Source organism: Pelodiscus sinensis, chromosome 11 (genome assembly GCF_052426305.1).
Source record: "Pelodiscus sinensis isolate ZL-2025 chromosome 11, ASM5242630v1, whole genome shotgun sequence".
Taxonomy (NCBI): domain Eukaryota; kingdom Metazoa; phylum Chordata; order Testudines; family Trionychidae; genus Pelodiscus; species Pelodiscus sinensis.
Window position 1 is genome coordinate 33162932 of NC_143062.1, and position 72089 is coordinate 33235020.

The following is a 72089-nucleotide window of genomic DNA, read 5'->3' on the forward strand; positions in this document are numbered from 1 at the left end:
GCCTGAGTCACGATGAAGCTTAAATATTAACAACAGACTTTGAACCTCTGAGTATGCCAATTAACATCCATTGTAGGGACTGTTTGAGATTTGAACAGCTGTCCATTGAGAATTGGACTAAGGCCCATTAAATCTGATTCTCATTAAAGAAAATGCCATAAGTGTAAGGCGCCAACGAATCTTTTCCAGCCTTCACAGTCCTAAGAAAGCTGGCTGACTTCTTCCCTGGTCGTGCCCTTCCTTTTCATGTCCTCCTCCACAGTCCTCCTCCAGGTGCCCAACGGCCTCCCTCTTTTATGCTTTCCAGGTGGAGTCCATCTGAGTGCCATATGAGGGAGTCTTGTTTTGCTCATCCGAAGGACATGCCCCAGCCATCTCCAGCGTCTCTGCTTGATCTCGTCCACAACGTTGTTGGTGCTAGTGTGTTGGCTTATCTCCTTGTTGGTAACATGCTGTTCCCAACGGACTCTAAGGATATGATGAAGGCACCATCCTTCAAAGCCTCTGAGTTTGCTCTCAATCTTCTTGTTAGTCCTCCAAGTCTCTACGGCATACAGCAGGACTGAGCGCACATTTGACCTATAGATCTTCAGTTTAGTCCTGGTCTGGAACAGTGACGACTTCCAAATGTTGTTAAGCTTTTGGAAGGCTTGCGCTGCCAGGGCAATTCTAGCGGAGATCTCTTTGTCGATGTTGCTGTCTGCCGAGATGTAACTGCCAAGATTCCTGAAGTCATTTACTTCCTCTCACTCTTCATCCATGACGGTGGTTTTATCGGTGTTAGTTTTCCTCAGTTTCATCACTTTGGACTTGCCGGGGTGAATTTTGAGCCCAACACTTCTGGCTGTCTGGTCAACAATGTTGGCCTTTTCTTGGATGTCCTGCTGATCATGCGCGAGAAGTGCCAGGTCATCTGCAAAGTCGCAGTCCTCAAGCCGAGCAGTCGGTCCCCATAGCACTCCCCTTGATCTGCCCTCAGTGGCTCTGCACATCACCGAGTTGATGACCACAAGGAAGATAACAGGTGAGATTACACAGCCCTGTCTGACCCGTCTTCACGTGAAACCAGTCACTCTGCTGTCCTTCATGTCGCACACAGCATTGATTCTCAGAGTACAGGTCCTTCAGGATGTTAATGACCTTCTCAGGGAACCCGTACGCTTGTAGAATCCTCCAGAGTGAGGGGTGGTGGATGCTATCAAATGCCTTCTCAAAATCAATGAAGTTAATGTAGAGCGAAGAGTTCCACTCTATTGACTGCTCCACTACGGTGTGTAGGATGAAGATCTGGTCCATGCACGACCTTCCACTTCTGAAGCCAGCCTGTTCTTTCCTGAGGATTTTCTCAATGCCCTTTCACATTCTCTGTAGCAGGACTTTACAGAAAATCTTTCCTGGCACAGACAGAAGATTAATGCCTCTCCAATTCCCACAGATGGACAGATCGCCTTTTTTCGGTAACTTCACAATGATGCCCTTCTTCCAGGCCTCCGGTACCCTCTCTTCTTCCCAGACCCTGTTGAAGAGACCCTTCAGATCTTGTGGTCTGCCTTTAGCATTTCAGCAGTGATCTGGTCTTCCCCGGGCACTCTGTTGCCCTTCATCTGTTTGATAGCATCTGCTATCTCCAGCTCACTGATGTCCCCACATTCCATGTCTACTTGGAGGTTCATACTTCTAATGTCAGCCTCTTCCTCTGGGTCTGGTCTATTGAGAGTCTCCCTGAAGTGTTCCGTCCACCTGCTGAGCTGTTCTTTTGCTGTCACCAGCATTTTCCCGTTCTTGTCTCTTACTACAGTAGACTTGTTGGTAAAGTCTCCTATAAGAGTCTTGGTGATCTTGTACACTGTCCTAGTATCACCTCTCTTTACTGCTGTCTGGGCCTCCGTGGCAATATTGTCCACATACGCTCTCTTATCTCTTCGTACACTTCTTTTCACTGCAACTTTTAGGTCTCTGTAGACCTGTACAGCTATTATTTTATCTTTGTCACTGCCTGCAAGTGTGCACTGTTTAACCGCCTTTCTGTTCTCAGTGAGCTGCCATGTAGCATCTGAAATCCACTCCCTTCTCTGTTTCTTCTTGTACCCCAGTACAATCTTGCTGGTTTCCAGGTATACCTTCTGGATCTCCTCACAGTGGATATTAATATCATCTGCTATCAGGTCTTCGAGCAGGCTGAATCTGTTGGACAGCTCTAGAGTGAACTGGATCTTCACTGTTGAATGTTTTAGTCTACTGGAGTCAAAGAGCTGGCCACCAGTCTTTCTGTCTGTCCTTTTCAGCCGTTTCAGTTTGAGCTGCAGCTTGCAAAGAAGAAGATGATGATCGCTGTTGGCATCTGCTCCTCTCAGCGCTCGGACATCTCTCATGGATCTTCTCCACTTCTGGTTGATAGCAATGTGATCAATTTGGTTACAAGTCCTTCTTTCTGGAGATATCCAGGTCAACTTATGTATTGTCTTATGTTGAAAGACAGTTTTGCCTCCTATCACCAGACCATTCTCCAGGCACAAATCTACAAAATGCTGTCCATTATCGTTTCTTTCGCTGACATCCTCTGGGCCCATGCAGGATTTGTAGCCTTCATTATCCAACCCGACTTTTGCATTCAGATCCCCCATTACGATCAAAACATCGTGGTGAGGTGTCTTGTCTATCTGCTCTTGTAGGTTGCTATAGAATAAGTCCTTCTCCTCCTCTGTAGCTTGTTCGGTGAGTGCATAGCATTGAATAATGGTGGTTTTGGCATAGCTGGAAAAGAATCTTGCTCTGATGATACAGGAGTGGACTGGTTCCCATCCCAGAAGGCTTTTCTTATCCTGAATATCCATGATGATGCCAACCCCTTCTTGATGTTGTCCATCTGACCTTCCAGAGTAACAGTCTCCCCTGAACCAAGTGTTAGCATCCCTGAGTCAGTCCATCCCATTTCACTAATGCCCAAAATATTGATCTTGTACCTGGACATTTCTCTCACCACCTGTGCTGTTTTCCCGGTCTTGTACATGGTTCTTATGTTCCATGCTTCCACTCTCACTTGTTGCTTGGGTCTCGCATGGGGCCTGTATCAGAGCAGAAACTTCCTTTGGCTTTCATCTCTGCTCATCATGCTAGGTGTTGCTGCCTCGATCCTCAGCTGATCATCCCTTTGATGGCTTTTTAAAGTTTTCGTTGACGTTTCTGTAGCAAGAGTTTTTTATGTAGTGGGTTGCTAGCCCGACGTACAACCCTCCTCCTTTCACATCCTGGACTTGGGACCAGGCAACGGTGGAGTTGTATGTGTATAAGTGGATCCGTAATCTGAAATGTTAATCAAGCTGCCTTAAAATGTTAAAAGCACAATCCCTCACTGGCTGGCAGCGGGGAACCAACACTCTCTCCCAGTTGGTGACATTCCAACGTTTGATTTTTCAAGCCTATTTGTGTGCTGTGAGAAGTAGGTTCTTTGAACATGAAGGAAACCATCTGGATCCACCCAGGAATGTTAGAGATTTAATCATACAGGACCTGATTCTTGCTTGCCTTATACCTCATGGAGTTGTTCCATCTCTACAAAATGGGTGTAAATTGTTATTAAATCATATGGTTGGATTTTCTGTCCATTTTGCTCTCACACTACACAGGTTTTAGTGACTACCCAAGGTGTAGTGGAGAATTAAATCCTAGAGCCATAGCACACAGAGTCTATTTTTCCATTGATAACACTTGGATTTTCCTTCAGCATCACTGAGAGTTAGGTAACACTTCATCATTCCTGACTGATTTCCATGGTATCTTAGGCACAAGTACAGACCATTTATAGGGTGACATTTAGGCTACATCTACACTGCAGGCATCTTGTGCAAGAAGCTTTTTTTGGAAGCGATCTTCCACAAAAACTACTTGTGCAGGAGTACGTCCACACTGCAAAAGCGATGCGCTTTTGCACAAAAAGCATCCAGACTGCCTGGATGCTCTCCCACAAGTAAGCAATGATTGCTATGGACAGAATGGCCACCAGGGAACCTGTGCTTTTTCCTCTTCCCTCTTCTTGTGCAAAAAACCCTTCTTACGCATCCACACATGCCTTTTTGCACAAGTACTCTTGCGCAAAAAGGCATTCTTCCTCGTAGAATGAGGATTATCAATTGCGCAAAAACCCTTCTGATCTTTCAATTTACTTGTGCAAAAATGCACTTGAGGTGTGGATGCTCTGCAAGTTTTTGCGGAAAAATGGCTGTTTTTCTGCAAAAAACTCTGTAGTGTAGACATAGCCTTAATGCTGTGTGATATGGGTCTTTCTTCTATGTTCTACTACAGCAACAACCAGGAATGTCAATAAAATGGCTGCTTGTTTTAAGGTCCAGAGAGGGATATCGGTTGGGATTTTCTCCATTCATAGTTTAGGAATCAGTAATTCTCTGACACAAATTATTCACTGGAATAATGGCGTCGTTCTGACCACATCTGAAGATTTTTTTTAAATATCCATTCCAGGGAGTGTTGATGTTGTATTGGTATATTATAGAGGGCAGTTTGTCTATTTCAGCACCAATTTGCTGCTTTTCTGGTCATTTTCATTATTTTGGAAACTAGTGGAAAAATAATGTTGCAGAGTACCTGTTTTCCACCATGTGCAGGAATGGCTGAAATAAAGATTTTTATTTCTGTATAGCTTCCACTAATTAGAAGGGAAACAACTTACAAGAAGTTTTACTGCTCTTGGAATAGAAGTAAAGCCAAATGCACCGTATTTACTCTCGTTTTACTGCTTAGAGTTTTTCCTTTGAAATGCCTTTGCCACAGTAATCTTTGTGCTTTATCATTTAACAGAAAGATTCTTTAATGGTGAAATTCACCACCACGCAAAAGATCCACAGTATGCTGATTCACCTCTCACGTTTATTGTTGATTTTAGTGATCACTGCTAAACCAAATAGTTTTATGAGGATTTACACTTTGTCTGTGTAATCTGACTGTATAGGAGTTAATTTCACCCTAAAAGCACAACCAGCATTTTGTGTCTAGATTTCATCCAGCTGAAATCAGAGGCAAAACTCCCATTGACTTCAATGAGAGCAGCATCTGGCCCTTGATCTTTATGGTAGATATTTGGTAAGTTTGAAATAACTTATTCCAAGTCATCTGATAAATAAATCACAGTTACAGATTGCTCTTATTTCTATTTTTGGTAGCTTACCACCTGGTGGTAGTTGTGACTCATTACGATTTGATGCTAGAAATGGGTAATAAAGAATTCATAACATTCTAATTAATTTGTTTACTGCCATTTTAATCTGTTTTGCTAAATTCTTTTTTTTTTTCTGTTTCTGACTTTGTTGTATATTCTAACCCTCTGAGATGCCTGCCTAGTCCATCTCCTGAAATCCTAGTGGTAGATTGTTGGAAATGATATTGACAAAATGGAAACATTACAGAATTGAGGTACATTAGCTGTAAGAAATTAGAGCTTTCAAGTAATGGATCTGATTTGGGAACCCAGGCATACCCCAGTGAGAAATGCTGTCATGGTAGCTAGTAAGAGATGAGGTTATCTCTGGAATTCAGATGAACAGACTAGATTCTTAGTTGATCTAAACTCACTCCACTGACATCAGTGGAACTATGCTGCTTTACACCAGCTAATGATCTGACCTAATATGATTGAAATGAGTGGATGGTTCAGTAACCACATCTGCACTAATTTAACTTTGGGAAAACGTTGGAAAGTTTATTCACTGAGGAGGGATATTGGAGTAATAAAAAACAGTGATATTTCTCAGAATAAATGTTTCCATTTCTTAGTGCCAACCCCACTGCATATGATGATCTATTACATAGAAAAATATGAAATGTGATATTTTCTCTCCCTATCTACTCTGGGGAATTATATGCCAAAAAAAAAAAAAATTATGCACACAATATTTTCAAATTTTGCAAAATTCTACATGTTTAATTTGTTAAAATTATGCAATATAATCACACCAGTTTCAATTAGTTTTGGTCATTTATTTCAAAATACCTGTCAGCAAGAATGTCTGTAACAATACAGACAATAGAAAATATTCAGAATGTGTTTTTTGATAAATAGATCCCTTATTAGGCATATTAATACAGAACTCTAAGTAATAATTCATTTAAACAGCAATATACAACTGTATTTCCTGCACCCCTCAGCAGCAGTGCAAAGGCTAGAAGGAGCCAGAGGTAATGAAGAAGCTGAAGGAGAGGGGGAAGCCATATCTGGGAAGGAGCCTAGGTGTGAACATGGAGTGTTGGTGGGAAAAATATGGAACAGATTGGGGTGGGGTCATGCATGCCCTGGCTAACCCTAGCTTCTCCCATTCAATTAGGTACATAGCTATATAAAGACATCTGCTCTTGTCCCCATGTGCCCCTGCACCCCCATATGTTCTTGCACACCCTGTCCATATGTGTCCCTCCACCTCCACTCACACACCTATTCCCCCATCCCCATGTCACCCTGCACCCCGCCCTCTGTCACCATGTTTCTCTGTGCTTACACTCAGCTACTTCCTTTCCCTCTGTAGCTCTGCATCTCCCTCTCCCCTGTGCCTCCACTCCCAGTCAGCCCCTACCCCAGTCTGTCCTCCCGCACTAACCATATGGAGCCCAGTTCTGACCCTCCAGCAACTCTACACTATCTCCTCATAGCCCTTGTTCCCTGACCTGGCCCAACAGGCCCAGTGAAGAAGGCTCTGTAGGCTCTTTCTCTTCCCTAGCTAGCTGGGGGCAGCTGCTCTGTTCTGGCACCACAGCACCCTCTGGTGGGAAAAAGGCAGAACTGCAGCAACATGCCATCTGAGTTTTCTGCACAAAAACTTAAAAAATACACGAGGCTCGTTACTTATGTGCACACACAGTGTCACAGAATTTCCCAGGAGTACCTATGCCACCTCACTAATAAATACCCTGTTTTTAAAGGAAAGTTTTTGGGGCTCTGTGATGGGGTGTTTTAGGCCCACAGGTTCCCTTGCTGGAAGTCTTGTTATCTTACCACACCCCATTCCAGAAAGAGCAGAAAAGGAGAGTCCTACAACCTGCCAAAAGTGGCTGCATGGTGTGCATCCAGTCAGAAAGAGGCTGCATGGGAAGCAGCCAATCAGGGCCCAGAAGGCATAAATAAAAGGATCTGCAGGGTAGTTCATTTTGCTGACAGAGACCAGGAAAACAAGAAAGGGGCTCCTGGCTGACTGCTGGGACTAGGCAAATAGTTATGGGCAGAGAAAGGTTCTCCTGGCTGGTTGCTGAGATTTGAAAATAAGGGCTGCAGGGAAATGGACCAGGGAAATGCAGCTAGTTAGAAGGATGTGGCACAAGGCTGCTACTTGAAGAGTCCCTGGGCTGGGGCCCAGGATAGTGGGTGAGTACATGTCCCCTTCTCCCCCCCCCAACTACTAGGGAAATTAAGCTTTAAGAAAAGACATTGAAACAGGCCCAAGGAAGGAACTGATTGTTGGACTTGAATAAAACCCTGAAAGAGGATTGGACTGAGACTGACTCATTGAGTGAGCTGAGGACTATAAACTGAGTTCAGGGGGAGTGGCTTAGCTGGAGAACTGGGGTCACTGAGGACTCAAGGGAAGGCAAAGAGTCTCCAGTGAAGAAACACTAGGTTCAGTGTTTTACAGAGCAGGAATGTAGCAAGCTAGCCTGACCCCAACTAAGGGTTCTATGATGGTCCCTGATGTACATACTGGCTAATGACCGGGCCTAGGAAGGACTATAGCAGTATTGCCAACTGAAGGGGACTATGATGGGACCTGCTGGACCATTAAAGGACTGAGCCTGTGTTGGGGTATAGGAGAATATTGAGGGCTTTGAGATAGACCTGATTGCACTGTATATGCTGGAAGGGATTTGTTTTGTTTTGCACATGAATTGTGTGTGAGTTGGCCAAAGGGCAGAGTCACAGAAGACCCACCAGGCAAGCATAGCAGCCAACAGGGGGCACCACAAGAGGAAAAACAGCAGGCATGCACTCACTCCACCAGAGGGTGCTCGTGTGAGGTGAGTGCTCTGTTACAAGTTTCAACAACAGCCGTATATCTTGAAAAAAGCGATTGGGTTTGAATTTTAATTATTGTTTAGAAGATCTCCTTGTATGCAAATCAAAGTGAGCCTGCTTTGAATGGCTATGACAGGCTTAACAGAAGTCTAAACGTGCCATTTCTGCTAGAAAAATGCCTCTTGACATGTTTAACATTATGGGCTAATCACACCTTTTGGGATTATAAAATAATAATTGATAAATAAGTATTATCATATATGAAAGGGGCACTGTCAAGACAACTTTAGCCAGATGTTATAAAAGTTAAACTTTTATTGCAATAGGCTGTCTATGGACATAAAGAATTCCTCAGAGCAGGGGTGTGGTATGTGCCCTGGAAGCAGCCTGTCTCCTGAAAAAAATGCAATGAAAAGGAAAATAAAAAGTGATTTAATAATAATCTTAGCTTGTTATGCAATCTTTCATCACAAAGAGTGGTACAAATCTAGGGTCACGTTTGGCTGTTGCATAAGCAGCACAACTCCTTTTGACTGAATGGAATGCAGCCACTTCTTGGGTCAAATTGGCAGCTATTCCATAGCTCGCATCATTGCTAAGATACAGTTTGATGGGAAGTGTTGATGAACCCTATAGAATCAAAACTACACACAGAGTGTAGTTTGGCAGAATGCAGTTACCCAAGCTGGAATTTGGCAAGGACACCAGGATTAACTCTGGCATGAAGTGCTGTGGGAGAGTCAAAGATAACTACAATAAATCAGGACCTCTTTTTACATCTCATCCAGAAACACAGATAGCTAACACAGTGAAATGGAAAATAGGGAATATAAAGTAAATAAAGGCACCTCTACTTCCTGCACCTAAGAACTGCTTCTGTGCTGCTGTAGCATATACTCTGCCTACTGTGACAGATGGGTTTTTCTGGTGATGTCGTGTGATCCATCTTCTGCAGCAGGGGTTCCCAAACTTTTTGACACGGGGACCAGTAAATCCATTCACGAACTTTTGGAGGACCAGTAATGTTCATTTGCATATTCATTAATCAAATGATGAATATTCAAATAAGTTGGTTTGGGTCCTCCCAAAAACCCCAGTGCCAGCTTTAGCAAAGGTTTTGATATGATCACCCACAATATTCTTGCCAGCAAGTTAAGGAATATGGATTGGATAAATGGACTGTAAGACTGGTTAGACCAGGGTTTCCCAAACATTTTACTTTAGTTGGAACCCTTTTTTTTCAATACTGCTTTTTGCAGCCCAAAAATATAAACGCATACAAAACAAACTGAGAAAATACCAGATGTATAACATGTCTGGTATTTTCTCATTAGGTAAGTTGTATTATTACTAGATGTATCAGTTTGTAGTTTCGAATTGCCTGGCTGGTAAATGTGCTCAGGCTGCATGAGTGTGTCTACCAGCCAAACTGTTCGCAACTACTCGAGGGGTGTGCGTGTGGGGGGGGGGGGAGCGGGGGGACAATAGAATCCCCAGGCCAGACTAACTCATGCTTTGTGCTTTGCGGGGGGGAAATGGGGGCAGCGCCCCAAGATCTACATATGGCCAGGTCAGTCCCACTCCCCTCAGGCCTATTCATTCTTCCCCCTTGCTCCCCCCGCTGCGCCTCTGGCCAGCCCCACTTCCCCCAACTCTCTCCTGGGCAGCCAGTTCTCCCCCGCTTCTCCCAATCTCCCTTGGCCAGCCCCGCTGCCCGCGTCCAGCCCTCCTTCCGGCGGCTGCTTATCTCCCCCCCCCCCATCTTCCCCAGCCAGCTCCCTGCCCCCAACCTTGCACTCCCTGGCAGCCCTGCTTCCACCGGCCTCCCAATCTCCCCAGCCTGCCCCGATTCCCCCATCCAGTGCTGCTTCCAGTGGCCAGCTCTCCCCACCTCCTCACCCCAGAATCCCCTGGCACCTGCACCTTCCCTTAGCCCTGCACCCTCCTGGTGCCTCCCCCTTCCCTTACTGCCCCTGCTCCCTTTTCCCTCTTTTTCCCTAATACCCACCCCCTCACCACTCTCTGCCCCATTCTCCTCCTGCCCCCTGTGCCCTCACACATGACTTGCTCCATCCTGGCCTTCCTCATGCCCACCCCTTCTTTCAAGCCTTCTCCCAACACCTCCTCCTCCAGCCTCCAATGCCCTTCCCCTCTCCTTTCCTCTCCCAGCATCACCCTGTTCTCCTCCCACTGACACCTCCCCTCCTGCCCTTTCCCTCATTGTCTGCACTTGGCTCCCTGGCATTTGTCTCTCTCTCCTGCACCCTGTCCCTTGGTGCCTCCCCCCCCTGCTGCCGCTGCCGCCTCCGCCCAAGCCCGTTCCCTACCTTCTGCCTTCTACATTGCGGGGCCGGAGGCCGCGCTCAGGCCCCGGAGGCTGAACCCGAAGGCAGCGTGGCCCCGGCACGTGCCTCCGAAGAGTTTTAAAATCCCGGGCCATGATGTCACATCATGCCCGGGCGTCCTCCCCACCCACATGCAACGCCGCACATGGGCAGCAGCAGACGGTGAGGAGGAGCCGTGCACGGTGGGGACGCTCTGGGGGCAGGGTGGGAGGACGCGTGTGGGGGCCGGGGCCTGGGCCCGCCCCAGGCAGAGCCGGGGGAGAGACCCAGCTCCACATAGTGGTGGAGCAGAGCCCCCAGCTCTGTAACTCGCCGGCACTTCTGGGTTCAGGGGCGCGGGGCCGAATCGGCCGAAGGCCGGCTATGCTGGCAGCCACCAGCCATGCTGAGGCCCGGTATTTTTTTCCCGGGCCGCGGCCCATAGTTTGGGAAATGCTGTTCCACGGCCCTGACAGATACAGTCTGGTCAATCTAGCTTTAAAGAGTAGACTGATCTGGGGCTGTGCAGACCTATTTCGTAAGAAGTGTGCTTTCAAATAACAGTGGAGCAGTTCCTTAGCTGATGTCAGTGTTGCTCTGGTAACTTCAATGGGGCTATGTTGATTATCACCAAGTGAAGATCAGGATTGCTTTGACAGATTCATTATTTCTTTCCACTTCAGACTCTCAGTGACTGTAAAAGCGACGAGGAGCCCTGTGGCACCGTATAGACAGTTACTTAAGTAGGGTTTTAAATCTGATACATCATACACAAATTGTATGCAAAATCCCCTGCAAAAGTTATCTGCTGAGTTCACAATTGTTTGCACATGTGGGGTGAGAGAAGAAAGGGACATTTTAAAAAACAGTTCTAGGTATGTTGTAACCCTTTTCTCAGGCATTGGTGTGTACGAACAGTACATATCCCCTTCTTCTATTGCCACTTGTGAATTACTAGTGTAGGGTTCCAAAGTGTACAGGAGCCCAAGTGCCACTTCTCTCTTTAATTCTTAATGCATTGTGAGTGAGCATAATTAAAGCCCCAGAAAGTTTGGTTTTTTAGACGTTCTCCATCTTGTGCTACATTTCAGCTAGAATAAACAAACAAAACTTGGACACATACAGCAGAGCCTCATTAGGCCCATGGCTTGCTATTTCTTGTCTGGGAAGTAGCTGGCATCTTGGCAGTCTGAAGAGACTAAGAGAAGGATTAGCGTGGGAATCGGCTCATAAAAATGACCATACATTTTTGCTCTCAGTCCCTAAGTAAGTATTGCACTTTGTGAACCTAATCCTGCAAGGTTCTGAGTATTCCTAAATGTACTCTCAGCACCCATGGATGTTCTGAGAGGGACTCGGCAGCTTGCAGCATTACACCATCAATTTGATATTTGTTCTGATTTTTCCCCCTCTCCAGAAACCAGAAGTGTCAGTCCAGATGTTATGGAGTCTGCATACAAGAGGAGCTGTAGTAAATGCAAGCTTCCCTCTGCTGCCCTCTGTCAATGTTTCTCAGCACTGACCAGTTAGCTCAGGGCCATCCTTACCCGTGCCCAGAATATGGAGTGATGTAGGCCACCTGAAAATTTGGGGTACCACTGGGTTTTACTGGCCTCTTCCTATCCCTGGTTTGTGGCTCCAGAGAGGATCTAGTTAACTTAAAAGTGAAAAAGCCTGCCAGACCTATTAGCAGGTCACCGAGTCTATAAAAGAGTCATTCAAGTGGCAATGGAAGCCATTTAATAGGCATTTTCTTATCCCAGAAACCTACTGTCAGTTTCTGAATTTACTGTAAAAGCGGTGAGGAGTCCTGTGGCACCTTATAGACTAACTTAAGAGTTGGAACATAAGCTTTCGTGGGCAAAGACCCACTTCGTCAGAACATCCATGGGTGCTGAGAGTACATTTAGGAATACTTAGATCTGACGAAGTGGGTCTTTGCCCACGAAAGCTTATGCTCCAACACTTCAGTTAGTCTATAAGGTGCCACAGGACTCCTCGCCACTTTTGCAGATTCAGACTAACACGGCTACCCCTCTGATACTTGAATTTACGGTGTTAGTCTGCAGGAGCGTAGGTTAAAATTTGCATTAAAAATATTTTATTGGTGTGTTGCTGAAGATTATATAATCACATATCTAAAAAAATCATCATTCCCCAGCCTGACTGCCATTGAGATGCCAGTTTAATTGTACTCTGTAGGGTCCCATGAATCCAAAGGATGACCCTGAGTCAGCTGCAGTCTGAGAAGGTGTTCATGTGCAAGGCCAATTTACCCCTTAGCCCGAACATGATCATATTTTCAAAACAACTAATTTTTAGCAGCATATTTTAGCGTTTGTAAAATACTCAGGTGCCCTGAGTCTCAACACCCTTTTCTAGTCTGCTCAGCTTGGGCTGGAAAAGTACCACCTTGCCACTGTAAAGTAGAGCAAAGAAAAATTGAGATCTGCCTCTTCTCATTGGCCTGGTCTATCTCTCGCCTTCCTCCTCTATATGGTTCTGGCCAAGTAGTATGCCAGAATTTGAAGCAAAGTGTTCCAGGTGGGAGGGCACGGGGTCAAATCGGGAGTAGATCAATACAAATAACTGCATATTTGGTTCCTGGGCATGTCAAAACTAAAATAAAACTAGTTTTGAGTCAACCCAAAATGAAAATGTTTTTAAAATGTTGGTGATTCCCTTCCCAAAAGTTTTGATTCAGGTTTGTTGATACATTTGTGGTGAATCTGACACAAAATGTTTCATGTGGAGTTTGAGGTAATAAAATAGAGGGAACTTTCTGAAATGAGAAATCTTTCCAAAAGGAAAGTCAAAATATTCTGTGTCGGAAATGCCAATAGGAAAAATTTTGACATTTTCAATGTTTTCCCCAAGCAAAATAATTAATGAAAATTCAGCCATATTTGTGGTTTTTTTCAACTAGCAAATATCTTGCATTTTTCAGCGAAATTTTTTTTTGAAAAAAATTAAATTGCCTAGAGGCAGAGGTCTGCTTGGGCCTAATTTAAAGCTGGACCCATGACTGCTAAGTTGTTTTCAGATCTGAACGAAACTTAACACTTCCCTCTGAACCTGTATTAGCAATAGTGCCTTGTCTTTGGGGCTCAGCCTGCCAGGGAGGAGGGCTTCCTGCACCCCAGCTTCTCCCTGTGCAGTCGGCATGGTGACAGCTGCATGTCCTAGGGAGAGGTGCTAGAAGTCTTCAGCCTACTCACTCCACAGTGATCGAAGCATAGTGAGCTGGCAGGAAGCAGGCATGCAGTTTACCAGACTGACCCTATGAGCAGCAGGAGATGATCAGAGCCAACCTAACCTGATCCAAGCTTGAGCAACTGGCCTGTTTTCAAACCTGACCCCAGCGTAACACATGTACTTAACTCGCACTGAGTTTGTGATGGCTTACAAGGCTCTAAATACAGGCTCAGTGCTGGGCTCAGGAGATGTTGCTTTGTTTCCAGTTCCTAATTCTGACCTGTACCTAGGTTTAACTCTTCACTTGCAATAACAAGTAGACTTGCTGTGATGTATTGTGGTAAAATGTACTTGACTCTGTATTAAATCTGCTTCATGCATACACCCGCTATATACAAAAGAGCCTAAAAATTACTTTATTAGTCCCAAAGTCCATCTAGTAACCTGCTTCTGATCATGGCCAGCATCCCATATGTTTCAGAAAAAGATTCAGGAAACCCCAGTCAGCAGATGTGGGCTAATCGGGTCTCTATATAGGTCTCATCTTGATCCCTACTGGTCAGTTTTTATCCATTCCTTTCATTTTTGTATTATAAACATTCAAAATGTGGTTGGCTGCCTAATGTCCTGTTTATTCAAATTAAAGGGGAAAGGATAAAATGCGTGGCTTTAAGTTAAAAACAGGAGCTGCATTCAGCATTTTATGTCGCACTGTAAGGCTCTGCATTTGCGTACGGGAGGCCTAATATTGTTTGATGCAAAGTGAGGACACTCAAAGGAAACAATTTTGCCATTAAAGGAAAATATTTCACCTGGTCAGGCTAAGCAGTCCCTCAAAGCTCCAATTCAAATTGCCGTCTGCATGGTAGATTTGCTCTTTCCGGGAGAATTTAATTGCACTTAAGGAAAATGTCAACACCTGTGTTAGCAGGATACTGGGAAATTAAAAGTTGTGTGAAGAAATATAGTTGTTCGTAGAAAATATCAGCTGCTTGGCCAGCAGGCGTCCTTCACAATTAGGTTTCATTGGGTAACATGGTGTCCTCAGGATATGTGATCAAATTGCTCTACAGAGCTCCCAGCATGACAGGAATAGCTTGCTAGAGCTGGCATGCCATTGTGCACTTCCTGCTCAACTCATTTTGATTCCTTGCCCTGCAGTTTTTATCTTGGTCTATTCTGATTTGTTTTTGGCTACAAAGTGTCACTTTCTCACCCTCCTCTTTTCCAAAGGAAAACACAGACAGAGGGCATTTTAGGCTCTGGTTGATCAGCTCTGTGGTGAGTGATCACCGGAGTGGTGCTTTTCCTGTATGGCTCTCAAGATGCTTCACAAAAATGAATGAATATCGTTTACTCATTTTTCTCAAGGGGACATCTAAAGAACTGAGGAAATAAGCATCGTGTCCAACATCAAACTGGGTTAATGGCAAAGACGGGGATAAATGCCTCGTCCTCAGCATTATGCATTGTGCTCTGTTCCTTGGACAATGGCCTGTCTCTTACAGTTCTCTGGGGCATGCACAACAATGTACACGTGCATGGTCCAAGCAGCGCTGAGTGGTAGGTGTAGCCTTCTCCCTGAGGAGCAATCATTCTGAAGATTGTTGCATGTCCCCTTTTTTTATTCTCAGGAGATTAAGGTGAAAAAACAGAAGTTGAATTGTAGCTAGTGAATGGGCCTGTCTGACTTCATATGGGTCGAAGTGTGATCCTCAGGGTACAGACGAAACACCTCGCTATTAGCTTCTTTGTTCTTACCGTTGCTACTGGGCAAGGAGTAATTGATGTGGATGCAGCAGCATTCTCATTAATGCAGAGTTGTGTTCTCCTGCACTCCCTCTTCTGCCCTGTATTTTTCACCTTCTTCTTCTATGGGCTTCTATGTTCTCCTTGGGATGTAAAAGAGTAGTCAAATAGTTGACTACTCACATTTCCCCCACTCCCCTTGCTGCCTTTATATCAGAGGCAGCAAGGGGGGGAAGCAGGAGCTAGTGCTGGGTTCCCTCCTGCACCATCTCCACAGTTAGGGTTGCCAGATGGTTTAACTAAAAAGACTGAACACTGCCCCCCCAAACTCCCCCCACCCCCGAAAAAAAACACAGAGGAAAAAATTTCTGTTGAGGAGAAAAAAAAAAGGGGGGGGAGACCAAAGTTGTTGAGCTATAAAGAAAATAGCATGGCCCCTTTAAGAAAAGCCTTTGAAGCTTTTTGCTGGTAGCCATCTTGTTTTACTGATCAAGCCAGAAGATAGCTTCCCTGCAAAACCAGGTAAGCAGGGAGCCTGGGCGCTGAGCCGGTTGCTGAGTGTGTGTAGGGTTGCCAGTTGTCCGATATTTTCACCTCCTGGTAGGGGAAAAAAAATCAGAAAATACCGGACATTTAGGTGTCTGGTATTTTCTGATTTTTTTTTTACTGGACAGGAGGTGAAAATGCCAGACTGCCTGTCAATACTGGACACCTGGCAACCCTATCCGCAGTGCGGGGGAACAGGGGAGGCAGATGTGCAGTGGCTCTTACTACATTTAAAAGGCATAGCCACAGCAGTCTGGACTCACTCTGGGTCCCAGACCTACTCCTGTTGTGGCTCTGCAGTTTAAATATAGCAGGAGCTGGGCTGCCTGCACACCTGGCTCCTACTACATTTAAATTGCAGAGCCACAGCGGCCCCTTATCAACTAAACGTGTACTTGACAAAAATTGTATCAAGTACACAACTAGTCATTTACTCGATACTTAACATCCTTAGTTCCTCCTTTGCCCAGATGACAGCGAGGAGTTTCATTTATGATGCTAAATGAAACACCATAAATAGAAAAAAAACCCTTCGGTGATATTTTTCCCCACTGCAGCATAAACTTGTGCACGAATGAAAAGAGAACTGCTAGGAGTCAAGGTGAATCATCCCATGTAGATATATAAGTGCCTCATTAAAAGTGCAGTGAATTCCACTTCTTTTTTAGCTAGCCCAGGGGGATAGGTATTGACAATAATGGAGTGACCTTTAAAGCACCCTGCAAACCTGACATTAAGATGAATTTATGAATGCGAGCTTGTTACAGCTGAAATAAGCATGCAAATGATTCAGACTTGCAATTAGTGGATTTCAATATACACTGGGCATCAACCTTATTTCCCAGGAGTGGTTAGAAAAAGCAAGTTATAGACAAAGGTATTTCAGGGCACTTGGGATTCTTCAGGCACTAACTGTGACTTTTATCTCCTGAAAACCCTAGCTGCTTGCAGGGGCATAATGAATGTTTATATTTAAGATTTGTAACATTTTAGGGCAAGGGGATACACCTAGCAGATTGTGGATGCTTAAACAGCTGTTAATTTGGTGTGGCGACAGTTTGTTTTTGCTAAATGTTTAGGCTAAACTAACCTTTTGAATCCTGATTTGCCTCTTGGAGTCTAATCTTGCCTAGGCATTTAGATTAAAAAAAATTATACTAGGAAAACATCAAAAGGGGCTGTAATTATTCCCACATCACAGCTCCATAAAACTGGTACAACTTTGATCATGTTCCAGAAAATCTGAAAACATTATGGATTGTGTTGAATATACTGGAAATACTCAGCCTCAAAAACCTTACCAGCAGTAGGGAAAATTTTCCCACTGTAGTAAATCCAATTTAGCGCTACTGATGTCAGCAGTGTAAGGAGTAGAGATTGGTTGCAGGCTGCCTGTGGCATAGTCTCTCCACTAGTGATCCCATTAGTGCTAAAAAGAGTAGGGGTGAACTCATGTTAGCAATGGTTAGACATCATTGCACTGTGCCAAATGAAGAATCTTGTTTACTCCATATGAGTTCTTTCTCTTCCATGTTTCCTGTCAAACTTCCAAGATTCATCATCCTTGCTAAATATATAGGATCATGAGATTTTGTGGGTAAAACCCAATTCATCAGATGAGTTGGAGTGGAAAAAACAGAATCCAAAATATATATAACAGCAAAAACATGTATCTTTTGTTAATTGTAAGGATCCATGTTAATAAAGCTAATTTTGTGACTAGCTTTTAGCTACCAGCATTTGGGGAAACTTTGGCTCCCAGAAAGGAAAATTTTAATTCTTTGATAGTCAAATTGATTTTGATTATGACTATCACTTCAATCTCTAGTAGAAGACTGTGATATATGTTTTTCTTAAATTCCTAGCCAAAATAGCCATACAGTCTAGGTGTTGTTTGCCATTCCTGTTTTATCTTGCCTTATAAAATGTGGATGATTTATGTAGATGTTTTCTTAACTGTAGTAGTCTAAACAAACAGAGTGGTCTCACAGCATGCATTGTGTCTAAGCACCAAAAGCAAAACTGAACTTCGTTGTATTATTGTAGGAGGGTTTCCCAGAAGACTAAATTTACTTATCTATGCACTTGCATTAAGTAAGCAGCTCATACCTACTGGCTGAATAACATTTTGAAAATAGGTCTGAATAAATGCACACATCCTGCTGAGATCCCATGTAAAGATTACATGGAGTGGTTCTCGGATTACAATAAGTAATTTCTCATTCAAGTATTCTCACCTTCTTCCCACTGTTGGGAGATGAGCCACATATGTTCTGATTGAATTAGCATTGATGTCTCTCTTTCTTTCTTTCTTTCTTTCTTTCTTTCTTTCTTTCTTTCTTTCTTTCTTTCTTTCTTTCTTTCTTTCTTTCTTTCTTTCTTTCTTTCTTTCTTTCTTTCTTTCTTTCTTTCTTTCTTTCTTTCTTTCTTTCTTTCTTTCTTCTGAGTAGTGAGTTGTAGATCACAAAAGCTTTTATTTTTTTAATACCTTAATAAATGTATTAGTCTTTAAAGTGCCACATGATTCCTTGTGTTTTTGCTGAAACAGACTAGCATGACTACCCTCTGAAACATGTGAAGACTGGTGCCATCAGAAAGCTTGTCATGGATTAAATGTAAGAAATGAGTTGAAGATTCCACATATGTTGTACCCTCATCTGATTTGCATCCACGAGATCATCTTTAATATCTAAAATAATCAGTAGATAATGGAAGATTGTGCTTTGGCTTGGTTTTTCAGAAGATAGTTATTTAATCCTCTGTTACCACTGAAATGTGCTAGCAGAACTAGCTCCAGATTCAGATCTAATTTTCATTAAATTCCACAACCTTCTGATGCAGAGAGTACTTCATTTGTCAGTTTCATCTGCTAATCAGTGTAGGAGTGGTTCCAGTAGAACATCTATAATCCAGAATTATAACAACTACATCAATACAATTTCGCATGTTGGTGAATGAACTGTTGTAAAGTTTTCTTATGATATGGTAGATAGATGAACCTAGTTGGGCCATGTGCGGTTTTATCTCAAAGAGCTTTTATCTCTATGCAAAATGGAGCATCTTCAATTAATAGAATTGTTAGATCAGTTGCCTGGCAATTTGTTATAACTGTTACCAAGGTGTGTAGGAGATAAAAATTCTGTGGCAGTGATAAACATTGATGATCTCTGGACTAGCTACATAAATTACATTTTGCCATCCTCCTTGGCTTTGTTTTGTTTGAACTAGAGACGCTATTTAGCCTTGCTAATAATAGTACCTTGTACTAAGTACATGCAGGCCTTCTCAGAGAATGACAGAGACCTGGGCCACTTTGGGTATGTCTACATTGCATTCCTCCTCCGAGAGAGGAATGCAAATACAGACAAGCGAAATTGCAAATGAAGTACGGATTTGAATTTCCTGTGCTTCATTTGCATAATTGCAGACCGCCGCTTTTCTGAAATAGCGTATTTCGAGAAAACAAATACAGTCCCCATGGGGTTATTTTGGGAAAAAACCCTCCCTTCGAAATAACCCTTACTGGGGTATGGAAGGGTTTTTTCTCGAAATAACCCCACGGAGACCACGTTTGTTTTCTCAAAATACGCTATTTTGCAAATGAAGCACAGGAAATTCAAATCCGCGCTTTATTTGCAATTTTGCTTATCTGCATTTGCATTCCTCTCTCGGAAGAGAAATGCAATATAGACATACCCTTTGAGTTTAGAAACCTCAGCCCCAGGCCCTCAACGTATTTAACTTCTCATTCACAGGATCATACTTAAACCAAAAGAATATATGAAAATGAACATGAGACATATTTATTAAGAATTAAGTCATTATACCAATAGCATGTATATTAAAAATGAAGCTTTAATTGTGAATTTCCACTGCAAGCAAAACTCTTCATTTTAGGAATGCTTTTCTGGCTTTGTTGTGTGCTAACTTGTTTATAATTGAAGAAAAATCTAATTTACATGCAACATCACTGTTAATGTTAAGCATTGTGAACCCATTAAAATGCTCTTGTCGCATTGTCGAACAATGATAGTTCTTTACTTGTTTTAACACGTTGAATGTGCATTCACTTGAAGCCACTGATGCAGAGAGACTGACAAAAATACGTAATGCAATTGTGATTCTAGGAAATACAATGAACAGGCCAAGATTGATTATTTCTTGAAGCAGTTCTTTTGGCTTGTAGTCTGATTTAAAGTTGGTAGAATGCATACATTTCAGGAAGATGATCTCAGCACAGAGATCTCTTGAAATTTTGTTGTAGCTTTGTTGAAACTGTTCAGCTTCTGAATATAGATCTCAATCACTTAGTTCTCTGAATTCCCAAAGGAATCCAAAAAAAGGTGCAAATTGGTCTCAGTGACTCAAATCAACATGTAAGACCAGATGTGATGGAGTCAATAATAACAAAAACATTGACTCAATAGTGCCTTTCTGCATCAGATTGAGAAGTTAGGCTGCAATTGATGGAAAACTCAGATGAAATGTCAATACTGATTTGGACTCAGAAAGGATTGTGTCCCATTGATCACAAATCTTTTGAATACCTTTATGAGGTTGTTCAGTGTTATCCCTCTCAGCATCTAATGTAGCATTCCATGTGTTACCTTGGGTGGGCAAGACTTTACTGCTGTTCTCCAGTATCAAAACCCCCCCTGCTCCCACAGCAGTACTGGAGACCCAGAGTTCAGTCTGGGTTCGAACGAGCGGGGATTTAAAAATGGCGGCGCCCCGCTTATGCAAATGAAGGCCGGGAAATTCAAATCCCGGGCTTCATTTGCAATTGCGGTATGCCTACATTACCCTGCTAGTTCGAAATAGCGGGGTAGTGTAGACATACCCTCAAAGAGATAGCTCCCTATTAAGTGTATGGGTTACACATGCTTCAATTACAAGATTGGTTTTGTGGATCATTTTTAGCAGCTTCATCAACATGGACGACATTAAAATGCATTCAGATTTGGATGTATACTTCTGAACTAACTTAGGCGAGCCTGTGCTGTGAGAGTAATAGATTCAAGCTCACTTAAAGCCTTTCTGACAAAGTCCAAATGCTGTGCAACTGGTTTCACACCATAAGTTCGTGCTGGCCATTTCGTCGTCTATATACAGTGAAGGGAAACAGGCAGATGCTGCTTCAGAAATTCCAACTTTCAAGCACTGATACTGAAGAGGTTGTACAACTGCTGGATTGTTCAAAAGTACGTGATTGCTTTCTTGCATGATTCAGTGCAAGCAATGCTGACAGGATTTAATGTGTGGTTGCCACAAATGGAGAAACTACAGTTTGGATTTTACTCAAGAAGGAGTGCTTGTACTCCGTTGTACTTCTCAGCCACATTGGATCCATTGTCATAAGCTTAGGCAATACAGACTTGAAAATTTAATTTGAAGCCTTCCAGAATTTCTAATACATGAGCAGTGATTTCTTTTCCAGTTTTTTTCATAAAATTATCGAACAAAATTAATTGTTCTTCAATTGAAACCTTTGAGCTTCCTACAATTTTCACATATTGAACAGCCAAGGTTGTCTGTTCTTTGCTAGAACAGTCTGGAGTTGCATCAATAATAATTGAAAAGTACTTTGCATGTCATACCTCTTCAAGAACTGTTGTTTGCACAAATGCCCCACACAGCTCAATAAACTCACTCCGTATTCTGGTAGACAGATAATAGACTTGAATGTGTTTTCCACTCTCTTGTGATTCACGAACATACTCAACATGGCCTGATAAAAGTGGGTCATACTTGCTAAGAAGCTCAAGTATACCAAGAAAGTTTCCATTTGTAGGGTCACCGATACATTGACTGGAACCAAACAAAGGCAATCCCCATTCAGAAAGAAAAAGAATGACATTCAATATGTGCTCAAGGAGGTTTTTTCCAGTTATCAGTTTCTGTGTTAATTTCACTCAGAATTAAGTTTTCAATTAAACTGTCAGCTAGTGCTGCTCTACTAGCTCATTTCCATGTGACATAGTTATCTTTATGCAATACTGAAGTTTCATGTGCAGGTATTTGGTCTTTCAACTTCCTCCAACCTCTACTGATGCTCCAACTGGATGGATTAGATAGTACTGATTGTTTGAAGTATTACTGTTAAATGAAACAGGGTACACAGTATAGAGCCTGCTTTTCCATGCTCCAACAGAGCCAGTCTTTTGTGTAGATCTCTCCATTTGAAAGAGTTTTTGTCAGCAGACTAGTGGGAAAAGCACGATATTTCAGCATCCATCTTTCAATATTAATTACTTGGAATCTGAAAATAACTACCTTTGATAAATGACTGCATTTCAGCAACATTGTTCTTATCAAGAAGTCCAATACCAGGTTCTGATGCCACTGTTGTTATACTGTGTGCTGTGCGTAAGTTCTTGCTCTTGCTGCACAGCATCTCCAAGGTTCTCATTTTCTGCCTGCATAGTCTCTAAATCGAGCGTAGATTCTGCATCTATCACTACTGTTGTCATTTCTGTGTCTTGATTAATGACCTCCTCATTTTGAGGCAGTGACATTGAAATGTCATTTGTGGATACAAAGTTTTCATCATCAGAACTGGAAGTGTCACTGTCAGTAAGGTGACTATATAATGGCTTAGGTGTCTTTTCCATGAGAAATGATGTTATTCGCTTTAAATTCTTAACTGCTGCTTCACTCTGTTAGTTTTGCCATCTCTTACTTGCACCACTTTCAAATCTTTGCTTCATTTTTATAAAAGGGTTCTTTTAAAACACAGTAACACACCATAAATTAATTCACTAAAGGCTATTGGTTATACAAAATTTTAATTGTATATACTTTGCAATGAATATTATATAATAATGGTTGGGGGGGGGTATTTACTTCAGCCCATATACCTTATTTCAAAGCCTTGAAATTTCATCTGCTCACATGTTCCCATTATTAAATTCCTTTAATAACTGCTGTGTTGTTATGAATATTAAAAAGGGCCAGATTAGATATAAAGTTTATTAAACAACTTGAATTAAAAGTTTATTATCACAAAAAAGCCTTTACAGGTGAATCTAAATCTGGATGAAGAGGTAGCTTTACAGCTGAGCCTGATATGGTTATTGTATGCAAAGATACATAATAAAAAACAGGAATACAAAAATCTATACAGAGATAAATATTTAATTTAAAAGTTAAGCTCACCCTCAGACCAAACAAAATCACTTTATAGTAACAGAATTCATTTCAACTTTCAAAACCTCTAAACTATGTGATGACTAAACACTATTTCATAATGTAGGATCACTAATTACAGAAGCTACTCCAGTCCCCAGTCACGCAGATGAAAACTCAGATGTGACCGAAAAATAGGCAAAGGCCCAAGGTCCCACAATGATTTACATCGTTTTTTTGCAGGTATATATAGCTTCTTTTGTTGTCTCTGTTATAACTGCAAGATGTATAATAAATAGAAATGGCTTCATAGAAAAATGTCAAAATTTGAGTCCCATTTGTCTCCTGAGTCTCAGGCTAAATGGCCCTCCTACCAGCCCACCTCTCCCCCTCCCCCGCCCCCTAATAGGGCCTGACTGCATGTTGCACGTCTAGTTTTCCAAGTATCTTGTATCCATTTTTCTTTCAACGTACTGGTCTGTTCTTTTTCACACGGCCCTCAAACTATGCCAATCACTGTGATAGCTGACAAGTTTCAGAGGGGTAGCTGTGTTAGTGTGTTTCAGCAAAACCAATGAGGAGTCCTGTGGCACCTAAAAGACCAGCGCTCCATCTACACTGCAGCAGTTTTTCAGAATAGGAAATGCAAATGGAGCGCTCATTTGCACATCTTGCGCTCTTATTTGCATATTCTCTTCCAATCCTTTTTGCGGAAGAGATTTTTGTGATAAAAAGCCCTGTGTAGATAGGGCCATTTGTTGGAAAACCCCCATTTTAAGTAAGATCCCTTATTCCTCAAAAAATGAAGTTTACAGGATCTTGTGCAAAACGGGGGTTTTCCAACAAATGGCCCCGTCTGCACAGGGCTTTTTATCACAAAAATCTCTTCCGCAAAAAGGATTGGAAGAGCTCTCCATTTGCATTTCGTCTTCCGAAAAACTGCCGCAGTGTAGACGTAGCCTAACAAATGTATTTGGGCGTGGGCTTGGGCATAGGCCTTCATGGGCAGAACGCCACTTCCTTAGTTGCATGAAGTGGAAGCTTTAGTGTGGAAGGGATAAACAGGTCAGAATACCAAAAGGGTGAAAATTACTTTTTGTAGTGAGTTAGCTATTCCCAGGCCCTATTCAGATCCAGTCTGGTGATTTCAAGTTTGCATATGAATTCCAGCTCTGCAATTTCACACTGCAGTCTGTTTTAGAAGGTTTTATTTGATCAAGTATGGCAACTTTCAGGTCTGTTACTGAGTGTCCAGGGAGGCTGAAGTGTTCTACAGGTTTTTGAATGTTACCATTCTTGATCTGTGTCCATTTATTCTTTTGTGAAGAGACTCTCCGGTTTAGCTAATGTATGTGACAGAGGGGCATTGCTGGCACATGTTGGCATATGTCACATTCGTAGATGAGCAGGTGAATGAGTATTCTTAACTTCTTATCATCTGTTAGGAGTGATAAGATTAGCCTTTGTGTAGTAATGTAACCCTCCCATATTTGTATGTATGTCTGAATCCCTGCCAAACTGAAGCATATACTTCATGCATCTGAGCAAGTGGGTTGCTGCCCATGAAAGCTTGTGTCCAAATACATTTGTTTGTCTTTAAGGAGACACAGGACTCCTTGTTATTTTTTTTATAGAATGAGATAAAGAATTCAGTGACTTGGCCAATGCGACTGAAAGGAGTGAGTGTCAGAGCCTAGACAAAAGCCTTGTTTTTTTAATCTCTGTGCTCATATCACCAGACTAAGACATACCTGAAAAGAACCAAAGAGGGCGGATGGGGAGGAAAGGAGATGAAAACATGTGGCAAGAATGAGACTGATTGGAAGGAAACAAAGAGACTAATAAAAAGAAAATGTCATGCAGGAGCTGTTGCTTGGGAACAGGACGGTGGGGTCTAATCATGGCTGTAACTTGTTTTTTTCCAATTTGGATATTTCTATTCAAGTTTGTTTGTGTCAGGTACAGCCCTTCTAAAATCAGTCTTCTGAGTCATCTCTCTGTTTTTAAGACTATGGACTCTCCCATGTGATAGAAATTTCATAGTTTCTTGCTAGCAGAAAGACAGCATGGCTACTGTAACTTGGTGTGATGCTGAAGACCCACCTCTAGGCTGGGCCTTTCTGATTTAATCTTTCAGATAAATACAGACAACTCTATCTTTAAATGCAGCAACAGGATTTTTGGGTCTATTTCTGTTTGAAAAGGGCTTGCTCATCATTCAGATTTTTATTGCCAGTGTTCTCACTTAAACTTCAACTGCATGAGGGGTAAACCCACACTGCACATAGAGGCATGCTTGTAATTCAGGTCTGTCACTGTCTGTTAGCAGCAACTCAGCTTTTAGTGCAAGTTAGTGGCTTGAATTCAATCCCAGGCTCCTCTGGGAGCTTTAACTGAAGCCGCTAATCCAAATGAAAAGCTGAATTGCTGGCCGCTGCTGCTGTTTTAACCTGAGTTAGCTAATGTGGGATAGCTAACCTAACTTAAAGACCCCTCCCTCATGTACACATACTTCATGACATGCTGTCAGTGTGTTTGAGATACTCCTCAGGCCCATACGCAGGGGGTATATGTGTGTGTGGGGGGGGTGCATTTGCACCCCCCCCACGGTCCTTCATGGTCCGCCATTGGGCTGATTTCGGCCAGTCTGGGAAAGGCAGAGGAGGTGTGCTGCCAGCCTCTCGCCCCCATGCTCTGACCAGTTGGGGGAAAGCAGATGCAGCATGTTGCCCCAGTCTCCCTCCCCTGTGCTCTGGCCGCCTGGGGGAAGCCTGGGGCTGATTCCCACCACCTCCCTCAGGAGAGAGGCTGGGGGTGGGGTGGGATTGGGGGTGGGGCAGCTACCAGCCCCTCCCACATCTTGCACCCCCTCACAGAAATTCCTGCATACGGGCCTGTTCCAACTATAGCTGCTATTCCAACAAATGCAGTGAACTGCTTCCCTTGATAGCAAATTGCTCCTTAGGGAGGCAGCTACATGTTTATGCTGTCCATCCATAACAGATAACTCCACTTAACCCTACGGGGATCTTTACGGAAAGCCGATTTCTTGCCTCTTTCACTGGCAAAGCGTCTTCAGAATTACAACTGGATTCTCTTACACATACTGGCTGGAGTCAGTGTGCTTAGAGCGGGTCCTAGAACCCAGACCTTACCTCCATCCCACAGACACAGGTCCATTGTTTGCACATAACCGCAGCTCACGGCAATGCTATTTCACACGTACAACCTATTAGCCTGCCTGCATCAGCAAGCTTTCTGCTTATGAGGGGGTCTAAAATGAGCAGGGCAGAAATGAATTTTCTGGTGCAATGCAGCACATTCGCTAGGCTCGATCCTGCACTGAGCAGAGAGCAAGGACCACAGGGAATCCTGGCCTACATTAAGTACAGCCTCTGCCTAATAACAGCAATCAGACCCACTGATAGGGGGAACCTAAGGGCTGGAGATTCAAAAGGCCCAGAGCTCCTGGCCACTGTCATTGCTGCCTGGAGCCATGGGTCCTTTAAATCACTGCTTGAATGCCGTGTGGTACATTCTGGGCAGTGTTGAGTGGGGGGCATCACAGTTGGGGCAGGGCTGAGGGCTGGCTGCTCTCGGCCCCGCCCCTTCAGCCTAAGGTCCTACCCTTTCTGGGAGTGTGGCACGACGTATGCCCCACCCCCTTACCCAGGGACCTGGCAAGGCTGTTGGCCTCCCTGACAGCAATAAGTTCAAGGAAGGAAGCATGTAGCTAAACAACTCATCTGCATGTTGAGGATCACACGGCAATGTTGTCTTCATTTGCCACCCCCAACCTGACTAATTTTCACCTTGAGCTTTTGAGAGTTGGAGAGTGAACATGCAAGAGGTGTCAGACTTAGTACTGCCTGCTGCTAAGTCCCTTGTACTGTCCTGCACCGACGCACAGACTCAGTTCAGAGTGACAATTGCAGTGCAACAGCCTTGCGCTTCCTGGTGTACATTTGATGAGGGTTGGCAGGATCCAAGTCACGGCAGGAACAAATTATCGTAACAAAGCAGATCCTAATGATCCATGTGCAGTTGCTTTATCTACTTACTCGAATTAGTAGAATTCCCACCTCTGTTGTAAGAAGGCTGCAAAAATACAGAGGAAAGCAGCCAAAATGAATTGTGCTGGGCAGGTGTGAATTGTGAATCAAAATTAGCAATGTTGCCTAGCATAGACATAACCCTTTATATTTTCAAAGGACTGTAAAAATGATAATTAGAGATTAGCTATAAGAGGTCTATGTAGTTTAAATATATAATTTAAATAAAACAGTTCTGGAGCAGATATATTTTTTGAAAGTAAGAAGCTCTGTACTGAAGATACTTGTGCATAATCTAATCAGTCAGAATGTCTTTGCAGCAAAGGCGGTTGTACTACAGACTAATCTGTCAATATGAGCCAAGAAAATAATATATGTAAAGTCAGGAGAATCCAGGAAACATTGGAAAATGCAATCACTTATGTGTATGCCTTGAATTATATAGTCAAGATTAAAGGAGATGTGGTTCTTCTGCATTTGTATGGGTAGACATTGATGAACCTTGAGATTCTTTCCTGGCTGTTAAATTGCAGTATTTCTAAGGCTATCACCACCTTCCATCCTTCCATTTGGTGACTGACGACTATTAGAAAATCCAAAATCTGGAAGGGGAAGCAAAGGAAGGTAATGTGAATAAAAACATCAATAATAATAAGAGAATAGCGCATTACATACTAAGCATTCGTTAATTCCACCAGTTGAAGTGTTTCACTCTGGTGTCTGTTTTCTGTGGATTTATTCATGTTGACATAGCAGTACATAGCAGATAGGTGTTTACAGTTTTAGCAATGTTGAAGCTTCTTCTTGCCCTGTACAACAATTGTCATTTACAGAATAAATGAAAAGATTCTATACAATTGGTTAGGAGAAGTTACTCCAAAATTCTTGCGGGATTTGGAGTAGAACAGCATGGGTTCTGTCTTTACCTTGAACAATGACACTAAATTTCTCTGAATATCTCTCATTTGGAACCATAAAATAACTTCCCCCTTTGCTCTTCTAATCTTGAGAACAGTCGTGTCCTGATGTGTTAATTAAATGGGTTTTATCACAGCAGCCTTATAGTTCTGAACCTTCGCATGAATGACACACTGGGACTTCTGCATGCTGTGAAGCTTCCAGCTTTGGCTTTGCAGAGGCTGTTTGCCACACTGCCCAGCAGATGTACAGACCCTGAGCTACAAGGTACTGCCTGGCAACTTTGCTTTATCTAGTTAAAGATGTATCAAAAGAATTCAGCATTTTGGAACTAATGGTTAATTACTTGTCCTTACTCACTCAGTGCAAAGCAAAACAGCAGCAGGGATAGACAGCTCAGGGATAGAAAATCCCAGTTCCTTCAACTTCTGCAAGTGCAGCATGTTTTTCCCTGGGCACAGTAAAAGGATTTAGAAGTATATTCAGGGGTTCCACATTCTCTTTCTTTTTTCTTCCCCCTGCTACCACCCCTCAAGCAGGGTGGTGGATTTTGGGAGTGATGCATGCCCACTAGTTGCTTTACCCAGGTAGATGGGGTGAATTCACTGTGGGAGAAGGATAACGGGAGGGCTGGTTCTGAGTTGAAGGATGAAATCTTCTAAGTTTTAGGGGACTGTTGCCCCCTTATTAAACCTCAGTGGTTTTTTTTTTGGTTTGGTTAGTATCAAAAGAAAGGGGAGAAGGGATAATGAGAAAGCAGGATCTTGAGAATGACAGCCCTCAGGAACAATGGGAAGAAGCCAGAGCTCCAGGTCAGCCTCATTGACAGGACAGACAGGCCAATGAGGGGGTGAAGAGGCTGGGGAGAATTCTGTGCTCAGTGTGAGCTGGGTTTGCCTGGGTCGGGCTGAGTGGGGCGCACCTGAGCTGGGGAGGAGAGTCGTAGCTGCCAGTGGCACAGCCCAGCAATACAGCTGTGCAGGGAGCAGGGCTGCAGCCAGAGATCCTGAGAGACAGTGCAGAGAGCAGATCCATGTTGGGAGCAAGGCTAGAGCCACAGGAACAGACCAGGAGCTGGGCCTAGAACATGCTGGAGCTGGGTGCCGTGAGAAGCAGCGGGGAGCTAGGGTAGAGGCCCAGTGCAGGGGGACTCCACCAGCCAGACTGGGGAGGGGCTGATACTGGGGAGAAGGTTCCTACTACCCAGAGCAAGTGTCTGATCTGCAGCGTCCCTGCAGCATAGCCGAGGCCTGAGAAGCAGGCCTGGGACCTATGGGGAAGAGGCTGAACTGTCCTTATTTTCCAGAGACACTGTGTGTGAGGCCTCTGTGCCACAGTGCGGAGTGATGTGTTTTCCAGCCCCTTTTTCCATTTTTCCCTTATGTTCTCTTTTGTAATTGATTGTTGTTTAATTAATTGTATTTGCTTTGAACTGCATGTAATCATCTTGGGTGTTGAATGTGAAAAGCGCACCTCAGACTGGATTTAGCATCGCCCCTGCCCTAGGTGACCACCAGAAGGTGGGGGGTTGAGTCCCCAGACAATCCTGGGCCCTGGGTTATGAGGAATTAGCCACACAGGAGAGTGGAAGGGGAGCCCTCAAGGTCAGGGAGGCCTTTGCATAAAGTAAGTAGGAGTAGAGACTCGGATCCTTTCATTAGCCCATTTCACTGGGGTGGGGTGGAAGCCAGGTAAGTTCCCCTCTACAGCGGGGATAAGGGGGGAATAAGGAGGGAAAAGATCATAGGAAAGGTCATTTGTAGGAAAATCAGTACAGGTTGGCTGGACTAGGAACCTCCCTGCTATGGAGAACATCAAAGGCCAACAACTTCTTATCTCTTCAAAATTGTCGTCTATTCCCTTCCACCTCATTTGGTGCATGCTAGTCATGATCCTGGTGATCTAAATACAAAACAATGGGATCCTGCAACTAGAAGACTGTGCTTTGCTGTAGCTGACTGTGCATACAGTGGAAATGGCATGCAGGGTTGTTTGCCAACCACATCAGCACAATTTTCAGCATGGCTGGCAGACTTATTTCCATCCCTTCCTCTCCAAAATAATGCAGGGCCAAGTTTATTGGAGGAATATGGTTTTGAGTCATAGTTCACTTGACTGCTGCTAGACTTTTTAGGAGGAAGTATATCCTAATGCGTGGAGCACTGGTCTGGGACTCTGGAGAGATGGATGGTTTTCTTGCCTCTGAGTTCAATGGCCTGGGGTAAGTCAGTTCCTTGCTCATTGACTCAGTTTCTCCATCTGTAAAATGGAAATAAGGATATCTCCCTCTTTTGCAAAGTACTTTGAGAGATATGAATAACAAGGACTATCAAAGAACTAGGTGTTATTTATTAGTTTTAAAACTAAAAAAACGAATGTGGCTCTTCCCCAGCATACCCACTTTTATACCCATAAGCTTAGCTCACTGGGGTCCTGGCATTTGCTGTGTTTCCTCTCCTCTCCTCTCCCCCCAGTCCCAATCTCTTTAGTTTATTTCATTGACCTCATCTATCTTCATCAATGTGATGCTTATTCTTCTGAAACTGGCTATTCTGCTATCCTTTCAACAATGCCATATTGTAATCGTCTAAGAGAAGTGATGAAAGTCCTAGTGCTTGAGCCATTTAAAATCTCAGCCAGACAAAAGCCTTACAAATATACGGCAAAATTTTCAAATGAGTCCAGTACTCAAAACCTACAATCAAGGCTAGATCTTCAAAAGTAGAAAAGAAGGACACTTTTGTTTGTATATTGGGCAAAAATAGTTGCCTTTTTTCAAAGTAATTTTTTGGTGAAATAATGTTGACGTTCTCAAAATGTTTCATTTTTTTCCTCTTAATGCATCCTCTGGCAGTTTTTAATTGGCCATACAGAGCTTGGCATTGTGTAAGAGAAATCATCCAGAGATTTATTGGATGCATCCCGACTGGCTGGGTATCTGTAGAGTACTGATTCAACACCATTAAAATACCAGTTCTAGCCTGAATGAAATCTTATGTAAAAGCTGTCCTTTAACATATGGGGTTCATTTTGTTCATTGCAAAGCCATTATCAAGAACACAGAGGGGAACTTTCTAATTTTCTATCCCCCCTTCTTGTTTAATTACGTGTCTAATGAATTAAAGAGTTTGCTGAAAGACAGAATGTACATACTGTACAAATGGCAAATGGTTTAGCTTCAATAAGCCATATTAGTAAGAAAAGTTTTAAAACCATAGTGCCAGTGTTTTGCACTCTAATAGCACTGAGTTAGGCCTGGAAAGCTCACCTTCAAATCCTGCTTGGTTTATATGTTAGCCAGAGCTCACATACTGTCCTGAACAGTTTATTTCAGATTTCCATCTCCCAGGATACCTTTAAAATTGAACAGTAAGGATTTCCAAATTTGAATAAAACAATGTCCAGTAAATTCATTCCCCAAAGAGTTTCACCAGGGGCTACACCTGCTATTAGGAAGTGCCTAGGTGTTCTTGACTTTTGGTAACTTGGGAATTTTGATTATCATGATGACCAGAATGGGTGCAAGTAAGGAACAGAAGGAAGCTTCTAAGCAGGAGAGGATGGTGGAGACTGAAAAGGAAGAAGGGGGTTTGAAGAAGATTGTGGAAGAGTGAAGAGGGGAAGAATGGGAGAGCTTTAACAAGATGGGTCTAAGGATGTTTGGGATGAATAGTGCTTGGGATGACTCTACTGCTAGACTTGGGAGAGGTTGGAAGGTCAGTGGAAGGAAAATAATCTATGTAGGGCTTTCTCATCCTTATCTGCCTCTGGACTTATTTTAAAAGAAGGACCTATATAGTTTATTCTGAATTTTCCAACATGACTTCTAAAAAACTCATTTATTGTTTGAGTTCATGCTGAGCATCCTTCTCAGTTCCAGCAACGTTTGTACTTGTTTATTTAAAATAGGGATGTTCCCTTTAAATACTTCTTCCTTGCACTCCACCACTAGCTGTTCCTCTGCAGTTTGCCTCATACTTTTTAAATAAACAGGTACAAAAGTTTCTGGAACTAGGGAAGGATGTTTGGCATGAACTCAGACAGTAAATGAGTTTTTTTTAGAAGACTACAAATTTGGGGGACTTGCAAACACTTCTTTGCAAAGTGCCAGGGATCGGTCTCTATCTGAAATCCCATCGGAAAAGGACAAATGCTTTTTGTAGGCTTAAAAGTTGTACTAAGCTGCGGGAAGCATACTAAAAGCACATAAAGTGGGCTACCTTTCCAAGACTTTTTAGGCCATTTCTCGCATTGTGGAGCCAGAGTATGCTTTGCTGTAGAGTTGCAAGACAGTCAGGGTGATTGCACTGAGTCATCAGAGTGAGAGAGATGGCACTTAATGCTCTATGGTGAATGTCATAATGCTCTGCTAATGCCCATGACAAAGGAAACACTATTTTTCTCTCAGAGGAAATGATTGCAGGTTAGTACAGAAGAAGGTCAGTTAAAGGAAAGTGCATAAAGACTTTGCAAAGTTTGCTTAATGTGTAAGTGGAGTTTGGAGCAAGAGTATGATTACAAAATCTTACGTTGCCTCCTTAATGTGAGTCCTGAAATCTGAAAGTAAATACTATTCTAGTATCTGTTGAGAAAAACTCTGTCTCCCATGCTGAGGTCCTTTAAAATCACATGGTCTCCTGCAAGGCAAAATCCATGATATAACACTAAAAACAACTATGAAGGACTTGACTGATAAGTTTAATTGCCAGTTGAAAAGAAAAATATAAACTTAGTAAGGACCGGTAAATTAGATCCTCAGCAGTGTAAATCAGTATAGTTCCACTGAAGTCAATTGAATTACATTTTCTATTTAGGGGTGAAACTACAGAAAATTAAGCTAAAATGATCATGCAGAGTAATTGAGAACGAGAAATAAAATAAAGGCTTGGATATAATAATTGCTATGGAGTTAATTAACATAATCTGCATATGTAGGTATTCAGGCACAACCTCTACATTGTGTGTGACCAAGCCTTCCTGCTCCTTTGAAATAACCTTGTGTGTTATTTTTAAATCAAGTATTTCAACTTGCAAATATACCAGCCTTTCCCCTTCCCTTTTTACATATTGAATGATGAAGGTTAGGCAAAAGAGGTAAGATTCAACAGCATTTTCATCTGACTTCTTCTCCCATTGAATCTTTCAAGTAACTGCACAAGACCAGTGCCAACCAATGTATTTCAGGGTGAACTGCAATTTCCAAACCTCATATATACAGTATTACACCCGTCCGCTCTAATTAATACTGTGATGCTGGCACATAGAGTAACTACACAGTTCTAAATCCTTTGTTTCAACTGTTTGGATGGATGCTATTCTTACTGACTTGTGGCTTCAATGACAGAGAGCATAAACTATTGAAGTATGCATGGGCCAGTCCTACAAGGTACCTGATGACTTAATGGGGAAATGAGGAGAGCTCAGCACCACGCAGGTAGTATTCAGTATCTTGCAGGTCTGTCCTGCCAGTGTCTCGCACATATTTTATTGACTCTCTAAGGGTATGTCTATACTACCCTCCTAGTTCGAACTAGCGGGGTAATGTAGGCATACCGCACTTGCAAATGAAGCCCGGGATTTGAATTTCCCGGGCTTCATTTGCATAAGCAGGGAGCCGCCATTTTTAAATCCCCGCTGCTTCGAACCCCGTGCAGCGCGGCTACACGGGGCTCGAACTAGGTAGTTCAGACTAGGGTGCCTATTCCGAACTACCGGTACACCTCATTTCACGAGGAGTAACGGTAGTTCGGAATAGGAACCTAGTCCGAACTACCTAGTTCGAGCCCCGTGAAGCCGCGCTGCACGGGGTTCGAAGCAGCGGGGATTTAAAAATGGCGGCTCCCCGCTTATGCAAATGAAGCCCGGGAAATTCAAATCCCGGGCTTCATTTGCAAGTGCGGTATGCCTACATTACCCCGCTAGTTCGAACTAGCGGGGTAGTGTAGACATACCCTAATTCTGTATCCCTCAGTGAGAAAGGGAATGAACCACATGTAGCTGGATCTGGGGGGAAAATCTGGACTAATTGTTTGATGAAAAATGCAGTTTGGGTCAACCCAAAACGATTCACAAAATTGACATGATTACTTTTGACTATTCATAAAATGGCCAGAAGGAAGTAATAGAATTGAACACTATAATTGGAAGGGTCCTCAAGAGGTCATCAAGTCCAGTCCCCTGCCCTCATGGCAGGAACAAGCACCATCTTGATCATCCCTGGTAATATCTATCCAACCCGCTCTTAAATATCTCAACTGATGGAGATTCCACAACCTCCCTAGGCAACTTATTCCAGTGCTTAACCACCCTGACAGTTAGGAAGTTTTTCCTAATGTCCAACCTACACTTCCTTTGCTGCAATTGAAGCCCATTGTGGTACTGCTGCTTTCCACTCCCTTATATTCTGTAGCCCGGAGACTATGACACTTCTTTGTGATGAAGGAGACTGAGGTTCAAATCGCCTCTCTAAAGTTGACTCGAAACACTTTTTCAAGTCCCTGAAAATTCTGAAAACATTTCAGATTCGGTTTGCAAAAATAATGTGGCTTGGTTCAGTGATCTGGGACAGCCATCAAACTGAAAAATCAGTTTTTGGTCTAGGTCTACACCTAACAGCGTGTAAGGGACTCCCCTTGTCCCTGAGTGCTCCCCTCTCGGGTTCCCTTCAATAAACCCACTTAGTCTGGTTAGCATCTATAAGTTTATTACCCTTAGGTCTTGCTATTGATGTGCCGGGGCGAACTATTCCCCGCCCGAATTAACGCCGACTGGTATGATGGCCCACTGGGGGGGGAAGGGGGTTCGGGCCTGCCCTCGCTCCGAACCCCGACCCAGGGCCCTAAGGTCCGGATCTAAGTCCGGCCTAGCGGAGGGGGTCGGAAACCCCTAAACTTCCCCGCTCTCGGGGTCCACTCCCCCGCCCTGGGCCGCTTCTTCCCCCACGTGGGTGCTCATGTAGTCTGTGGTCCCCGGGGTTATACCTCACCCCAAGGCCTCCAAATCCCGATGGTCTCCGCAGGCTGCCGGTTCCATTTCCCGCACCCCCGGGAGCCCTCCCTTTCTCCCAGCCCAGCCTCTTCTTTTAAACCTCCCTCCCTGAGGGCATCCCCCCGATGCCACTTCCCTGCATTACTTCTGGGTTGCGGGGGGATGACGTCACGAGTGACATCACGCCAGCCGTTTCCCGGCTGGCCCGTTGCTGCCTCTCCGCCCGTCCGCCCATTGTGGGCCCTGTTGCTGTCCACCTGGGGTTCTTCGCGGCGCTTTGCCCTCGCACCACACTGCCGCCATCTGCCGGGCTCAGCACTGGCCCGGCGGCTTCCGGAGGGGGCGGGTCCGACCCGCCACACAGCGGTTCTTCCCATTGCTTCACGAACTGCACAATGGTGCTCTGGTATTATCTTGAAGAGGTTTGTGGCAGACTGGACACAGAATGGAATGGGGGAAACCATTTATAAGAATGTCTGAAGCAGTTCAGCCAGCTCTTTGCTGTTCCCATCCACTGCTTCCCCCACTCCTCCTTAGAGCATTCTGAGCAGAAAGCAAGTGACTAGGACATTCCCTGCCTTGCAGCTCCTGAGGGAGCACTCATTGCCCTGATGCATAAGCAAAGCCTACTGTTGTTTTCCTTTTCCTACCTCACTCTGAGCACTCCTTGGCTGGCTCTTCGTAAGCCCAGTAGACACATTGCTGAGATGCTGCTTTTGAAGGCATACTGTTTCTACCAGCTGGCTTTAGCTGACTGTAGAGATGGGGACAAAGCAGAAGCTTCAGGGGCAGGCACTGGCTGCCTTAGCTGTGTCATTATGTCCTGCTGTTTGAATAAATATTGCCAGCGCTGCACCATGGATCTATGGCAGCTTCTGTAGTCCCTTGGCAGAGCAGGCCTACCATCGCTGTAAACTCGCTTTTTGCTTCATTGCTCTCTAGGCAAACAGCAAGCCAGCGCCTTTCAGCCTTAATGACAGCCTTTGGGCCCAAAGCCAGCAAAACAAGCTGGAAGAGGACCACTGAGAGACCACACGTGGTGTACGTGTCTTCAACAGTCTTCATGGAGCTGATTGCAAAATGGCGGCCTCCAGCCAAACAGCTAACCCCTTCTCACATAAAATTGCAGTGCATGAAATAAAAATGTAACAGCAACATGGCAGTAGTGCTACGATCACAATCCGCCATTATACAAAGGCAGTATTGGTGAGGCGTAGTATTAGCACTCCGGCCTCTAAGATGATAAGACTCTCTGTTCATACCCTACTCTGGGACTTGGTATGGGAATTTTGGCCACCTTAGTTGCACTCTTACAATACAGAAAATTGGGCATTTATTCCTACACTTTATTGTTTCTCTTTTAGCTAGTTTCCAACCCATGATACTGTTTTATCCCATTAGTAGAGGTGATGCTGAGTCAAATCCACCAAGCTATTGAGATTAGAACTTGCACTATTCACTGAGCTAGACACAGCATGTTTCTCTCCATCCAATTTTTAAATTAGTGCCGTTCGGGTTTCCATCCTCCTAAGGAGCATCTATATAGGAGTATGAGGTTTGGGCATCTTTTAGGCTGAGCTGATCAGCCTGTTTGTGATGGGTGTTCCGCACATAGAAGAATTTCTCATCTTTGAGGTTTGAGATTCAGCTGTTTTTTGGACCAGGGAAGTTCAGAAGAGTATCTGGATCAAGTTCCCATTTTCTGTTTACCCATCACCACTAATGATCACTGAATTTCAGTACACAGGAAGCAGAAGAGAACAGAGAGTTATTTAAGGAAGCATGGTCTGGTGGTTAGAACAAAGGATTGGGAATTAGGTAGCATGAATTCTTTTCCTTTCTCTGACACTGTCACTGTGTGACCTTTGAAAAGTCATTTCCTGTCTCTGGGATAGATCCACAATTTCAGGTGTGTGGTAGTGATGCATTTTTGCCACAGCACCAGTCTGTCAAGCTGTCTACTGGACATGAGCACTTGCTTCTCTACCTGCCAGAACCAACTTGGTGAAGTGTTTGCTGATCAAGCCACCTTACTTTTGGAGAAGTCAGAGAGTTTCACCCTCTCTCCTCAATGTCTCAAAGGGTATGTCTACACTACAAAGTTAATTCGAACTAACAGCTGTTAGTTCGAATTATCTTTAATAGGCGCTACACAGGCAAACCACTAGTTCAAACTTAATTCAAACTAGCGGAGCGCTTAATTCGAACTAGGTAAACCTCATTCTACGAGGACTAACGCCTAGTTCGAATTAAGTAGTTCGAATTAAGGGCTGTGTAGCCACTTAATTCGAACTAGTGGGAGGCTAGCCCTCCCCAACTTGCCCTGGTGGCCTCTCTGGGCACCAACAGGGAAACTTGTCTGCCCCCCTCCTGGCCCCGGAGCCCTTAGAGGGGCACGGTCTGGCTACGGTGCCCGTGCCAGGTGCAAGCCTGCCAGCACCCAGCCAGCAGACCCTGCACCTGGCACGGCACGAGCCAGCCACCTGCTGCCACCCAGCCCTCCGCCTCTTCCCGAGACCAGGCTGGCGGTTACCAAGAGCCTGCCCGGGGCCACAAGAGGCGGGCGCCCGCCTGGTCTAGTGTGGACATCGTGGACCTCATCCATGACCTCCGCACTAGGCACAGGAAAGTGGCTGTCTAGGGAATGATAGCTGCCAGCCTGGCCACCCAGGAGCAGGTTTGCATGAAAATCAAGGTGGTCCAGTGAGACCCCCGACCCCGAGCTTAGAACATAAGAACGGCCATACTGGGTCAGACCAAAGGTCCATCTAGCCCAGTAGCCTGTCTGCTGACAGCGGCCAACACCAGGGACGCCGGAGGGGATGGACCAAAGACAATGACCAAGCCATTTGTCTCATGCCATCCATCTCCAGCCTTCCATAAACAGAGGCCAGGGACACCATTTCTACCCCCTGGCTAATAGCACTCCATGGACCCAATCTCCATGACTTTATCTAACTTCTCTTTAAACTCTATTATAGTTCTAGCCTTCACAGCCTCCTGCAGCAAGGAGTTCCACAGAATGACTATTTGCTTTGTGAAGAAGAACTTTCTGTTATTAGTTTGAAGCCTGCTACCCATTCATTTCATTTGGTGTCCTCTAGTCCTTCTATTATGGGAACTAATGAAGACCTTTTCTTTATGCACCCTCTCCACACCACTCATGATTTTATAGACCTCTATCATATCCCCCCTCAGTCTACTCTTTTCTAAGCTGAAAAATCCCAGTTTCTTTAGCCTCTCTTCATATGGGACCTGTTCCAAACCCCTGATCATTTTAGTTGCCCTTTTCTGAACCTTTTCCAAGGCCAAAACATCTTTTCTGGGGTAAGGAGACCACATCTGTACACAGTACTGAAGATAAGGCGTATCATAGTTTGACACTTCCCCTCCTCCTTCTTCCCCTGGCTTCCCCCTTCCAGCTCCCTCCTCCCAGGTTTCCCCTTCCCCTCTCCCACCTCCTTTTCCCAGTCTCCCCAGAGGTTAATCCCCCCCCCCCAGTTTTGTTAAATAAAGAGAGTTTCTATTTTTGAACACACGTGTCCTTTATTTTGTACATCAGAAATGGGGGCTAGGGAGGAGTAAGTGGAAGGAGGTGAGGAAGGAATGGGGTACGAGCCCCCGATGGGGAGGACTGGGGTGGCTCTGCAGGCTCCTTGGGGTGGAAGCTCTCCTGCAGCCCCCCGATTGACACCCCCCCGGATGGCAGCCTGCGGCAAGTGCAGCCAGGCTGATGGCCGAGTGCTGTGATGTGCTGAGTGTGGGCATTCAGGGCGCTCCAAGCCAGGACTGCTTTGCTGTCCCTCATCGAGTTAGACAAGCGAGCGGGGAACCCTGAGAACTGTCTGTCCGGGAAGGGGGTCGGGTCCCTTTAAGCACAGCCCTCGGCTAGCCTGAGACAGCAGCTCCATGCTCTAAGTCCTAATCTGATGCCCTGCCGACACTGCTTCCGGCCATCCTTAACCTCGGTTCAGGGTCCACTCAATGTGGACATGCTAGTTCGAATTAGCAAAATGCTAATTTGAACTCGTTTTTAGGTCTAGATGTACTAGTTCGAATTATCTTAGTTCGAATTAACTAATTCGAATTAAGTTAGTTCGAATTAGTGCTGTAGTGTAGAGATACCCAAAGAGGTCTCCTGTGCTATGGCTTTGACTATCTCATGGCAGAAGTCCAAGGTCTACAAGTTTGGAGCTTGCATCAGAACCCATGGTACGGTAGGGTCAAGTATCATGAACAGCATTAATGAGTGAATTTACATAGGTTACAAACAGAGTTCAAACAGTCATAGCAAACCAAATGCCTTGCCTCCTCCCTCATAAAGTCTATGTCTTGCCCGTGGATGTAAAAAGGTTCAGGGTCTATCAAATCTGTGTGCTACCTTTATTGCCAGATGGACCAGAAACCTACCCCTTCCTCCTCCCCCTCCGCACCCCCCCGCTGCAAGCAGACTTAGAAAAGCTGGAGGCACTTCACATACACTGTCAGTGCCAAATCCTGAGCATAAAGTAGTTGGATTTGTGCAAAATGTCACCACCTTGCAAAGATGTGGCCTCTCTTTAGTTGCTTGTTGTGTCCAAAAAGCAGTGCTGCATGCACTTTGGGTATGTTGCCCGGATGGATGGACAGATGCGCCCCCAGCAAATTGTGTTCTCACACTCTCCACTGATGTATGAAGGCGTCTATGCTCTGATCCTACCTGGCACAATGTGTGTGGGACCACCCCAGAGAGTCAAGGATTCAGAGGACTGAGCTAGATCTGGACACTTAGTTACACAATGGCTGGTGTGATGCAATCACCCATGTTCACTCTGGCTACTGCAATGGGTCTGAGTGGAAGGGGTGTGTGTGTGGGGAGCGAGGGGGAGTATGCTTCTCCTCCTTTTCTCGTTGCTTGGTCTGTACACAGGGAAAGCTTCCATTCCATGTAGGGAGGGAATTCACCCAGCACCAGCACTGCAGAAAGCCTCCCTAAGAGGAGCTGTGGAAGGTTCTTGGTAAGCTCTCGTGTGGCGTGTACTGAGGCCAGGGCTTGGAGAGGGAAAAGGCATGCACAGGCCCACTGGTGGTGGTGGGGGAAGGAGACAAAATGGGCAACTGCCCTGGGGCTCGGGGATTCAAAGGTGCCCAGGGCTACTGTGGCAATAGTGGCAGCTGGAGCCCCACCTGGTTCACTCCAGGCAGTACTAAGAGCTGGCTGGGGGGATGTGACGCAGTCTATGTGGCACTGAGGGCTGCCTCCGCCCCATCCACCTAAGGTCCCACCTCTTCTAGAAGCATGAAGCTGGCCCCAACCCAACTTGCTCAGGGGCCCAACAATTCTTTTGCCCCCCACCCTGGGCATTCCTGATACCCATCGGGGCATGCATTGGCCACTCTGGGCTGTTTAAATTATGTCACCGGCTGATCTGGCCTCTGGAGTAGCTCAGAATCCAGGAGATGTAAAGGTGGTTTAACGCCATCTTAGCCCCCATCCTCCTTGGTCTGAGAATTCTGTGCTGCACCCAGAAATTCACCCTCTGTGCCTAGTGTCCTCATCTATGAAATGCAAATTCTTACCCAGCTTTTCTAAATGCATTGAGACCGTGGAATGAAAAGGACTGTGTAAGTGCTTAGGGTTATTTGTTAATGAAATATTTTACCAAGTGTCCGTTACGTTGCTGTCATTTGGTGCATCAACCTGGCATTTTGCATGTCTAATAACTGTGGTATAAGCAAAAGATTCAAATGCTCACTCACTGTGTTTTGATGGTCACGAGTCTTGCTTTGATCCCAAACGAGCACTGCCTTTTTGACACATGGCGTCATAGGTAGCTGAACTATGAACATTGCCACAACCCCCAGAAGTGATCTGTCAACCTAGCTCCTGGATTTGTAGTCAAGAGGAAAGATCTTTGCATCAAAGGTTAAAACATGGGATTTTTTTGTTATATGGTCTTGGGCAAAGCTAAGTAGTTGACCTCGTGCCCTCCAATTGATGGTGATCGGAGACTGAGTAGATCTTGCCATTTGGAGTTGCTCCATTTTCCCATGGACTCAGTGAATGTGAGTCAAATTCAGTGCACATCGCTGTAGCTGCCATTCAAAGTGGACCTAAATTTTCAAAGAGCTGAGTAGCTTTGGCTCCAAGAAGCTGCATGGCGTCTAATGGGATGTAACCATGGCCAGGGCGTAACAGCTGTTCCAGAGAAGGAAGCTTCTCCTTTGGTGAGCCCCTGCCTACTGTACAACACCCATTGTGCATTCAGCCATGCAAACCAGGCCTTGCATCTTCAGGTGCCAGCAGGCTATGAACAATCTTTAATGAGAACTCAAACGTTATAATACCAACATACATCAGGAAACAAGCTCTAGAGCCTTTTTGTTTTGGAAAATCAATTATATGCCCAAGGATTTTTCCTCCATGCAGTGGCATTGGTATGAAAAGACCAAGTTAGGATATCCATTTTCGAACATCACTGATCAGGAGGACTCTGCTTGGTTATGTAGAATTAAAATGTAGTTGAAAACAAGCTCCAGAGCCATGCTAATGCTGTGATTGGAGCATTAGGATGATGAACTAATTACTCAGTGTAATAGAACAGAGACAGGAACCATAAAAGAGTACGCACAGGCATAAATCAATGTGCTTTGTGGGCAGGCTCACAAGGGTTCATTTTTCACTTTGCATATTAGCAAAAGCCCCAAATATTATAATCTTCTTTGGAGATGAAGATTGTGTATTAGTTCAGCTCCTTGGCTGTGAAATGCAAGTTTAGAAAGCACTTTGGGGGCCTTACTGGATGTTGTTTTAATAATGATTATAAAATTATTCATCTAAATCTGTTAGGTGGCTCTTCATATTTAACAATCCTGCACTAGCTTCAAATGTCTTGAGATTGATAGCTGTCACTTTCTCCCATGCATAATGGCATAAAGCAGAGTAGAAAACTATCTAAGATCTTCAGAATTAGTGTTTTAAGCGTGACTGAAAGACGTGGTATGTGTTGGAGAGAGAGAAAAGTTACACAGAGAAATAGGAGCCCTGGTATATTTACCAAGATTCAGTAAGCCAGATTTTTTTTTCTAACAGGCAGTGAGTCAGAGTGAGAGCCAGAGCAGTTTAGCTTGCACACGAATTAATGAGTCTGATGTTTCCAAGAATCAGGAACATTCTCATGATAAAACTGGGGCTTGGTCCTCGGCCCTTACTGTGCTTTCCTGTCTGGCCCTGGAGTGGAACAATGGACCCTTACACTGGTGCTAAGGGTGTTGCTGATGGTTTGTCCCCAGGACTGGAATTGTCAGCTGAGACAGAGCTGTTCTCAGTTTTACATCATACAAGCCCCCTTTAGGATAGGGGATGGGCCGAGGGCAGATAAAGGGCAGGGCCCAGCAATATTGCTGATACTTTGCCAGCACAATAGTCCCATTGGGATTCCTTCAGCAGCAGAATCTACAGCACATAGAGCACATAGGCTGTTATGAACGGCATCCAGGTGTTCAGGTCTCCCCTAGACCAAGGTGATATATTGCCTCCCCCTCCCCCCACCTCCAGCTCCGCTGAGAATGTGGTCCCAGAAGGATGAAGACTGATGTCGAATGGGTTGGTGGGCCTCATTCAGGTTTCTAAGATAGTATTTTTATTACAAAAACTAACACCACCATTAGCTCCAGCTGACAATGTCTGCCTTATTGGCAAGCCCATGAAGATACCAGTGAATCAGTAAGCATATACAGGCAGTCCCCGGGTTACGTACAAGATAGGGACTGTAGGTTTGTTCTTACGTTGAATTTGTATGTAAGTCGGAACTGGTACATATTGTAGGGGAAACTCTAGCCAAACATTTCTCCAGAGCTCAGTTTTATTCTCCCACACCTCACTTCCCTCAGTCCTTTATTCTCAAGCTGAGGTGTCTGCTGAGAAAAGCCGCTCCGCATCTCCCTGGTCTGCTGGGGGGGGCGGGAGGGGGGCGCTAGCTTCACGTCTCCCTGGTCTGCTGGGGGGAAGCAGCTAGTGTGGGGTTTCCTCACCCCGTTTGTAAGTAGGGATACAATGTAAGTCGGATCCATGTAACCCGGGGACTGCCTGTAAACTGGCTTACCTGTTCATCCCTAGAGGGAGTTCTTCTAAAATATATTTGGAGCTGACTGGTAAGCTCCATTCTGTCATGACTGAGTCGATATGTAATTTGAATAACAATTGGACCAGCAAGATAGAAGGAACTCTCCCCTCTCCCTCCCCAGCTCAAAAGTGTCAATATCGCCAGCTGGGCTTAGAACAAACAAGCAATAAAGATTAAAGCAGAGACAGCTCTTAAAATGTTCATCTAGAGCCCTTACTCACACTGAGAAGTCTCTCTCTTCATGACTAGACCATTGATTTTAATGGGACTGGTGAGAAATAAACTACTACTCAGCATGAGGAAGAGTATTAAGCTACATCTACACTATAGCCCGGCTCGACACTCTGAGATCCATCTGCTGGCAGTTGATTTTGCTGGTCGAGTGAAGACCTGCCAAATCAACGGACGAGAAGAGTAAGGGAAGTCAGTGATAGAGTTTCTCCCGTCAATCCTCTCTGAGATATAGAGACCACAGTCACTTGACTTAAGGTCGGGGTGGGCAATAATTTTAAAATGTGGCCACTCCACAAATTTTTAAGCATTTCTAAAGCACAGTAAATATTCAGAGTCCTTTGGAAATAGAAGACTAAGATGAGTCCATTCCTGCTCCCACGGAGTCCTGTGGATAGGGTGAGGCCAGGAGACTTCTCGTGCGCCACCGCACCACTGGAGGAGCCCCACATCCTCCTTACCTTCAGGCCCCCCCATCTTTCCTGTATTCCAAGGGGAGCCAGCTCTGTCCCACGAGAACCTTAACCCTCCCCCTCATGCAGACCCTGATTGGCCTGGGGGGGAGAGAGCACATGCAATCTTTGCCCCCCACGGTGCCTAGAGAAAATCACCAGCTGTTTTAAAAGAGCTGGCAGTGCCGTCTAGGCACCGGGGTGGGAGGAGACTTCACGCATTCCCCCCGCCCCCAGACCCTGATGGGCCTGGGAGCTGGGGAGCGCACAAAGTCTCTTGCCCCCTTCCCCCACCCTGCCAGGGAGAGAACCATCGACTGTTGTAAAGCAGCCAGCGGTTCCCTCTGATGCCACGTGCCTCTGGTAAGGGGAGTGGCAGGGTGGCCACAGGCTGAATCCACTGGCTTGGCGGGCTGGATCTGGCCCACAGAGGTGCTCTTGCCTACCCCTGCTTAAGGTACATCAATTCCAGCTACATTATTTATGTATCTGGAGTTGCATAGCTCGAGCTGATTTTCTGTTGTGTAGATGTAGCCTTAGAATCTACCTCTGAAGAGATATACAAAGCACAAAGTGGTCTTTTGTAAGTGATGTTACTTGATTGCAAAATTGTGCACCTTGTCTTCCCATTTGTACAAGTAAAACTGCTCTGGCTCCAGTAGAGTTACTCCTGATTTATACTCAGATGGCTGCTTCCATAAGGCAAGTTGCAAATCCTTTTCTATATCCTTTTACTACACCTGGATTTAGGTCCTACCTGGCGGCCAAAGTCCTAGTGCAATGACCTTCCATCAGCTTCCTCCAGCTTCTTGCCTTTTGTCTTCTTTAATCTTAAAGCACCTGCCTCAGGCCTACTTCTGCATTCTAATTTGAATGCTTTCCGTTTTTCTCACGGTGCTTTTGTCCATCTGCAGGAAGAAAAATCCTTTCATGCTGTAATTAATTTTGCCATGGAATGGCCCAGCAGGCAAGGGCATGGAAGCACATATTAAAACAAAATGAGCAAATAAAAACAAGGCCCTAGATTGGTACCATGTGAGGAAAAAAAGGAGCTATTGTCCTGGCAGTAGTGGAATACGAGAAATAGAAATAATGCATACTGGGGCAATGGTTTGTACTGCTTCCCATAGCGTGTTTGTTGAAATGCAGGTTCCAGAGATTCTTCTAAAATCTCGTGAATAGCTTTCTTGTAGGTGTGTGAACAAGGACTGCCTGAGAGAGAAGTTTTGCATGACCTAGCATGCTATCTATAGTAGTGGGTTTCTTTTGACAAGAGAATGCATGATTAGCTCTATGTTGCCTTCGCCCCCAAGTGTTGGAATATCATTTGATCAAGTACAGTGATTAAGCATTTCGAAAGCACAGTAAATATTCAGAGTCCTTTGAAAAACAGACTAGGATGTGGGGTTCATTCCTGCTCCCACAGGAGTTAATAGCAAAACTCCTGTTAATTTCAGAAGGATCAAGATTGAGCCCATGGTCCTGGGTCAGGAGCTTTTACCTTTGAACACTGTGTAGGGTTTGGTGAGATTGCTGCAGGAGGGATCTGGTTAAGACTGATTCACATAAAAATGAATTCAAAGGATGGGGGAAGGCATTTGCTGCCTAATATCTGGGTAATTGACATCTGTTAGATTCATTAAAGGGGAACTCAGTCCTGAGGGGAACTCTTGTTACTCTTATCTGAGAACTGTATGAACATTATGGAGCTACATTTGTCGGTATAAAGAATATGAGAGTTTTGGCCACAGCACTAAATGTGCATGAAATAGAAGGAAGGACACAAGTGGGACTAAGAAGAATGACCAATGAAGAGCCATGTTAAATCCCATGGGTCTGATGAAAATCTATTGCACTGCATTATGACCAGATCAGAATTGGGCTCTGGTGTCCCTGTCTTCTCTGGACAGGACCTTTTCAAAGCTCTGTCCCCAGAATCTATTTTCCATTGGTCTTTTGCATTATTTCTTCACTATCTTGGTAAGGAAGAAGAATGTCAGACCATTGTTCAGATTTCATAGAACTTTGAGAGCTTGGTCTTGGGAGAGTCAGAGCAGTTGTTGGATAAAGAATTCCTGGAGGAGCAGCAGCAGCAGCAGCAAAGGGGCAAAGTGATCACCACAAGTCATTCACTATTCTGATATTACTGAATAGCTGTGCATTTTGGAATCCTGGCACAACAATTATCATTTAGTTCAGCCAGTGGTAGGATCATTCTCAATTAGAGAGAGAGAAAGAGAGAGTTCGTGAAGTTTATTTCACGTACAGCCTAATTAAATCATGAGGACTGGGAAAACAAGCATAAAACAAACAAACACCCACATAAGAGTGTACTCTACTGCTGGAGGCAGCCTGCTGCAGTAGCAGTGGCAGTGGGCTGGGAGTCAGGAAACTTGAGTTTTTGTTTCCTTCTTTGTCTTTGAGTCTGACCTTTCATCAAGTCACTTCACATGTCTGTGCCTGTGCTTCCTCATCTGTGAAATGCGTCTCTTCCTTTGTGAAGTGCCTTGAGATCTAAGAATAAAAAGGAGTATGTGTAGCTGATGGGTATTATTTTCCTATTATAGTAAACTTTCCCTTTGTTCCTTGAATTTCTCAAAGAGCAAATCACTTGCTCTGAGCTGTTTCTTTGATAATAAAGTTTCTAGTTGTACATGTATTGCCTAAGAAATGTAGTTTTATTTATGGAATATTGTCCACAACCTTACAAGTTCATATTATTTTGCTATTGTTACTTTTTCCCTCACTCAGGCCACTAACAACACCATGGAGGTGAAATCACTTCCCACAAGGCTCACTGGGTAATATTAAAATGTTCAGTCTTCATTGGATCTATTCTTTTAACAATAAAGTGTGGCTGCATGGCTAGTCTCATTCACAGCCTTCCTTACGGCTTGTTAAAATCACATATATTCATTCTTTACACCACCCTTCACATCTGTGATGATATTTTCTAAAATTGTAGGCTAAATGTCTTTTTGGTTAAAACTGAATTTCTTGGCAGGAACTCTAATATACCAGGGAGTTACTCTTTAGTTCCTCTTTTGTCCATGGGTGGTCATTCTGGAACTCAGATGTTTCACCTACAGTGTGAAGCCTGGCCAAAAAGCTATGGGACTGGCTTCTGACTGTTCTTTCTCTGTGATTAGCGCCTCACTCTGGCTTGTATACTCGTTGGGTGACATTCTTCTTGAGGGAAGAAAAATCCAGTGAAACTCATCCTAGCAGCATGGACGTGGGAAAGAAAGGAGCTCTCCCACTTTGGAACCCCTCCATTGGAGCTCAGGGGATTCAGGCCTTTTGACCTTTGGGGTGACAATGACCAACATGAAAAATGGTAGAACGGGGCTCATCCATTTACCAGATCTTGGGTCTTTCTGACCCAGATATGCATGCCATTGGGTAACAATGCTCTTTAAAGAACATTATCTCCCCTGTGTTATCTCCATAAAGATTACTCTGCAGCCACGAGTGGAGGCCGTAGCAGGAAGGTGGTATAGCAGGGTGGCTATGTGAAGATATACATAGGCTGCAAAGTGGACATTTTGCAAATTGAAATTTGACTTGAAATTTTATCATCTTTAGCATCCCATTTCCATCTTTGCAGGAACTATGAGCCTCATTTTCTGGTACATTAAATGCTTTTAATAACCAAACAGCCAATTACTGTTTTTAATTTTTCTCTCCATTGGCTGAGGGTTAAGTCCTGGATTGAATCTACACAAATTTTGAGGGCTGAAAACACAAAACTATCATAGAATCATAGGACTAGAAGAAATCTCAAGAGTCCATTTATCAAGTACATTCCCCTGCACTTGTGAGCTGGAAGTACTAACACCTTAACGATGTTAAAGACCTTAAAGAAAGCCTAAAGATGGTGAGAGGCTCAGATACAGTGGTGATGGGGGCCATCTGAGTACCTTAAATAACTAAAAGGGCCACTGTTATAACTTGTCACCGCTCAAAGCAGGTGCACTGGTAGCATATGGAAAATTGTGGAGAGCCTATTTGTGTTTTTTAAGTGTGCTGAGTGCTCCTCCAGTGCCCCAGAGTATCAGGCAAGGATTTGTCTCGTGCTAAATAGTATAGAAAAGAAACATTATGGAATATTAATTTATTCAGTAACCACTGATGGGAGGGTAGACTTTAGCTTTAACAAGAAAACTCTTTTATTTGTTCATTAAGATTTCTACTCTATCTCTGCCTAGAAGGCTTATCTGCAGATGTTAGATGCAAAGCTGCATAGGTCAGGGTTAATATATATTTGAATTTTGATTTACTACTATTGTCAGTAGATTTCTGTGCAATTACATTCTTCTAGAAGGTTATAAATACCCATATTATGCATGGGCCAAGTCTTGCAGTCTTTACTAAGTGCTTGTTCAAGCAAAAATAAATTCCCTATTGCAGTGAAGAATAATAGGAGCCAACGGGGATTTTTGCGTAAATAATGAGTGTGGGATGGCTGGTTTGTTCATACTCTATTATCTGATGGTAATGCTCTTCTGGAAGGTGGGCAGCCCATTAGTTGTAGAAAGGAAGCATTGTACTCTGAGGAATATCATGTGTAGGAGGCAGATTCAGCCAAAAGGGAAAATTTTGATGCTGGCATTGCAATGAAACATTCATGCTGAACACAACGTGTCACAATCAGATTAGCCACCCTTTTGCTTACTAATCAGAGTGCACCACTGCCAATAGGGCAATCATTCAATTTCATTTTAGTACAACTGGAATGGATAGATATTGGACCCACGCTCGTCCCTTGTCTGCATTTGCAATCATCACATGCATAAAATGGACAATTAATGATGCATTCCACCACGGAAGTAAGAAATGTTTTTACTTAAATTTCTAATCTGTTTGCTCCCTTCTAACCTTTCAAAGCTGGCACATAATTCTGGCTTTTGCTTACCTTGCTTTAAAATGTTAGAGCCCCAGTGAGGAGGAAAAGTAATAAAAAATGTAAAATTATTGTTTATTCTTTGTATGCCTGTAACAGTCAGGAGCCCTAATCATGACCCAGGATCACACTGTGTTAGGCGCTGTACAAATACGGGGGGAGGGGAGGAACATTCTTGCCCCAAAAGCTTACATTATGTGTATTTGTCCAAATTCTCAACCAGCGTAAGTTCATGCAGTTCCACTGATTTCAAGCTACAAATCTGACATTCACTTTATCACATGAATTCCATAAAACAATTCTTTTTTTTTGGAGTGACGGAAAGCCCAATTTTCAGTTTGGGAGCTGCTTTTCCTACCATACAACTTGTTGAACATGAAAACCCTTTAAGATGCTCACATTACTCCTAGATTTAAATACATTTTGTTTTCTTTGTCCCCCTTCCCCCAAATTAAGCTTTTAATGGTTTGTATTTTTCAGTGCTGCTGGAATTCAGCTGTCTGGGCTATACAGGTGTCACTACATATGAAGCACAGCAACTGACTTAATGAAGTTTCCCTAAAATGCCCTTTTTTGCTAATAATTAATCTTTCTCCATTAAAAACAAAGCATCTCGCTGGCACTCCCCATGGGACTGTCATCCATTTGCACAAAGAGTAAAATTCTCCAAAGTTCCTAATTGACTTCTGACATTGGCCTGAGCACAGGGGACACACAACCTACTGACTTTCAGGAAGATTCAGATTCCTAATCACCCAAGTCTCTCTTGAAAATGAAAGAACTCATCCAAGCCTTTTTGAACATTTCACCCCAGGTATTTTTCATAACAGAAACGCACATTTCTGTGTTTTCTTCCAATCCAATGCATCAGTTTTCCTCTAGAGTGGAGAGTCAGACTCATGATAGTTACTAAGGACCATAAATTGTCGCCTGATGGCTGTTGTCAGAGTTCAGAGCTCTCTGCACCTTTGACCCCACTCTACTGCTCTCCGCGTGCACTTTCTTGGTGTGACAGGCTCTGCAACCTCACCCTTTTCCGGGTGAGCAGCTCTCTGTGCAGTAACTGATTCCTCTCCAGGCCAGATGAGGTTTGATCCTGAAAAATCTTCCTTTAGGGAGCTGTAACCAGTATGTGAACAGGCCTGTCAAGAGGGGTTGGGAGTAGGCAAAGGGAACAGCTGCCTCATGGCTCAGTGATTCAAAGGGCTGGAGCCCTGGGCCCTTTAAAATGCCACTGGAGCACCACGTGCCCCATGCAGCACTGAGGGGGGTGCTCTCCAGGCGGGTTGCTCCACTCCTGCCCCTTCTGCCTGAGGCTCGGTCCCTTCAGGGAGTGCAGAGCCAACCCTCCCCCCATCCTTGCCCAGGGGCCCAGCATGGCTGTCAGCTCCCCTGTGTGGCCAAAAAAAAAAAAAAAAAAAACGGTTCCAATATTTTCACCCAGCTGTAGTGACACAGCACAGACAATCCAGGAAGTTTTTGGAGAATGTGGGGGGCAACATCCTAGTACAAGTGCTGAAGGAACCAACCAGGGACCATGTGCAGCTTGACCTGCTGCTCAGAAACATGGAGGAATTAGTCGGGGAACTAGATGAGGGTTGCAACCTGAGAAGCAGTGATCATGAGATGGTCGATTTCAGGATCCTTATCAAAGGAAGAAAGGAGAACAGCAAAATACAGACCCTGAACTTTAGAAAAGCAGGCTGTGACTCCCTTGGGGAACTGATGGGCAGGATCCTCTGGGATGCTAACAAGAAGGGGAAAGGAATTCAGGAGAGCTGGCTGTATTTTAATGGAATTGCAGTTAGCAATGGATGTGAAGGGTAATAAGAAGACAAGGTCAGCTCCCAGACTACTGCACGAGGCAACACAATATGGGAAGGAGGTGGGCAGCCCTCGGTAGAGAAAGAACAGGTTAAGAACTATTTAGAAAAGCTAGACATACACAAATCCATCGGTCCGGATTTAATGCACCCAAGGGCGCTGAAGGAGTTGGCTGATGTGATTGCAGAGCCTTTGGCCATCATCTTTGAAAAGTCATGGTGATCGGGGGAGGTCCCAGATGACTGGAAAAAGACAAATGTAGTACCCATCTTCAAAAAAGGGAGGAAGGACAATCCAGGAAACTGCAGACCAACCAAGGAACTACGGACCAGTCAGCCTCACCTTAGTCCCCGGAAAAATCAAGAAATCCATTTTGAAGCACTTGGAAGAGGGGAAAGTGATCAGGAATAGTTGACATGGATTCACCAAGGGCAAGTCATAGCTGATGAGCCTGATTGCCTTCTATGACAAGCTAACTGGTTCTGTGGACATGGAGAAGGCAGTGGACATGATATATCTTGATTTAGCAAAGCTTTTGGTATGGTCTCCCACAGTATTCTGGTCAGCAAGTTAAGGAAGTATGAACTGGATAATGGACTGTAAGGTGGAGAGAGAGCTGGCTAGATTGTTGGGCTCAATGGCTCATTGTCTGGTTGGTGGTCGGTATCAAGCAAGGTGCCCCAAGAGTTGGTTCTAGGGCCAGTTTTGTTCAACATCTTCATTAATGACCTGGATGAGGAGATGGATTGCACCCTCAGCAAGTTCACAGGTGACACAAAGCTGGGGGAGATGTAAATACATTGGAGGGTAGGAATATGGTCCAGAATGACCTAGACAAATTGGAGGATTGGCCAAAAGAAACCTGATGAGGATCAACAAGGAGAAGTGCAGAGTCCTGCACTTGGGACGGAAGAATCCCAAGCATTGTTACAGGCTGGGGACTGACTGGCTAAGTAGCAGTTCAGCAAAAAAGGACCTGGGGATTACAGTGGATGAGAAGGTGGATATGAAATTATTGTTAGCCTATGGAAATGTGTCTGCTCAATGGCAGAGTGGAAAGCATCAGAAGGGTAGCTGTGTTGGTCTGTATCTGCAAAAACAATGATTAGTGCTGTGGCATCTAATGAAGTGAGTCTTTGCCTATGAAAGTTTATGCTCAAATAAGTGGAAGGTCCACCCCTGGAATAAAGGCCCGGGGGCTGCATGTGGTCCTCAGCTTGCCTATATCCAGCCTCTGAAGCTCAGGGCTCCCTCCCCCCCACAACATTGGGAAGCCCATGCTGGAGCTCCAGCTCCCCTGCCATCCTTCTGTGGGGATGGATCACACAAAATCAATTAGCCTGGGCCCCACTAGGCTCTGGTATGCAAGGGGAATGTAGCAGAGTCTTTCTCCTCAGTTGAGGGCCATTTCAGTAAGGATTTGTTTTGGGGGTTTTTTGCTTCTCACTTGTGTGCAGCCCCTGACTGATTTTTCTGTGTGTCACCAGCCCCCGACCCAAAAAAGGATCCCTATCCCTGCTTTATACCAAGGCTCCTGATCTGCAAATGAGCAGCATTACAGGATTTTTAATTGGGAAAGGGGATCTAGTACAAATGAGAATCAGGTCTAATCTCTCTACCCATAGTTAATTGTATTGCTAACTAAAAGTGGGTTGGATTTGAACAGGAATGTCAGGGGCCTAGACCTAAACTTGATTTATTTCCTTCAGAGGTGCTGCTATGTAGTGAAACAGTTTTGTCACGTTCTTCACCATTTGGATAAATCCTCTAACCCCTTCAGGGATGAGGTAATAGCCCATTTATTTCTGCAAGTGTCAAGAAAGGAAACTCGGCAATTTCATGCAGCTGCCTCAGAGATGTTGATGGTTTGGTTCTCCCTGTAGTATCTGTGTTGTCCACCATCACTGTTTAAGCCCCAGGTTTCTTTGTTTCATGGCTGACTGGACATTTTGCATCCTCTTTGCCATATAAAGCCATTGTTAGGAGATGTGTGCAATGCAGTTTATTCCTTGTATGCCCGTTTACGTTTGGTGTGCTTGATTAATTAATGAGCCGACTGGTTTGTTTTTACCTTTATAATGGATGACAAATTAAAGTTTGATTTTCTGCTTCACTGCCCTTCATTCTGCCTTTCCTTGTTTTGCCTTGGTTTGCATGTATGACAAAAACATTATCTGCGTGATTATTTTACAAGCAAGGGGTTAGATTAATCCCTGGTATAATCCCACTGAAGGTGCCAACAAATTTGATTGGCCCAATGGCTTTTCTCTTTAAATACAAAATGTATACATCTAGGATTTGATTTTTCATTGCCTTGAACCCTGTCTCATTGTTTCCAGATGCACAAAGTGAATGTAAAATAGTAACCGTGAAAGGAATTTGACTCCCACTTTGGACTCATTTTATATAGCTGTAAAGGACTTCTAAATTAGGCCCCTCACTGGATATTATTATTATTACTATTATTATGCCTGAACTTTTGATATCTTGGATTTGGTTTTTTTGGATAATTGAAGTCTCAGAGGGGTAGCCATGTTAGTCTGTAACTTTAAAAATGAGTTATCTTGTGGCACCTTAGGGTATGTAGTTGAGTTTACTAGACATAGGAAAATGAAGCGGCGATTTAAATAATTTCACGAGGCATGACAGAGCGGTCGACAAAGGCTTCCCTTGTCGACTGCAGCGCGTCCAGACTGCCCCACTGTGCCAAACAGCAGATCGGCACAGCGCGGCGGCCATTTTGATGTAAATGAAGTGGCTTCATTTTCCTATGTCTAGTAAACTCATCTACATGTCTCCGTTGACGGAGCCATGTAGTTTAGACATACCCTCAGAGACTAACAAACAAATACATAGAGTATCTTGAGCTTTCATGGGCAAAATCCACTTCTTCAGGTGAGATCTGAAGAAGTGGTTTTTGCCAATGAAAGCTCATGACATATAGATATATGTGATAGGGTCTATATACCCTCCACTGGGCCAGGAGGGCTTGATGCCTTGTGGGTGGGTGGAGTTCTGCCTCCCTATCACACTGGGCATGCTCCAAGGGCTGGAGCAGTATAAAAGAGAGCAGCTCAGCTCAGTCTGGGCTGGACACTAGGGGGGAAGGACCTTCTAGAGAAGCTCCTGAGGTGGACCAGCTGGAAACACAGACAACAGGAGTAGGAGACCTGGGAGACAGTATTGAGCCTCCAGTCCCAGCGGAACTGCAGGAGGAAACTGGCACTGCGGAGCCTGATATCCCTGAAACTATAGGGATCACCAGAATGCCAGAACTGATAGGAAGTGACCCGGAATGTGTGTGAGTGTGGTATCTCCAACCCAACTGAGCTCAGCATGTTGCAGTCAGTTTCCCTGCTGAGTGAGTGGTGGAGCACACTACCTGGGTCGGGGGCTGGTGGAGTAGGGTGGACCTTGACCCCCCCTACTGGGGCTACTGCCCCAAACCCTTATTAACTCTAGCCATTAGGCTGTGCTGCCCTAAACCCTAGGGCTATATTATAGACTTTGGCCCTTAGGCTACATTTCCTCAGGATACAGCAACATATATAAATTTGTTAGTCTCTAAGGCAGGAGTAGGCAATAATTTTTGGTGGGGGACCACTCCAAGATTTTGGAAAGTGGTCAAGGGATGCACTTTTCTGTGGAGGAGTTGCGGGGAGTCTAGGATGGTGTGAGATCTGAGATGGAGTTTGGGTGAAGGAGGGGTATGTGACTTTGGTCAGGGGATTGGGGTGTAGGGCCAGCGAGGGAGTATGGGTGAAGGAGAGGATTCTGGCCTGGGGAGGGGTGTAGAAGGGGATACAGAGCCTGGGAGGGAGTTGTGACCTGATGCAGGGGTATGCAGAGGGTTTGGATGGTGACCTGGGGGAGGGAGTTGTGGAGCGGGGTGGCAGGAATGCCAGAGGTAGGCTTTGGCTAGGAGGCGCTTACCTAAGCGTTTCCTGGCCAGCAGCCCTGCAGCACCACCAAGGCAGGCTGGGCTCCCTGTCCACTGCAACCCCAGATCACTTAATACTGCAGGCTGTTCCCTCCATTCGGCTTTCAGCTCCAGGAGGGGAAAGAGGCTTGCACTGCCCCTGTCTCTCAGGCCAATCTCTCAGCTCCTATTGGCTGGTTGTTTTACAGCCAATAAGAGCTGAGCGATTGGCTGGGGTCATTTCCTATTGTCCAGTCATTTCTGGCCAATAGGAGGTGAGGATTAGGCTGGGGGCAGGGAGATCACATGAAACTTCCCCCTCCCTTCAGATCAGAGAGGTACATGGAGAAGCCTTGTGCTTAGAAACAGCATCTGCTGAATGCCTGAGAGTCCCGGCAAGGTAGTCCATGGGCCAGATCTGGTGGCTTTGTGGGCCAGATCCGGCCTGCAAGAGGTATCTTGCCCACCTCTGCTCTAAGATGCCACAGGACTACTTGCTTGATAACTTTGAAGTACTTGAAAACAAAATAATTTGAGCTTTTATGGAAGACAGAGTGAAAGAGAGAGAACTATTGCATGGCACAGTCTGTTTCAAGGAGAACAAATACTGGCCCAGATTCTTAACTGGTGTAAATCAGCATAGCTCCACTGAAAGCAAAAGGGCAATACTGATTTACACCACTTGATTAGTCATCTTGATACTTTGAATAGTGCTTGTCTAGTGTTAACAAGATTTTTTTTTGTCTAGAACTATCTGAAAAACGGAGTTACATTTTGAGATTCCCTTTCCTTCTAAAACTGTGATTTAGACTTCTGTGTCTTTAAACCTTTTCAAATTACCCCAATGAAATCTCTTCAGGTCTAATAATCCTTTGGCAGAATATACAGTGGAATTTTTTCACTTTGAGAAATTTAGTCTAATTTGGTTAAATGAAGGTCAACTTTAAAACAGAGCATGACCAAAGTATATGAAAATGTAAGTAAGGAGAAATCAGGACATACAGCTCTACAAAATGTGGAGAAATTCTTAACAGCTGTAACTCAAAGCGTCATGCAGCAGCATGTACGTCTTTTAATCTAATTTCACCCACTACGGGATTTTCAGGTCTATTTCAGTTGAGTGACTGTTCTCAGGTTCTTATTTACACAAGTGATTTAGCGCCAAAATGCCCAAAACAAAACAAAAAATAACCATCCCCAATCCCGTGTCTCCCACGTCTGTATAAAACCCAGATCAAACTTCAGTAGCTTCACAGGAAGAGGACTAAATTATTTCTGATGGGAAAAGTAACCACATCAAAAATATCATGTTGGGCTGTTAAGTGTTTCATGAAAAGAGAATCATTAAAAAACAGAAAGTTTAGACAAATATTTAAAGGGTCTTGCCAAGGTCAAGCCTTTCAGAGTTCACGCACAAGAGATCAAAGAGAGTAAATGTTCTTATTTTGTAACGTGAAATAATAAGACCCAGGAATGGCAGGAGCAGGGGGACTGGTACAAGACAAACGAGATATGAAGACAAAGTGTACTGTAAAGAAAGGGAGACCTTCTATGTACTTTTCAAAGAAAGAGACTGACATTCACTGTAGAAGGATATTTAGGGAGTATTTTGCGTTGGGACATGGGAACATTCTATTTTGTTGCTTTTTTATCCACTGGGATTACTTTAACCTTAGTGAGTGAGTATTGGAAGTGCCCAATCTAAAAGAGATGTGAGTTTGTTGCAACCCTAGAGATTTAGATCACCCTGTAGTAATTTCTTTTTTTAGCTCAGAAGGGCACTGGTTCAGTACCCAAAGTGCTGGCAAAGATGGTATCTGTCACACCAAGGAATCCAAGGAATCTATTTTGAGGCACTTGGAAGAGGGGAAAGTGATCAGGAATAGTCAACATGGATCCAAGGGTAAATCATGCCTGACCAACCTGAATAGCTTCTATGACGAGGTAACTGGCTCTATGGACATGGGAAGAAGTCAGTGGATATGATGTACCTTGATTTAGCAAAGCTTTTGGTATGATCCCCTACAGTATTCTTGCCAGAAATTTAAGGAAGAGTGGATTGGATAAATGGACAATAAGGAACCTGGCTAGATTGTCGGGCCCAACAGGTAGTGATCAACAGCTCAGTGTCTGGTTGATGGTTGGTATCAAGTGGAGTGCCCCAAGGATTGATTCTAGGGCTGGTTTTGTTCAACATCTTTATTAATGACCTCTATGAGGGGATGGATTGCACCCTCAGCAACTTTGCAGATGACACTAAACTAGGAGGAGAGGTAGATACGTTGGAGGATAGGGTCTAGAGTGACCTATACAAATTGGAGGATTGGGCCATAAGAAACCTGATGAGGTTCAACAAGGAGAAATGCAGAGTCCTGCACTTGGGATGGAAGAATCCCAAACATTGTTACAAGATGGGGACTGACAGTCTAAGTAGCAGTTTGGCAGAAAAGGACCTGGGGATTACAGTGGATGAGAAGCTGGATATGAGTCAGTAATGTGCTCTTGTAGCAAAGAAGGCTAATAGCATATTAGGGTGCATTAGGGGGAGCATTGCCAGAAGATCTAGAGAAGTGATTATTCCCCTTTATTTGGCACTGGTGAGGCCACATCTGGAGTATTGCATCCAATTCTGGGCCCCCACTATGGAAAGGATATAGACGCATTGGGGAGGTCCAGGAAAGGGCAACCAAAATGATTAGGGGGCTGGAGCACATGACCTACGAGGAGAGGCTAAGCGATTTGGGCACATTTATTCTGTAGAAGAGAAAAGTGAGGGGGGATTTGATAGCAGGCTTCAACTTCCTTAAGGGAGGTTCCAAAGCGGATGGAGAGAGGCTGTTCTCAGAAATGACAGATGGCAGAACAAGGAGCAGTAGTCTGAACTTATAGTGGGGGAGGTCTAGGTTGTCTATAGAAAAAATTATTTCACTAGGAGAGTGGTGAAGCACTGGAATGGGTTATCTAGGAAGGTGGTGGAATCTCCATCCCTAGAGGTTTTTAAGTCCTAGATTGACAGAGCCCTGCCTGGGATAATTTAGTGAGGGTTGGTCCTGCTTTGGGCAGGGGGCTGGACTCGATGACCTCCTGAGGTCTGTTCCAGCCCTAGGATTGTATAATTCTATGATTCTATGACAAATATCTAACACCATAACTTCTTGAGTGGTGTTTTTATAAATCCAAATAAATTATTAAAATAAAATATAGAGAGGCTCTACCAATATTAGAAGTAGATCTGCCAGGATGCTCAAATAAGAAAGAAATACAGGCTGTGGAGTGTAAGAAATGGGAGACCAAAAACAACAATAATTTCTGAAGCCATACCCCCCATCCGAGAAAAGGATTTGTAGTAGAAATGTTACATAAATTTACAAATTTCTCTCCCAGCAAAGATTTTCTCAAGTAATTCATTTTGCAAGTTACATGGACTTTGCAGCCAGGTGGGGGTGGGGATTAAGAATGTTGCTTGGAGACAGACATGTCAGTAATTTTCAGCATTCAAGTCTAAAAACAGATTAAATGAAAAACAAAGGAATAGTGTCCAGAGAAAGAGAACTCATTTGCAAGGACACGGCTTCAGTTTTTATTCTTCTTATTTTGTGGCTTGTAGTGCAAATGGATCTTAACAGATATCTTAGGTTCTTCTTGTGTAATTGCATTCCTGCAATTATATACATTGCAGACCAAAATTATCTACTGCTCCATTTAATGAATAATTACTGGTTTCAAAGCACCTTTAAAAAAGAATTAAAAAAATGTTTCTCTCTAATTCGCTTGAAGTCTCATGGTACCAATTTTTCAATCATCTGTTATCTCCTGCTGCAAAATATTATTATCACTATCACCTTGTAGTCTGCACATATTTAAATATTAAATTGTGCAAGTTTAGACACTTGACTGAAGAAAACTACAGTAGATTTTAGGGGATATGTCTACACTACGGGACAAAGTCTAATTAAGATATGCAACGTCAGCTACATTAATTGCGTAGCTGAAGTCCAAGTACCTTACCTCGGCTTTTGGCACTGTCTATACTGTAGGAAGTCGAAAGGAATGTTCTCCCTTCGACTTCCCTTACTCCTGTGAAAACAGAACTACCGGCATTGACTGGAGTACCCCTCTTGGTTTGTATTAGCTGTATTAACTAGACCCGCTAATTTGAACCCTGGAAAATTGACAGCGGCAGCTTCGATCTTCTTCTGTAGTGTAGACGTACCCCATGCTGTATATAAAAAATGATTGTGCAATGTTAACTTAAGATGAACTTGTATTATTTTGCTCGATATTCCTTTGTTCTCCATTCTTATTTGTGCTTATTCATATTCCTTTTAGGGGACTCACTTAATAGCTTATTATTGTCAGTGTACAAGTCATGAGCTAGGGTGACCATATGTCCCATTTTGGCTGGGACAGTCCCTTTTTTAAGCCCTGCCTTGGCTGTCCCAATTTTTTTTTCTTTTGGCAAAAGTGAGCATTTGTCCCATTTGCTCTTGCTGATTTGAGTTGGCAAGAGCAAACGAGACAAGTGCCCACTTTTGTCAAAACATTGGGCTGTGGTGCAGAGGAACATATGCGTGGGGCCCAGGGTTGCTTTCCCTGTGCAGCGGGGGATAGCACTTGGAGGGGCAGCCATGCTTGGGTGAGAAGCGACCTCATCTCCAGACTCATTTGAAGGGCAGCCAGGACTTGGGGAAAGGTAAGTGCAAACAATCCAGCGGTCGTCTCCGTCAGACACCTCTTTTATTGTGCTCCCCCAACCTTGCTATTAGTGCCCTCTCCACGCATTACAGTTGGCCCGAAACACCCACCACCTGAGTCATCAATCTCTGCAATCCAACTTAGCCTGCTGCAGGGGTTCCTGCTGTGGGCAGCTGGATAGGGGGACTCGGGCCCGCCCACTCTCCTGAGTCCCGGCCCAGGGCCCTAAGGCAGGGAGGTCTTTCCCTGACCAGCGGATGGGGAAGTGACCCTGAAACTCACCCGTCCACAGTCTCCTTACTCCCTACGGTGCTGGGCGCCCCGTCCCTGGCACCCCCTCCAGCGCTTCTCCGTTCCCGGCACTTACCGGTCCGCTCACCTCCCCTCTCCCGACCACCACAGAGGCCTGCCTCTCCCCCATCTCTGCGGTCCCGGCGCTCTTCTTAAATGTCCCGCTCTCCCGGCAGGTGACATCATCACCCGGCGCCTCCTCCTTAGCGCGCCTGGTGCTTATGGTGCCGGCATTGGCGTCTGCCATGGCCCCGGCTGCTCCCCCGCATGCAGTCAGCGCGTCTTCCCCTGATGCTTCTTGGCCAGGAGGCCCTTCTGCCTGGGGTCTCCCTCACCCCTCTCCAGTGCAGGGTTGCCTCACCCCGTCACAGTAGGGATGGTCTCAAACTAGCCCCTTGCAGTGTCCTGTTTTCCCTTTGGGAAATATGACCACTCTGTCACTAGATCACTGGTGTTTTATCTCTAAAAATGTTCCAACCTAGAGCAATCATTTGAATGACCTTTCCCATTGCTTTCTGCAATCACTAAGCAATCCCATCAGTAGCAGCCAAGGGGAAAGTTGGCTTGGGTTAGGACTGAGCAGTGCATGCTGGGATCTATGGAATCTATAGTCTCTGCAGACCACATTACTTCATTAAAATAAAGATAGTCATATTATGCAGCTCTTTCTGGCAGATCGCTATTACAACCTTGAAATGGGCAAAAAAGCCACTACAGAGAATATCTTATTGCCTTTATGTAAAACTATGATACGCCCAACTATAACAGATGTGGTTGCCTCTCTCAAAAAAGATATATTGGCATTGGAAAAGGTTCAGAAAAGGGCAACAAAAACGATGAGGGGTTTGGAATGGGTCCCATATGAAGAGAGATTAAAAAGACTTGGACTTTTCAGCTTAGAAAAAAGAAGACTAAGGGGGAATATGATAGAGGTCTATAAAATCATGACTGATATGGAAAAGGTGAATAAAGAAAAGTTATTTACTTATTCCCACAATGTAAGAGCTAGGGGTCACCAAATGAAATTAATAGGCAGCAGGTTTAAAACAAACAAAAGGAAGTTTTTCTTCACTCAGCACACAGTCAACCTGTGCAACTCCTTGCCACAGGATTTTGTGAAGACTAGGAGTTTAAAAGGGTTAAAAAAAGAGCTAGATTGATTTGTGGAGGTTAGGTCCATCAGTGGCTATTAGCCAGGGTGGGCAGGCATGGTGTCCCTAGCTTCTGTTTGTCTGGAAATGAATGACAGGGGCGGGCTCACATGATGATTACCTGTTGTGTTCCCTCTCTCTGGGGCATTTGGTATTGGCCACTGCTGGCAGACAGGATACTGGGCTAGATGGACCTTTGGTCTGACCCAGTATGGCCGTTTTTATGTTCTTATGTTCCAGTTTAGAAAAATAATAAGACAAATATGGTGTGCAATATATGTATATAATTTGCACAAAACAAAACAAAATTATAAAATTTAGGGAAATTGCAATGTCTTTCAGAGACCTCAGCTTCCAGGTGTTTGCAAGAATTTTTTAAACCTATTTATTCAGTACATAGTGTAAAAAAAAATGCATGTATGGTTGCATACACACAGACAGAGAGCGTTACATGTTTGGTGGTAAAAACAGCAAGGATCCCTGTAGGACCATAAAGACTAGCAGATTTATTTGGGCAAAAGCTTTGGGCAATTTTATTTGGGCAGATTTATTTGGGAAAAAATCCAGTTTGTTAGATGCAAGTGAGTTTTTGCCCATGAAAACGTATGCCCAAACAAATCTGACAGTCTGTACGGTACTATAGGACTTCTTGTTATTGTGAATACAGACTAACATGGCTACCAATGTTCCCTCTAATCTTTTCCATCCTTTTGAAGATTTTTTTCCATCTACGTGCAGAATACAGTTTTATGTGTATATATGAATATGCACCACTAGTAGAAACACAAACCTAGCTATGGGTGGTCTGCTAATCACCTGGGTGGAATGTGAATTTCTCTTGAGTGGCCACACAAATGAACAGCTTACAGGGATCACTGATTGCTACCCCTCTAATACATGTTTCATGTTGGCTATAAAATGTGACATTCATAAATCGAACTAGATTGATTAATGTTTTTAGACCAATGGCATTGAAAAGTGAACCAAATATATCTTGATCAATACATATGCAGTCTCAGCTTGTTTGAGTACAATAGGAACATCTTTCTAAAGAAGAATTTCCTGGAGGAATTGGGCAGTGTACCTCTGGATTGCTCTAGGAAGGTATATAAAGTGAATATGATCACGATGGCCAGTGCACGTTAAGCTATTTATCTCTAATCCTTAGCCAATATAAGATTACTTAATCATCAACTGCTCACTGCAAGATACACTGCATAAATAAATCATAAAGCAGTCAGTATGTCAGTATGTTTGGTCACAGTCCGGAACCTTCCATTGTTCCTGATGAAGACGTTGGCCATAGGAAACTGGCTGTGTGACTATGTGAAGTGAGCATGTTAACCCACAGTCTTTGGCAGTTCCTGATACCCAGCCGAGGGATCCAGATCCTTATTTGCTGTAACAAAATGCAACTCCATTGATGCGAGTGGCACTATGCTGATTTACACCAGTCGAAGTTCTGGGCCTGGGAATTGTGTCCCTAGGTCTGTATTTGTTGGCATCTGGTTAGAAACTCAGAAGTGCATTTTTAACACACTGCGTGGGAGTTTTTTGCAATATGCCTCCCATTGGCTTTAACGGAAACTCCACACAACACTTGGAAAAATGTGTCTCTTGAGTATTGACCTAACGTTACAAAATGCAGTGTTGTGGCCAATACGCCACACGTAGAAAGCCAGTGGATGATGTTGAGACTTCTGCAATAGTATACTCAGGAGGCAAAGCCATGTGAGTGAAGGATGATCTTTCAGACTTCAAATGGAATAGAATTTCTTTGAAGGAAGTCTTTTGAACCATGTAAAGCTATATTCACCTGACGTGAAAGGAGTCTTCTCAGAGACAGACATTGAAAATTAAAGTTTCCCTTGATAAGACAAATACAATTTTTCAAAAAGTTCTTGATATCTGAAACTTTCTTGTCCACTTCTTTTTCCAATTGAGAAATACCTGTTCCTATATTCAAGCCAATCTGCCCTTCTTCTTTTATCTATTTGTAAGCCAATGTGATTCTTCCTAATCTGTTTTTTCCCAGAGCAAATGCTCCAAACCTTATTTTCCAAAATAAAATCTATGCTATGCCAACATAAAATCTATGTCCAATATGAACAGCCCTACAAAAACTAGCCAGTATAGGCCAGTTGATAGAAAGAAAATGTTTGCTATGGAAACAGATTTAACTTTTATTGTTCCAGGATGTCATTTGGTTATTTGTTATAATCAGCAAAGTACTATGGTTTAAAACTTATGAAAATAACATGGTCTGCTCCAAGAATATTTTCTGTGCAATTGGACATCTGTCTGGGGGCAGATGATCCCATAATATCCCAATACTTTTTTAACCCATATCCTTTACAATATATTTTTAAATCTTTTGACACTTAGGCTCACTACAGTGCCACTGTTTGACTGTCAACAGAATGTAGGTTGATGTGATAATTTATAATAAATATTTTGGACCACACACTTCTATGTGTTGCAGGTTAGGCCTCTCTGTTCCAGCACCCCTGGTATTTGGCTGGTCCTGGATGAGGGATTTTGCTGGACCAGAAGTCATTTCTGGCCCCTGTGCCACTGGTACCCCCAGCTCTGGCTCGACTGCTGGCCTCCCAGTCACAGGCCTGGCCAAAGAGTTTGTGGGGCCCAAGGCAGTTGGCTGCGCCACACAGCCAGGTGGCTCCCAGCCAGGGCAGCGGGCAGTGAGCAGCTCGGAAGGCAGGCGTCAGGCAGTATAGGGCCCCTGAAGGTGCAGGACCCAAGGCAGCCATCTTGCTTGTCCTGTCCTAAGGCCAGGCCTCCTCTGCCACTGGCCCCCTCTGCCCTGCTGGCCTCTGCTGGCAGCTTGCCCTACCAGCCTGCAGGGCTTCCAGCGCCAGCCCCTACCAGGACTCTCTGGTCCTGAAACATCCATGGTCCTGCCAGACCATGGATGTTGCTACACCAGAGAGTCCCTGTTGAGAGAGTTTCAACCTGCACTTATGTTACCAGGTAGCACTTAGCATAAAGGCAATACATTTGTATCACATACGTACTTTATACCAGCGTTTCCCAAACTATGGGCTGAGGCCCAGCATCAGGCTGCGGGAAAAAAATACCGGGCCTCAGCATGGCTGTCGGTAGGGAACAGAGTGGGGCGGGCTAGGAGGAGGCGGTGGCAGAGGGAACGGAGAACCGGCCGTCAGGAAAAAGGGTTGGGGGCAGCGGGGCTGTCCTGCAAAGATCAGGGCAGGCGGGTGGGTGGCCGGTGGAAGCAGGGTTAGGGGTAGCCAGGCTATCCCATGGAGATCTAGGTGGGCGGGCGGCAGAAGCAGGTTTGGCAGCAACGGGGCTGTCCCACGGAGATGGGAGGAGGGGGGCGGGGGCAAGCGGGTGGCGGAAGCAAGGTTGGAGGCAGTGGGGCTGTCCAGCAGAAATCGGGGAGGGCAGGCGGCGGAACCAGGGCTGGACGGGGAGTGGGGGGGCTGGCCAGGGGAGAACAGGAGGAAGAGGACTGGAGAACCAGCTGCGGGAAGCAGGGCTGGACGGGGGCAGCTGGGCTGGTTGGGGGGAGGTTGTTGGGGGAGCAGGGCTGACCGAGGGAGATTGGTGGGAGGCAGAGGGAACTGGCCGCAGGAAGCAGGGCTGGACGGGGGCAGCAGGCCTTGACTGGGAGATCGGGAGGAGAAGTGGGGTGGGGGCAGGGGGACTGATCGGGGCACATGCAGACCCTACAGACCCTGGCAAAGGAGTGAGTCTGCCTGGGGATTCCATTTTGACACACACACACACACACACACACACACACACACACACACACACACACACATCCACCCTCCCTGGAGTAGTTGCGAACAGCCTGGCAGGTAGACACATTCAGGCAGCGTGAGCACATCTACTATCGAGGCAGTTCGTAGCTAAGGACTGATACACCTAATTATAATAAAGCTTACCTAATTAGAAAATACCAGACACCTGGCAACCCTGTCCCCATGTAAAAAAGTTTGGGAACCCCTGCTTTATACTTTATGGTACCTATATTGGTTGATATACAGGTAAACATCATGTAGGTAGATAGATATCCTTCCTAGCTATACACTTTGTGGTGGGGATTCTTTTTCTTATGTGTTTGTATTAGGTGCTGTACAATAGGTTTTCTGACTGTTTTTCCTATGTGCTATGATATCACAAATAAACATAATAAAATAAGTTGTATTTACCATTTGTGATATAACAGTCATATAGCCTTCTAGCATCAATAGCTAGATGATTGTCTCTATACTTACTCTTCTTTTTATGCAGGGTCTTATTGAAAGCTCACTGAGCTTGTCTATTTACTTGAATGGCCTTTGATTCAGCTATATAAATTATTTTCAGAGAGGTATGTACATTGGAGTGTGTATTCTAATGTGAATGCTTAGCTTTTTTCAGACTCGATGCAAAGGGAGGGATGGTTGGAAGTAGGAAAAGTTTGCAAGATAAAATAATTTTCCATGCAAAGCCAGTCAGATAAAACATTTAGCCTGTCGGACATCCTAGATTGCCACCTGTGCTACTGCACATATATGTACAAGAGGCACATATAGTCAGGGTTCCATCTGCAAAGGAACTTGACTTGAAGAACTAACTTTGCCAGGCCGATTGGCCAGGCCGATTGTATCATAGGGACTGCAAAGTTGGAAAACAAGAAGGTTATCAGAATAAAAAATCTATTTAATATCCATCAGTCAATTAAAATGGAATGAAATTTCATTTTTTTGTACTATTCTAAAATATGTTTTTGATATAAAATGATTCCAACTTCATCAGGGATTTTTTTAAAGATGGAAGGAGCCCAAGTGAGTCATACAATTCATTTTATTCTGGCAAGATTCTCATCTTAAAAATCTATTTTTTTTTTTTAAAATATCAAGTATCACTTGAAGTCGATAGAAGAATTGCCTGAGTAAGGACTGCAAGACTGGAATGTCAGTTGCAGGACAGGAATTGCACTTGCTTACACCAGGCCAAAATTTGGTTCAAGATCAGAGGCAGAAAAGCACACAATCAAACACAACCTTTGACTCAGTCTGTTAACAGTTAAATATTCCATGAGATGAGGTGCCATAAAGAATAGGTGAGGATTTTTGTTATTTGCAGCAATGTCTTTTTCATCATAGAAAATAAAAGAAAGCAACAATCAGAAACTTTCAGAGGGAGCCTTTTTATGTCATGAAGAGAAACCAGTACTTGAACATCCTTTGCTTCTTCGAGTGTGTAGACTCCTGCTTTTCGCAACTATGACCATGTCAGAATCTAATAGTCATTGTTTGCTGGGACTATGATTTGTTCCGTGGTAAATTTCAGTCTGTATCCAATCTCTTGTATCATTAATTCTGAGCACTCACAATTCAGTTCTATCTACAAGTACTCAAGTCATTTTCACTGAGGTGATTTTTAATGAAACCAGCATTACATTTCATATTCTGTAATTCGTGCCATAACTTTAACATCCTAGCAGAACAGAATCATCTGGTCAAACTTTATGTATGCTTTTCATGCATGTATAACAGTGCCTAATTTAACTTCCTCCCCCCAAAACTTGGATTCTTTTTTAATATTAACCAAAGAACCGAAATCAAATCCATTTCTTCTTCTATACACACATAAAATGAGTCCGAGCGAACATGATTAACAATAAAGTGTTTGGTTGTCACCCATTTCCAATTGCAGTATTTTACAGGTCAGGCGGGTAAACTCGCTAGCAGATTCAGAAATAGTAGCTCAATGTGTTTTCCATGCACACGATCTAACAGGAGTCTTTCCTTCGCACCATTCCCTTTGCTGTAGCTGGTTTCTCTTTCTTAGGCTGGCGTCAAGATTATTGGCTGAGTGGTGAAGGGCTGCTTTTCAGATGCCTTGATATGTGTCAGATGAATCTCTGAACAAGAAGAAATCCTAATACAGGTTGGACCTCCAAAAACCGGGACGCCCTTGTCCAGCAATATCCATGGTCTGGGAGGATATTGTCCTGGCTGGGAGCCAGGGAGTCCTGGCTGGGAGCCCCAGTGGCAAGAGGGCTGGCAACTCAGAGCCACTGAGGCTGGGACTGGGTCCAGAGCCCTGGTAGCACAGCCGAGGCTGCAGTAGATCCGGTAGCGGAGCCAGGAAGTGGCAGCCGTGGCAGCCTCGATAACCCCAGTAGCAGGGCTGTGGCCAAGGACGCGGCCATCACAGAGCCCTGATAGAGGAGCAGGGACACTGGGGGCTGTAGCACCATGCCAGCCTTGCAGGGGGTGCAGCTAGGGCTGGCAGTGGGGGAATGGAGGAGGAGGCGGGCTGGGGGGCCGGTAGCAGGGAACCTTCTCTGGTCTGGCAAATTTCCTTATTCGGGACATGGTCAGGTCCCGAGGGTGCCGGAGGAGAAAGATCCAACTTGTGAATGAATTGTCTGTGTGTGCTCCATTTACATATTTCCCTCTCGTATTCATTTACTCAAAACTATCTGTCATCTGCCCCCAGTGAAATTAATTATTATGGCAACTGGCAATTGTAAAGATCGTTTCTGAGAGCTGAATTGGAATTTTCCATTGAAACAAAATTTAAAAAATGAGGGACAGAGGGAAGTCACAAAAATGTCTGTGGTTTCCTGCTAGCAGGCCTGCCCACAAGGGGGGAAGGGGATAAAAGGGGCAGTTGCCCCAGGACCTGGTGATTCAAAAGGACCCAAGGCTTTGGCTGCTGTTACCGCAGCAGCAGCAGCCAGCACCCCAGGCCCTTTAAATCACAACCGGAGCACTATGTGGCACACTCTAGGCAGCTGTGAGGGTTGTTGGGGAGGAGAGAGTGGAGCTCCGGGTGGCACTGAGGGCTGGCTGTCCCCAGCCCCATCCCTTGTTCTCCAGGCCATGCCTCTTCTGGGAGTATAGATCCAGTTCCCCTCCCACCTTGCTGAGGGACCCAGTGGGGCTGTTGGCCCCGCTGACTGCTCATTGGGTCTTTTGTTCTTCATGCAATATGAAGAAATCAAGCACAGGAACAGTTGGGTTCCTTACATACTGCGGCTCTGGCAGGTTTTCTGGTGACTTTTAAAATGTGGCGAGTGCCACTAGTAGATACTACCCCACACATTTTTGAAGTGGCCCTGGGCTGCCCCAGAAGGGGTGGGGCCTTGGGAGAAAGGGGTGGGGCTAGGACACTTCTGTGCTTCCCTGCCCACTGACCCTGATTGGCTTGGAGGTGGGGGAAACGTGTGAAGCCTTTGCCCTCCACCTTCCAGCACCTAGAGAGACCTGCCAGCTGTTCCCTTTGTTGGGCAGGAGGAGACCTTCTGCACTTCCCCCCCACCCCCAAGCCAATCAGGACTTGGGCGTGTGGGACCATGTGAAGTCTCTTGCCTCCTTCCTCTGCCCTGCAAGGGGGCACTCTAGGTAGCAGTTTACTCTAGAATACGTGAAGTCTTTGCCTCCCACCTTCTGGTGCCTAGCGAGAACTGCCAGCTGTTTTGAACAGCTGGCGGTTCACTCTAGGTGCTGTGCATACCTGGTGGGGGGTGGAGACATTGTGCTTCCCGTGTCCCTAGGTCTCAATTGGCCTGGGAGGGCGGGGGAGTGGCAGGACAGCCGTGGGTTGGCTCAACCCACTTGGCAGGCCGGATCCAGCTTGCGGAGGCTCTCTTGTCCATCCCTGTACTACCCTTTTCCTTTATATGCCAAACCCCAGTTTCCGGTTATTATTTAACTGCTTATTAAAGGTGCTGGCTCAACAGCAACAGCTTTTGTGAAGTGGATACGTATTCACTAGGAACTAATCTGAGGCAAACAAATATTCCACAAAATTCACTGAGGACCCATCACAGCTGGATAACAGCTTTGGGATCTCTACAAACCTGCTTGGATTTTTCACACAATAAGAATGAATATCACATTCACATGAGGAAATGTCAAAAACGCAAAATCTGCCAGAGTTGCATCCGCAAGCAGAATGAAGACTGTTAAAACTGGACTAGACAAAATTTAAATATGTGCTGGAGGAAACCATCCTTCATTGATTGGGTGACTTGGTGGGTCTTTTCCATTTTCTGATCTGAAGAACAGTGCAGTATTTGTTATTAAGCAAGAGATACAGGAAAGACTCTTCTTGCTTAGATAACTACTTTTCCTACAAACGTAATTTTCCCTGCTTTTGATATTCACATTTGCACATCAAAAGCTATGAATGGGATACATCCAGCCTCACTTAATTAGCTTCATTAAACTGGCCCTACAAGTCACAGGGAACAGCTTTTGCTGTCATCTATACCTTGGATCTTTAATTTCCACTCCAACTCATCTGATGAAGTGGGTTTTACCCACTGAAAGTTCGTGATATAATGTATTTGTTAGTCTCTAAGGTGCTACAGGACCACTTGTTACTTTCCTACAGTATACATCCAGTCTGTGCTATTTGAAATAAAACTAATTAATTGCCATCTCTCCTAGAGTGGAAAGGGGAAAGCATGTCCCTCAAATCCTTGTCAATGTCCATAGTCAGAAAGGACCACTGTGATCATCTAGTCTGATCTTTTGTATATTGCAGACCACAGAACTGCACCCACCTACACTTGTAACAGACTCCCTAACCTCTGGCTGAGCTACTGAAGTCTTCAAATCATGATGTAAAGACTTCAAGGTACAGAGAATTCACTAGTTTAAACCTGCAAGTGACCTGTGAGCTGCAAAAGAAGGCAAAACCCCTTTATATGCCAAACTGGGTCTCTGCCAAACTGACATGGGGCTGGGGGGGGGGGAGGGGGGAGGGCAGGATTCCTCCCTGACCCCAAATGCAGAGATCCTGAGCATATGGGAAATACCCACCAGCCAGACATGTGGGATGGAATTCCCTGCAGTAGTTTAGTGACTTCTTACCGCTGCCAAGACACCATGAAGTCACCTTAAACAGTCAACTAAGTGCTCAGTGGGAACGGTGGGAATCCCTTGTTGGCCCTACTCACTCATTACAGATCCTGGCCAGGGATTATGACCAGGTGAAAGAGGGAAATCAGTCGTGCAGACAGCAACAATGCCCATCTCAGAGTCTAACAGAAGTTGCAGCCCTGAATGTGATTTCTTCCTTAGTAAAATAAAGGCCAGGCACAATCTCTATTCTCTTTGAACTCTGAGCATCTCCATGCAACTCTGTGCTCTGGCAATCCATGGCTACTAATGCGGGTCTGATCCCAAAGCAGAGCTGCTGCAAAGGTTGGGATAAAACCACCTTCACGCCACTTAGGAGCCTGTGTCAAGTAGGTCTTGGCTGACTGTGAGAACTGGGACCTTTGCATTTCTCTTCCTATGGCGAGAGGTGCACTGTGGTTTTGCAACTACCCGAGAAGTGGAAAAGAGAAAAAATCAACATCCTCCTTTCAATGCCCAGACTCAATGATGAGCGAAGCTCATTTCTGGACGTGCATTTGAGTTCTGGTAATAAACACATGAATGCTTGGATGCTGATTCAAACCATCTGAAACTTTTAGGGTCTGCAAAAAGCCTGGGATTTGTCATAACTCTTGTGAGATGAGACTGCTGGGACCTACTGCTAGCTGGGTTGGAATGAGATCAGAATTTTTAGATGTATTTTGATACTTCCTGCGGCCTGATCTGGCTACAAATGCCTAGCAACAAAATTCCTTTGGCCAAGGCAAACTCTCTGCTTGGGGAAGGATAACTTCTCTGTCTCCCCTACGCCAGGAGATGAGCTAGAATCAGGTGAACATAGGAGGTTGTCTATGCAGCCACCCTAATAGGATCCATTAAGTACACCGCAGTGGTAGTGCAATTTACAGCTGCCCCACAGCAAATGTGAGTTGTATTGCCATTGCGGGCAGACCTGCCATTCAGAGACCTGCAGTAGACTCTTAACGCACCTCCTCACCCGCACACCCTCCCCTCTGAGCCAGGAGACAAGCTTGATCGGTATCCTCAGACTGAAGTGCCGGCTGGCTACGAAGGCAAGCGACATATTAAAAGTGCTGGGAAAAGGCCCGCACTACAAATCCTGACCCTGAATTTGACTCCATGTGCGTGCGGACTCCTGCCCTCATGCACAGCAACCTTCAAGTCAGGCCAAACCACAGAGCTGGCTGGGGATGGGGAAAAGGTTAGAAAATGTCATTCTTGCACAGTGAAGAATGCTAAGGGCAAAGAGAAGGATTATGAAATATGTGCACCTCCCTCTCCCCTCCCCTTCCATCACATAAGGAATGAATATGCTGTGTTTTCAGCCCAGCATGGAAGCTCCACTCTGTGTCGGATGTTTGAAAGCAGCTGAGGCGCGCTAGTTGATCACGCAGAGGAAGGAAATCATTCTGAGCTGCTGGCACTCGGTGTTGACAGGAGCCTGGTTTACGGATTGTGAATGCGCTACAGAGATTTTGTGTTTGTTTTCATGCCTGAACTTTCCTGCTTGCTAAATTGAACACAGTTACCCCTAGATTGCTATGGCTCAAATGGGGTTATCAAATGACGTCCAGAAGAGCAGCACCTCACATAATTAGGGATTTAACAGGCTCAAAACCCACCGTGAACTCAAAGTAGCCTGAGACAGGTTCAGGCTGCAGAAATTCCCCTGTGCAGAAGGCAATTATTGTGTAAGCAGAGCTAACCAGAGACACTGCCATAGTTCTCAACCAGCAATGTACTGAAGCAGGAAGCGGCATATAGTTAAGCAAGAAACACACAATCCAGGTGCTTAGCCTGGATGCTGGATGGATTTAATGAGTGGCAGCACTTCATTCCTTCCTGAAGCGTTCCTTGTATTACTGCTCTGAGATGAGGCTTCACTGTCATTCATGGCATGCCTTCCATCAAGGGCATATGTACTTTGTTTGAGCATTTAGAAATAATAGGTGTTCACTGTACCCTGTGAGAGGCTTTGTGTTCCCATTGAAAGGACACTAGACTAGGCAGACTTGGGCTCAGTTCCTGGTTTTGTTGCTATTTTGCTGTGTGTGACCGTAGGCAGGTCACAGCCCTGCTCTGTGCCTCAGTTTCCCCTCCCATCCTTCATTTCTTATCTACTTGGACAGTAAACCACTCAGGATAAGGAGTCTATCTTACTATAGGTGGGTGCAGAACCTAGCAGAATGAGTCACTGGGTGCTAGGAGCAGAGGAATTGGTCCATGGGAGTGTGTTTCTATCTCTTACAGTACATGTCTTTTCCAATCTTCCGGTTCCAGAGGATTGGAAAAGGGCAAATATAGTGTCCCTCTATAAAAAAGGAAATAAAAACAACTCAGGAAACTACAGATCAGTCAATTTAACTTCTGTGCCAGGAAAGATAATGGAACAAGTAATTAAGGAAATCATCTGCAAACACTTGGAAGATAATAAGGTGATAGGGAACAGCCAGCATGGATTTGTAAAGAACAAATCATGTCAAACCAATCCGATAGCTTTCTTTGAGAGGATAACAAATCTTGTGGATAAGGGAGAAGTGGTGGATGTGGTATACCTAGACTTTAGTAAGGCATTTGATATGGTCTTGCATGATATTCTTATCAATAAACTAGTTGTATCTAAATACAACTTAGATGGGGTTACTATTAGGTGGATGCATAACTGTCTTGATAACTGTTCCCAGAGAGTAGTTATTAATGTTTCACAATCCTGCTGGAAA

The 72089-nt window shown here is 44.5% G+C and overlaps 1 protein-coding gene across 1 annotated transcript; it reads right to left on the reverse strand.

Annotated features, from left to right (window-relative positions):
- Window positions 1-200: 200 nt before the first annotated feature.
- Window positions 201-59574, reverse strand: LOC149523812 (uncharacterized). The gene is given in 7 exon segments (XM_089781365.1): window positions 201-714; window positions 751-1047; window positions 1049-1544; window positions 1547-2884; window positions 2887-3065; window positions 3533-3552; window positions 59404-59574. Coding segments are annotated over 7 exon segments (3015 nt in total).
- Between the last annotated feature and the right edge of the window lie 12515 nt (window positions 59575-72089).